This window comes from Centroberyx gerrardi, chromosome 13 (assembly GCF_048128805.1).
Source record: "Centroberyx gerrardi isolate f3 chromosome 13, fCenGer3.hap1.cur.20231027, whole genome shotgun sequence".
Classification (NCBI taxonomy): Eukaryota; Metazoa; Chordata; class Actinopteri; order Beryciformes; family Berycidae; genus Centroberyx; species Centroberyx gerrardi.
The window spans coordinates 31,253,806-31,315,391 of record NC_136009.1 but is presented as its reverse complement, the minus strand read 5'-3'; the positions used below and the strand labels follow the sequence as shown (position 1 = coordinate 31,315,391).

The 61,586-nt window shown below is 47.8% G+C and overlaps 5 protein-coding genes, 1 long non-coding RNA gene and 2 other non-coding genes across 9 annotated transcripts in view; 2 read left to right on the top strand and 6 right to left on the bottom strand.

The window, feature by feature from the left end:
* Positions 1-983: 983 nt before the first annotated feature.
* ttc19 (tetratricopeptide repeat domain 19) lies at positions 984-9,420 on the bottom strand. 2 transcript variants are annotated; one of them, XM_078287792.1, is made up of 10 exons: positions 9,189-9,420; positions 8,910-9,001; positions 8,550-8,660; positions 7,952-7,990; positions 6,162-6,218; positions 5,984-6,045; positions 5,805-5,899; positions 4,363-4,526; positions 3,474-3,636; positions 984-1,352 (listed from the first exon to the last, which is right to left on the bottom strand). In XM_078287792.1, the coding sequence occupies exons 1-10, from the start codon at positions 9,412-9,414 to the stop codon at positions 1,198-1,200; spliced, it is 1,164 nt and encodes a 387-aa protein (XP_078143918.1). In that variant the 5' UTR covers positions 9,415-9,420; the 3' UTR covers positions 984-1,197. The 2 variants fall into 2 exon arrangements, with proteins under 2 accessions (XP_078143918.1, XP_078143919.1); XM_078287793.1 differs by having other exon boundaries at positions 9,193-9,420.
* Positions 9,421-14,765: 5,345 nt separating this feature from the next.
* Positions 14,766-19,346, bottom strand: LOC139912604 (uncharacterized). Its single transcript, XM_071900441.2, has 3 exons — positions 19,217-19,346; positions 17,065-17,212; positions 14,766-16,164 (listed from the first exon to the last, which is right to left on the bottom strand). The coding sequence occupies exons 1-3, from the start codon at positions 19,232-19,234 to the stop codon at positions 14,822-14,824; spliced, it is 1,509 nt and encodes a 502-aa protein (XP_071756542.1). The 5' UTR covers positions 19,235-19,346; the 3' UTR covers positions 14,766-14,821.
* A 617-nt stretch (positions 19,347-19,963) lies between these two features.
* Positions 19,964-23,804, bottom strand: LOC139912603 (uncharacterized). The gene is made up of 6 exons (XR_011784673.2): positions 23,748-23,804; positions 22,575-22,784; positions 22,099-22,192; positions 21,524-21,578; positions 21,040-21,161; positions 19,964-20,911 (listed from the first exon to the last, which is right to left on the bottom strand). It is a non-coding gene; the product is annotated as an uncharacterized LOC139912603 (long non-coding RNA).
* On the bottom strand, positions 21,289-21,399 carry LOC139912606 (small nucleolar RNA SNORD89). Its single transcript, XR_011784675.2, has one exon. It is a non-coding gene; the product is annotated as a small nucleolar RNA SNORD89 (small nucleolar RNA).
* LOC139912605 (small nucleolar RNA SNORD89) lies at positions 21,670-21,780 on the bottom strand. Its single transcript, XR_011784674.1, has one exon. It is a non-coding gene; the product is annotated as a small nucleolar RNA SNORD89 (small nucleolar RNA).
* Positions 23,805-35,410: 11,606 nt separating the features above from the next.
* Positions 35,411-43,387, top strand: LOC144542172 (dynein axonemal heavy chain 17-like). Its single transcript, XM_078287912.1, has 12 exons — positions 35,411-35,419; positions 35,720-35,836; positions 36,086-36,336; positions 36,846-37,038; positions 37,790-37,930; positions 38,039-38,141; positions 39,087-39,187; positions 39,304-39,441; positions 39,878-40,018; positions 40,299-40,457; positions 42,857-43,105; positions 43,214-43,387. Exons 1-12 carry the CDS (start codon positions 35,411-35,413, stop codon positions 43,385-43,387), a joined length of 1,776 nt encoding a protein of 591 aa, XP_078144038.1.
* A 2,627-nt stretch (positions 43,388-46,014) lies between these two features.
* Positions 46,015-51,098, bottom strand: tmub1 (transmembrane and ubiquitin-like domain containing 1). Its single transcript, XM_071900439.2, has 3 exons — positions 51,012-51,098; positions 47,209-47,747; positions 46,015-46,935 (listed from the first exon to the last, which is right to left on the bottom strand). The coding sequence occupies exons 2-3, from the start codon at positions 47,709-47,711 to the stop codon at positions 46,584-46,586; spliced, it is 855 nt and encodes a 284-aa protein (XP_071756540.2). The 5' UTR covers positions 47,712-47,747; positions 51,012-51,098; the 3' UTR covers positions 46,015-46,583.
* Positions 51,099-54,202: 3,104 nt separating this feature from the next.
* Positions 54,203-61,586, top strand: part of asap1a (ArfGAP with SH3 domain, ankyrin repeat and PH domain 1a) — a 27,204-nt gene continuing 19,820 nt past the window's right edge. The window contains exons 1-6 of the mRNA XM_078287663.1: positions 54,203-54,328; positions 58,196-58,268; positions 59,400-59,530; positions 60,112-60,186; positions 60,676-60,725; positions 61,337-61,466. Coding sequence (XP_078143789.1) covers positions 54,203-54,328; positions 58,196-58,268; positions 59,400-59,530; positions 60,112-60,186; positions 60,676-60,725; positions 61,337-61,466 — 585 coding nt within the window. The remainder of the gene's footprint in view (positions 54,329-58,195; positions 58,269-59,399; positions 59,531-60,111; positions 60,187-60,675; positions 60,726-61,336; positions 61,467-61,586) is intronic.

Below are 61,586 nucleotides of genomic sequence, written 5' to 3'. Positions count from 1 at the left end.
TGTGTGTGTGTGTGTGTTTACGTGTGTGTTTACATACAAATGTGTGTGTGCTACATGTGTGTTCATGACTGTGTGTTTATGTGAGTATTTACATGTTTACACATGGAGGTGTAGTGACGTGGGTTTATGTGATATTTGTGTGTATACATGTGTGTGTGTGTGTGTGTGTGTGTGTGTGTGTGTGTGTGTGTGTGTGTGTGTGTTAATAAAAGCAGAATCAGCCTCCTGTTCCCATGACATCAGTAAAATCCTGGTTGATCCAGATCTGATGAGAGCGGCTTCAGGTTGCAGGATCTTTACTGTTATCAATTATGTGTGTGTGTGTGTGTGTGTGTGTGTGTTTCCCACGCTGGGTTAATCCCTGTGTGTGTGGCTGTGGTTTGTCGACACACAGCTCTGAAACAGCCGGTAAGCTTCAGGTACACTGAAGGAAACAGTCAGACAGGAAGTGCATCACGCTGCATTTGAGGACTGTGGGAATGTGAAGCTCCAGGTTTCCTCCTGACAGACACATGGAGGAGGTTCAGGTCAGAGGTCAGAGGTCAGAGGTCAGAGGGTCTGAGACGCTCTTCCTGCTCCTCTTGTTGTTCTGATGCTCCTCTGGCAGTTTGAGCAACACCAGGTTTTTGTGTCCAGATCACAGAACTAGAACAGACAGATCGGTCATTCCCGTTCACATCAGCGTTCCTGGACGGTCGGAGCGGCGGCCATCTTGCTGTGACCCGTCGGACTAGCTTCTGTATAAAGAGACTCACAGCAAGTCACTGAGCTGAGAGGTTTTACAGCAAGAACCAAAGCAGCTTCTCTGTCTCCTTGCTGCTATGGATTGCTAACATGCTAATGTTGACTAGAAGAGCTAGAGAGAGAAGTCCAGTCTTGTCTTCTGAACAACATTAATGTTCATTAATGTTAGTTTTAAGTACAATGGGAAGAACATGACATTTTGTTTGTAATATTCCTGTTAATGAGCTCACATCAGAGTCTGACCGCTCAATACTTCTTTATTATTGTGCTTAAAACAACAAATTAACTTTCCCACAGAAGGTCAAATTACAGCTTTGTACATTGAAAATACAAACACAAAAAAACTTTTGTTTCAGTTTGAAACAGATCAGGATGAAGAGAGGATGATGTTTACCCTCAGTAACACAACTGACAGACTGACAGACAGTCTGTCTGTCTGTCAGTCTGTCTGTCTCACTCCTGTGCAGCCTCCTTCTCCTCCTTCTCCTCCTTCTTCTTCTTCACCTCCCTCAGTCCTTCCTGGATTTGCTCCACAGCTTCCTGATCTCCAGCCTGCTGAGCCAGAGAGAGAGCCTCCTGATAGAGAGACACCGAGTCCTGCAGCCGGCCTGGAGAGAGAGAGAAGAGAGAGGAGAGAGACGAGAGAGAGAGAGAGAGGGAGAGAGAGAGAGAGAGAGAGAGAGAGAGAGAGAGACAGAGAGAGAGAGAGAGAGACAGAGACAGAGACAGAGAGGAGAGAGAGAGGGGGAGAGAGAGAGAGGGAGACGGAGACAGAGAGAGACAGAGACAGAGAGAGAGAGAGAGAGAGAGGGGGAGAGAGAGAGAGAGAGAGAGAGAGGGAGAGAGAGAGAGAGAGAGAGGGAGATTTGCATAATTATTTAAAATTAATTTTATTTATTAATTAATTCATTTTACTAATGTTTCACAATTTTATTTTAAAACCTTCCAGTCCAAAAACTAATTTTCAAATTTACTGTCAGTAGTCCTGTCTATAGTGCTGACTGTAGTGCTGTCTGTAGTGCTGTCTGTAGTGCTGTCTGTAGTCCTGTCTGTAGTCCTGTCTGTAGTGCTGTCTGTAGTGCTGTCTGTAGTCCTGTCTGTAGTCCTGTCTGTAGTCCTGTCTGTAGTCCTGTCTATAGTGCTGACTGTAGTGCTGTCTGTAGTGCTGTCTGTAGTGCTGTCTGTAGTCCTGTCTGTAGTCCTGTCTGTAGTACTGTTTGTAGTACTGTCATTAGTACTGTCTGTAGTCCTGTCTGTAGTACTGTTTGTAGTACTGTCAGTAGTCCTGTCTGTAGTCCTGTCTGTAGTACTGTTTGTAGTACTGTCAGTAGTCCTGTCTGTAGTCCTGTCTGTAGTACTGTTTGTAGTACTGTCATTAGTGCTGACTGTAGTCCTGTCTGTAGTTCTGTCAGTAGTACTGTCAGTAGTCCTGTCTGTAGTCCTGTCAGTAGTCCTGTCTGTAGTCCTGTCAATAGTCCTGTCTGTAGTACCATCTGTAGTGCCGTCTGTAGTACTGTCTGTAGTACTGTCTGTAGTGCTGACTGTAGTCCTGTCAATAGTCCTGTCTGTAGTACCATCTGTAGTGCCGTCTGTAGTACTGTCTGTAGTACTGTCTGTAGTGCTGACTGTAGTCCTGTCAGTAGTCCTCTGTAGTACCATCTGTAGTGCCGTCTGTAGTACTGTCTGTAGTACTGTCAGTAGTACTGTCAGTAGTCCTGTCAGTAGTCCTGTCTGTAGTCCTGTCGGTAGTCCTGTCAGTAGTCCTGTCTGTAGTCCTGTCAGTAGTTCTGTCAGTAGTACTGTCAGTAGTCCTGTCTGTAGTCCTGTCAGTAGTCCTCTGTAGTACCATCTGTAGTGCCGTCAGTAGTCCTGTCAGTAGTCCTGTCTGTAGTCCTGTCTGTAGTCCTGTCAGTAGTTCTGTCAGTAGTCCTGTCTGTAGTCCTGTCAGTAGTCCTGTCTGTAGTCCCGTCAGTAGTCCTGTCTGTAGTCCTGTCTGTAGTCCTGTCTGTAGTCCTGTCTGTAGTCCTGTCAGTAGTTCTGTCAGTAGTACTGTCAGTAGTCCTGTCAGTAGTCCTCTGTAGTACCATCTGTAGTGCCGTCAGTAGTCCTGTCAGTAGTCCTGTCTGTAGTCCTGTCTGTAGTCCTGTCAGTAGTTCTGTCAGTAGTACTGTCAGTAGTCCTGTCTGTAGTCCTGTCAGTAGTCCTGTCTGTAGTCCTGTCAGTAGTACTGTCAGTAGTCCTGTCTGTAGTCCTGTCAGTAGTCCTCTGTAGTACCATCTGTAGTGCCGTCAGTAGTCCTGTCAGTAGTACTGTCAGTAGTACTGTCAGTAGTCCTGTCTGTAGTCCTGTCAGTAGTCCTGTCAGTAGTACTGTCAGTAGTCCTGTCAGTAGTACTGTCAGTAGTCCTGTCTGTAGTCCTGTCAGTAGTCCTGTCAGTAGTCCTGTCAGTAGTCCTGTCAGTAGTTCTGTCAGTAGTACTGTCAGTAGTCCTGTCTGTAGTCCTGTCAGTAGTTCTGTCAGTAGTACTGTCAGTAGTCCTGTCTGTAGTCCTGTCAGTAGTCCTCTGTAGTACCATCTGTAGTGCCGTCAGTAGTCCTGTCAGTAGTCCTGTCAGTAGTCCTGTCTGTAGTCCTGTCTGTAGTCCTGTCAGTAGTTCTGTCAGTAGTACTGTCAGTAGTCCTGTCTGTAGTCCTGTCAGTAGTCCTGTCAGTAGTCCTGTCTGTACTGACCTGTGTGCAGCAGGATGCCGGCCATGTTTCCCAGCAGCACATGCTGGTCCGGGTGTCCGGTGCGGCGGCTCAGATCCACGGCTCGCTGCACCAGCTGCAGGGCGTCGTCATGGCGACCCTGCAGATCCAAGATGGTGGCCAGGTCGCTCATCAGCACCAGAGTCTGGCAGGAGACACGTTACATCACAGTCAGGAAGTCCAGCAGCCAGACTGAACACACAAACCAGTGATGAGCAATCAGGAGAAGTCATTAATATTCATGACAGCGACGGTCTTCCTGAGGTCATACTGGTGTTGCTGGTCATACTGGTCATACTGGTGTTGCTGGTCATACTGGTCATACTGGTGTTGCTGGTCATACTGGTCATACTGGTGTTGCTGGTCATACTGGTCATACTGGTGTTGCTGGTCATACTGGTGTTGCTGGTCATACTGGTGTTGCTGGTCATACTGGTCATACTGGTGTTGCTGGTCATACTGGTGTTGCTGGTCATACTGGTGTTGCTGGTCATACTGGTCATACTGGTGTTGCTGGTCATACTGGTGTTGCTGGTCATACTGGTGTTGCTGGTCATACTGGTCATACTGGTGTTGCTGGTCATACTGGTCATACTGGTGTTGCTGGTCATACTGGTCATACTGGTGTTGCTGGTCATACTGGTGTTGCTGGTCATACTGGTCATACTGGTGTTGCTGGTCATACTGGTCATACTGGTGTTGCTGGTCATACTGGTGTTGCTGGTCATACTGGTGTTGCTGGTCATACTGGTCATACTGGTGTTGCTGGTCATACTGGTGTTGCTGGTCATACTGGTCATACTGGTGTTGCTGGTCATACTGGTCATACTGGTCATACTGGTGTTGCTGGTCATACTGGTGTTGCTGGTACCTGGGGGTGGCTCTCCCCCTGCTCCTCCCTGCAGATGTTCAGAGCGGCCTGGTAGTCCTGGCTGGCCGGCGTCAGCTGCAGGGCCGAGGCTCGGTACCGGGCCCGGGAGTCCAGACACAGACCGAGCAGGAGGCGCGTCTCCTTCCTCTGCTGCTGCTGCTCCTCTGAGGAACCAGGAGAACACACATCAACACCCTGTTCTCTGAGGAACCAGGAGAACACACATCAACACCCTGTTCTCTGAGGAACCAGGAGAACACACATCAACACCCTGCTCCTCTGAGGAACCAGGAGAACACACATCAACATCCTGTTCTCTGAGGAACCAGGAGAACACACATCAACACCCTGTTCTCTGAGGAACCAGGAGAACACACATCAACACCCTGCTCCTCTGAGGAACCAGGAGAACACACATCAACACCCTGCTCCTCTGAGGAACCAGGAGAACACACATCAACACCCTGTTCTCTGAGGAACCAGGAGAACACACATCAACACCCTGTTCTCTGAGGAACCAGGAGAACACACATCAACACCCTGTTCTCTGAGGAACCAGGAGAACACACATCAACACCCTGTTCTCTGAGGAACCAGGAGAACACACATCAACACCCTGCTCCTCTGAGGAACCAGGAGAACACACATCAACACCCTGCTCCTCTGAGGAACCAGGAGAACACACATCAACACCCTGCTCCTCTGAGGAACCAGGAGAACACACATCAACACCCTGTTCTCTGAGGAACCAGGAGAACACACATCAACACCCTGCTCCTCTGAGGAACCAGGAGAACACACATCAACATCCTGTTCTCTGAGGAACCAGGAGAACACACATCAACACCCTGCTCCTCTGAGGAACCAGGAGAACACACATCAGTGTGGATTTCACAGTCTGTGTTCAGACTCTTCCATCTGACCCGGACAGGTTCCAGGTGTGGAACTGGAGAAACTGAAGAACGCACCGCTGGCTGTTCAGTGGAAAAAAGCTTTTTCTTTTTCCCGAGCGGAGAATCGAACCGTCAGACAGCCTGCAGAGCATCAGCTGGAGCTGCAGTTTGTGGCAGATTTCAGTTTACAGAAACATTCAGAAAGAATCTGCAAACGTCTTGAACAGAAAGAACTGTGTGATAACATCAGTTTTATCATCAACTGTCGTTTCATTTCTTTAGTTGCAGTTTTAATTCCCCAGGAGAAACACTGAAGTCTGATATTTAGCTCCTCAGACTTCATGTCGCTCAGTATTCAGCTGCTGCTTCAGGTTTCTGAACCCGTTCATGTCAATCAGACTCAGGAGACTGAAGTGAAGGTTTGAATCTGTTGAAAACAGCTGAAGGTCCGGTCAGCTAGCATTAGCATGTTAGCAGTAGTGTTTACCAGTGAGGAGGGTTAGCCAGTGAACTGCGCTGTGATTGGTCGGTTGGTTGGTGGTTTCCTACCTGTCTGCTCCTCTGCTGGGATTTCCTTCTGCTTCTCCAGTTTGGCTTCCAGAGATTCGGTGCAGAATCTGTAGCCGTGCTCCGCCAGCTCCGTCCTCACAGACACATTACATCATTATGAGACTATCGATAAATTATTTTCTGTTAAAAGATGTTTGATAGTAAAGACTCTCTCCTACTTATTCTGTCCGGCGTAGATGGTGGCGAGTTTCAGAGACATTTCGATGACGGCGTTGTCGTCCTGGAAACAGACAGGAAACCAGTTAACATGGAAACAGATCAAGGATGGGACTGATAAAACACACACACACACACACACACACACACACACACACACACACACACACACACACACACCTGTGGCATTCCTCCAGACAGCATGAAGCTCATCGCTGCTTTGAAGAGTTTCTCTGCCTGGGAAGAGGAAGAGGAGATGATGAAGGCTGAAACCAGTTGGACTGCTGGAGAAGCACCAGTTCAGACTGGATTTCCTTGCAGGTTTTAAAGGTTTCTGAGCCAGTTGCCCCTCATTGTGTCTGTCTGGTTTGATATGAACCGGTCTGCCTCCGGATCAAACATCAAACTAATCACAACTAATATTAAAAGGGATGTAACATCGTCTCCTGGTCTTCTAATGAGTTAAGATTTATTTCAGCTTCTTGGCTGTGTGCAGAAAAAGCCTTCGAGCTCTGCAGCACAGTGCAGTCCTGTTTAGTCCTGTACCAGTCCTGTTCAGTCCTGTACCAGTCCCGTTTAGTCCTGTACCAGTCCCGTTTAGTCCTGTACCAGTCCCGTTTAGTCCTGTACCAGTCCCGTTTAGTCCTGTACCAGTCCCGTTTAGTCCTGTACCAGTCCTGTTTAGTCCTGTTTAGTCCTGTACCAGTCCTGTTTAGTCCTGTTTAGTCCTGTACCAGTCCTGTTTAGTCCTGTACCAGTCCCGTTTAGTCCTGTACCAGTCCCGTTTAGTCCTGTACCAGTCCTGTTTAGTCCTGTTTAGTCCTGTACCAGTCCCGTTTAGTCCTGTACCAGTCCCGTTTAGTCCTGTACCAGTCCCGTTTAGTCCTGTACCAGTCCCGTTTAGTCCTGTACCAGTCCTGTTTAGTCCTGTACCAGTCCCGTTTAGTCCTGTACCAGTCCCGTTCAGTCCTGTACCAGTCCCGTTCAGTCCTGTACCAGTCCCGTTAAGTCCTGTACCAGTCCCGTTAAGTCCTGTACCAATCCCGTTTAGTCCTGTACCAGTCCCGTTTAGTCCTGTACCAGTCCTGTTAAGTCCTGTACCAGTCCTGTTTAGTCCTGTACCAGTCCTGTTAAGTCCTGTACCAGTCCCGTTAAGTCCTGTACCAGTCCCGTTTAGTCCTGTACCAGTCCTGTTTTAGTCCTGTACCAGTTCTGTTTTAGTCCTGTACCAGTTCTGTTTTAGTCCTATACCAGTCCTGTTTTAGTCCTGTACCAGTCCTGTTTTAGTCCTGTACCAGTCCTGTTTTAGTCCTGCACCAGTCCTGTTTTAGTCCTATACCAGACCTGTTTTAGTCCTGTACCAGTCCCGTTTTAGTCCTGTACCAGACCTGTACCAGTCCTGTTTTAGTCCTGTTTTAGTCCTGCACCAGTCCTGTTTTAGTCCTATACCAGTCCTGTTTTAGTCCTGTACCAGTTGTTTTAGTCCTGTACCAGACCTGTGCCAGTCCTGTTTTAGTCCTGCACCAGTCCTGTTTTAGTCCTATACCAGTCCTGTTTTAGTCCTGTACCAGTTCTGTTTTAGTCCTGTACCAGACCTGTACCAGTCCCGTTTTAGTCCTGTACCAGACCTGTACCAGACCTGTACCAGTCCCGTTTTAGTCCTGTACCAGACCTGTTTTAGTCCTGTACCAGTCCCGTTTTAGTCCTGTACCAGACCTGTACCAGTCCCGTTTTAGTCCTGTACCAGACCTGTACCAGTCCTGTAGTTCAACAGGGAGTGCTGCTGTCCAATACACACACAGGACCAAAACTCCAACAGTTCAACCCAAAAACACAACAGACTGCTGCTGAGGTTACACATCTGAACAGAGTCCCATATGATCAACATTACAGTGGAAAACCAGACCAGTCCAGACCTGTCCGGACCAGACCAGTCCAGGTACAGCATAGTCCTGGTTGGTTATACTCACGTTGTCCAGCTGGCCCTGGACGTAGGCCAGGTTCGCCATCTGAGGAAACCAGACAGGAGCAGGTTAGGTCAAAGGTCAAAGGTCACAGAGCTCTTACTAATTAAGTTTCACTGCTTGTTAAAGGACTCTGTAGCTGCTGGAAATATCTGGAAGTGACGTGATGTCATCTACGATGGGCCAGTTTTAAAAAAATACAAAAAACTACAAAATGGACCCAGGAATGCAAAGAACAACAGCTGGTTTACTGACTGTTTACCAGACTGTAGGTGTAGATGATGTCAGTTTACTGACTGTTTACCAGACTGTAGGTGTAGATGATGTCAGTTTACTGACTGTTTACCAGACTGTAGGTGTAGATGATGTCAGTTTACTGACTGTTTACCAGACTGTAGGTGTAGATGATGATGTCAGTTTACTGACTGTTTACCAGACTGTAGGTGTAGATGATGATGTCAGTTTACTGACTGTTTACCAGACTGTAGGTGTAGATGATGTCAGTTTACTGACTGTTTACCAGACTGTAGGTGTAGATGATGTCAGTTTACTGACTGTTTACCAGACTGTAGGTGTAGATGATGTCAGTTTACTGACTGTTTACCAGACTGTAGGTGTAGATGACCGCCTGGTTGTTGTGGGTCTGGTGAGCCAGAGCGACCGCCTGGTGCAGGAAACCAGAGGCAGACTGGAGCTGACCTCGATACAGACTGAGCTGAGAGACAGACAGGCAGGCAGTCAGACAGGCAGGCAGGTAAACAGACAGACAGACAGGCAGTCAGACAGGCAGGCAGGTAAACAGACAGACAGACAGGCAGTCAGACAGGCAGGCAGGTAAACAGACAGACAGACAGACAGACAGACAGGCAGGCAGGTAAACAGACAGACAGACAGACAGACAGACAGACAGACAGGCAGGTAAACAGACAGACAGACAGACAGACAGACAGACAGTCAGGTCTACCTTGGCCTTCTTCAGCAGTAAGATCATCTCATCCTCTTTCTTCTGACCTTCATCTCGTTGGTCTTCCTCACTGCTGCTGAACAGGGAGAAGGCTGCACACACACACACACGCACACACGCACACACGCACACACACACACACACACACACACCAGGCTGCATTAGACTTTCATAGTTGCCTGAGGCCAACAACAGAATAAAGGTCAGGTCAGGTTCCAGCAGGTGTGTGTGTGTGTGTGTGTGTGTGTGTGTGTGTGTGTGTGTGTGTGTGTCGCTCACCTACCGCTGCCGCCCACAGCGCCGCCGCTCCGCCGCTCCTCCCGCCGGCTTCCCGTCTGCTCGCCGTTACCCAGCAGGCTGAGCGGTTTCCCGCCGCGGGCTCTGACGTCAGAGCCTCCCTGCTCTTGAAGTTTCCGCCGACGGAGAAAGTCCGTCTGGTTTTTGACGTCAAACATCTGAAAAGGCTCTGACGGAGGAGCGCGCGACCCGCACAGGACGCCGCCATCTTTAAAGGTTTACGAAACGAGTGGAAGTCACGTGGTGTGTTCTGACGTCAGCGTCCTCTTCACAATAAAAGTAGCAGAAAGCTTAACCCTGTTCTCCATGATGGACTGCATGAATATCATGTAATATTATTCTAAATACCAAAGTCCAGATGAACAGTCAACAGAATGATGAAGCCTGTCTGTGTGTCATAATAATTATTATATTATTATGTATTCAGTCCAATAACTCAGTCAGTAACTGGATCGCTCCTCAACACACCAACATATGAAACTTGCATTTTTTTTTAAATCTGCACAAAAAATAAAATCATGACAAAATATTGAAATGGTTTGAATTTGAGTCTGAGTCTGAACTCAGACCAGCTGAGTCAGACTGGACTCAGACCAGCTGAGTCAGTCTGAACTCAGACCAGCTGAGTCAGTCTGAACTCAGACCAGCTGAGTCAGACTGGACTCAGACCAGCTGAGTCAGACTGGACTCAGACCAGCTGAGTCAGTCTGAACTCAGACCAGCTGAGTCAGTCTGAACTCAGACCAGCTGAGTCAGTCTGAACTCAGACCAGCTGAGTCAGTCTGGACTCAGACCAGCTGAGTCAGTCTGGACTCAGACCAGCTGAGTCAGACTGGACTCAGACCAGCTGAGTCTGAACTCAGACCAGCTGAGTCAGACTGAACTCAGACCAGCTGAGTCAGACTGGACTCAGACCAGCTGAGTCAGACTGAACTCAGACCAGCTGAGTCAGACTGAACTCAGACCAGCTGAGTCAGACTGGACTCAGACCAGCTGAGTCTGAACTCAGACCAGCTGAGTCAGACTGAACTCAGACCAGCTGAGCCAGACTGGACTCAGACCAGCTGTCTCCTGATGAATTGGACACACCTTCAGCTCTGCTGATCTGAAGGTGAACTCCTGTTGGAATCGATCAATTTAATGTTTTTAACTGATGTATTGAGGTTTATTATTGCGTCTTTATTTTCTTATGTGTTTTTTTTACCATTGTGTTTTTCTTCTTGATTGTTTAATGTAAAGTTGTATTGAGTTATGAAACTCTTGAAACACCTCAGCATGACTACACTGGGGAAATAAAGGATAAATAACATAACATGAAATAATGTCAGGAATGTAATTTGACTGTCATGTTAAGGAATATAATAAAGAGATAAAAGCTATGGAGGGACTGATGCACTTCAGTACTGCAGCAGGTTCGAGGGTTTCAGTTCAGGCGACAGCAACATCATAAGGAATATTTTATTCCATTAAGTCCATTAAGAAGGAAATATGTTTTACATGAACATAGAGATGAATATGACACAAAGATAAGGAAAAGACACATTTCTTCCCCAGTTCGACCTGAAGTTAAAGAGATGAACTTTAAAATTCTAAATGCCAGATAGCCTTCTAATGCGGCGGTTCTCAACGTGGGGTCCGGGGACCACCAGGGGTCCTTGAGGGGGCTCCAGGGGGTCCCCAGCAAACTGATGAATTGTCAAACTTCAGCATTATTTCATTAAAGAAGTGAACACAGTTAGAGAAAGCAGCAGAATGACTTCTGATCAGTTTCTCTGTTCTCTCTCTACCTGCAGCAGTCAGGAGTTCTGCACTGAATCATCTGACAACACAAATATTCTCAGATTTGGGTCTGAGAGACAAAATCTCATCAGATGGGGTCTGTGGCTCTGATGTGGACTGGATTAGATCCTTGATATGAAAAAGGTTGAGAATCACTCTACTGAACTCCTCCCATTTCATTTTGATGTTAATAACTGTGTTGAACTGTGGAACGTGTTCAGTGAGATGTGTTCAGTGAGATGTGTTCAGTGTTCAGTGAGATGTGTTCAGTGTTCAGTGAGATGTGTGCAGTGAGATGTGTGCAGTGTTCAGTGAGATGTGTTCAGTGTTCAGTGAGATGTGTTCAGTGAGATGTGTGCAGTGTTCAGTGAGATGTGTTCAGTGTTCAGTGAGATGTGTTCAGTGTTCAGTGAGATGTGTTCAGTGTTCAGTGAGATGTGTGCAGTGTTCAGTGAGATGTGTGCAGTGTTCAGTAAGATGTGTGCAGTGTTCAGTGAGATGTGTTCAGTGTTCAGTGAGATGTGTGCAGTGTTCAGTGAGATGTGTTCAGTGTTCAGTAAGATGTGTGCAGTGTTCAGTGAGATGTGTTCAGTGTTCAGTGAGATGTGTGCAGTGTTCAGTGAGATGTGTTCAGTGAGATGTGTTGTGTTCAGTGAGATGTGTTCAGTGTTCAGTGAGATGTGTGCAGTGTTCAGTGAGATGTGTTCAGTGTTCAGTAAGATGTGTGCAGTGTTCAGTGAGATGTGTTCAGTGTTCAGTGAGATGTGTGCAGTGTTCAGGGAGATGTGTTCAGTGAGATGTGTTCAGTGTTCAGTGAGATGTGTTCAGTGTTCAGTGAGATGTGTTCAGTGAGATGTGTTCAGTGAGATGTGTTCAGTGTTCAGTGAGATGTGTTCAGTGTTCAGTGAGATGTGTTCAGTGAGATGTGTTCAGTGTTCAGTGAGATGTGTTCAGTGTTCAGTAAGATGTGTTCAGTGTTCAGTAAGATGTGTTCAGTGTTCAGTGAGATGTGTTCAGTCGCAGGTTAAAGCTGTTTATGAAGGACAAGAACCTGTAATTTGTTGTAAATCATTTTATTCTATGAAGTAAATATTTTATCCATACATGTAGATTTATTAAGACAAACAAAGCCTCATATCGTCACTTTGAAGAACTTCATCTCTACACTACATCTTCAGAAATGATAACGGATAAAAAGATGTTTTCTCTTTACTTTGTTTTGAGCCGCTCAGTTTGTATTTACTTACTTTACATTGTTGTCTGTTCTTTTGTTTTGCAATACAACTTTATTTATTGTTTGTCTTGTTATATCTCTGTACTGAGTTTTGCTTTGTGTCTTATTTGTCTCATTTATGCATAATGTTCATGCCGTCAGTTATTTTTCTACCCGACTTTTACTGTATTGATTGAAATAAAAAAACATAAAAAATAAGACACAACTTGAAACTGTTTCACATTATTTTGGTTTAGCGCTTTTTCAAATAAATCATGAGACGTTTCCAGGTCACAGATAAGATCTATAGTGACTTTGCTGTTTTATTAAAAATGTATTGTTTTGTTTCCATTTAGGAGAAATCAGCAGGTTTCCCAAGCTCCAGTTAGTGAAGCTCCGGCTTTTTGACATAAAAACACAAGGAAATTATTTTGTAATTGTTTGGCATTTATTATTAAATATGTGGATATGACACGGAAACAAGGGGAAAGTCAGTTTTCATTTCATGGACTGTAACGCTCATCACTGCTGACATCATCAGTGCTGCTGACATCATCAGAGCTGCTGACATCATCAGAGCTGCTGACATCATCAGTTCAGCTCTTCTGACCTGCAGAACGTGAAGTGAACTTTATTAAAGCAGACCGCTTCATGTTAGTGTTTTTAGAGGAGGGGTTGGGGGGGTCGAGGGGGGTGTTAGGGGCGAGGGGGGGTCGGGGGGGGTCGAGGGGGGTGTTAGGGGGTCGAGGGGGTCGGGGGGGTTGCTCAGAACTTCTGAGACTGAAGTCAGAGGTTCCGAGCCGGAGCTTGAGGACCATGTGGACCATGTGGACCATGTGGACCATGTGGACCATGTGGATCAGTAGGTTCCAGATCTACAAACTGACTTTAATGCAGTCGGCAGGTTCTGATTCAGTTTTTTCTCACTTTCATTCATTTCCAAATTTAATCTCAGAATTTCTGATTTTTTCCTCCTAAGAATAATAAACAGGCCGGACAGCCGGACTTAGAGTTCTTCAGAGTTCTTTAGTGTTCAGTTCAGCTCATCAACAAACTCAACTGAGACCTGGAATTAAAAAACCTACAGGAAACAGAACTGGGTTGTTGAATTGAATTCAATGAAATTCCATGTTTTCCTTGTTTGTGTGAAACCTCACCAGGCTGGACCAGAGTCAGCATGACTGTATGGAATTCTGGGTAATGTAATGGAAAACAAATGTGCAGAATGACAGATGAACAGAAAACATTCATATTTTCAAATGAGTTGAGAATTGACCCTGCAGAACATGTCATGTACTCCATACATTATGACCGATGTGTTTGATTTGATTCATAATGTTTGAGTCATAATGTTTGAGTCATAATGTTTGATTCATGTTTGATTCATAATATTTGATTCATAATGTTTGATTCATAATGTTTGAGTCATAATGTTTGATTCATAATGTTTGATTCATAATGTTTGAGTCATAATGTTTGATTCATAATATTTGATTCATAATATTTGATTCATAATGTTTGAGTCATAATGTTTGAGTCATAATGTTTGATTCATAATATTTGATTCATAATGTTTGATTCATAATGTTTGAGTCATAATGTTTGATTCATAATGTTTGATTCATAATGTTTGAGTCATAATGTTTGATTCATAATATTTGATTCATAATGATTGATTCATAATGTTTGAGTCATAATGTTTGATTCATAATGTTCAGCGAGTCGAGACAAACTCTCTTAGAAGTGGAATTTCATGGAATTGAATGTAATCCAGTTCTGTTCCCTGTCAGCTGGGAGACTTTCACACTGCAGGACTGAACTGGATTCACTGGATTCTCAGTTCAGTTGAGTTCAGGCCGGACTGACAGACAGCAGACTGGAGTCCGGAGGTTTCCACAGGACAGACTGTCAGTCGCTGGGCTTCAGGTGTGGCTGTGCAGGTAAACTGAGCGGTGAGTTAGTCTGTTAGAAGCGTGGCATCATGGGATGGATTCTGTCTGTACATCCACAGGTCAAATCATCCGTCTGTCGCTTCGTTAAAGTTCATTTGGTCTCGAGTCAAACTCCATCTTTGTAGTTTTTGTAACACAAAGCTGCAAACCATAATGCAGCTCTGTGGTTTCTTAGTGTTACTGTCCGTCTCTTCCTCGGGTCACATGACTCCTCTTCCTCGGGTCACATGACCACGTCCAGTTCATCAGAAAACCAGCCTCTGGGTTGGTTCTGTGTTGTGTGTTAGTGTTCACAGGGAAACAGGGATGAGAGTTTCTGATGGAAGACGCTCCGCTCCACCAGAGGAACAAACAGCTTCTTGTAAAGTTCCAGTTTCTCCAGCTGACAGTAAAGAGACAAACAACAAAACCTTCAGTGATGTTTTGCACCGATGAGGCAGGTCAGCAGGCAGTCTGGCCTCTTTACTTCACCTCTGGAATAAAAACTGAAACTGAAGAAAGTTCTTCCTTGTGTGTGTGAGCAGCTGCAGGTTTCCATCAGGAAGCTCTCATCCTACTGCTCATCTGTTCATCTCTGTTCATCTCTGCTCATCTGTTCATCTCTGCTCATCTGCTCACAGGTCTCCAGACGGCGTCTGTCAGAGTTCCACAGGCAGCCGGTAAACAGCCTGTCATTTGGCGGGCTGGTGGTCCAGGAAGCGTTTCAGGTGGTACCTCAGCACTCCTTTGGTCTTGAAGGTCTTTCCGCAGCCGCAGGCGTGCGGCCGCTCGCCGGTGTGGTTCAGCTGGTGGATCCTGAGCAGCGAGCTGGTGAGGAAGAACTCTCCGCAGGTGAAGCAGTAGTGGCTCTTCTCTCCGGTGTGTTTGGCTCTCTGGTGGCTCAGCAGCGAGCCGGAGGTGATGAAGCTCCGGCCGCAGTCGCGGCAGCCGAACGGCCGCTCGCCGGTGTGGATCCTCTCGTGGGCTCTCCAGGAGTTGTGGTAGGAGAAGGTTTTCTCGCAGTAGGAGCAGTTGTACAGCTTCTCCTTGGTGTGGCTGAGCCGGTGCACCTTCAGGTAGTGAGCGATGGTGAAGCTCTTGCCGCAGTCGTCGCAGGTGAACGGCTTCTTTCCCACGTGGAACAGCGTGATGTGGGAGCGCAGGTGGGACGACTGGGTGAACCTCTTGCCGCAGGTGACGCAGAGGAAGGGGCGCTCGCCGGTGTGGGTGACCTGGTGCGCCTTGAGGTGCGGCGACTGGGTGAACCTCTTCCCGCAGTCCTGGCACTTGTACGGCTTCAGGCCGGTGTGGGTCCGGTTGTGCAGCTTCAGACCCTGCAGGCTGGAGAAACACTTGCCGCACTCGGCGCAGCGATAGGCCTTCTCTTCCTCGTGGGTTTTCTGGTGGCAGCGCAGACCGCTCAGCAGTTTAAAGGCTTTGTCGCACATGGGACATTTGTGAGGCTTCCTGCTGGAGTGCGTCGCCTGGTGCAGCTTCAGGCTCTGAGGGTTGGCGAAGGATTTCTTGCACTTGGAGCAGGGCAGCAGCTGCTGCTTCCTGTGCGAGTTGCGGTGGAAGTTGAAGCCTTGGTAGGAGACGAACATCTTGTCGCAGACTTTGCAGTGGTAGCACTTCTCACCCTTGTGAGTTTCCAGATGCTCGGTGAGCTCTTCCTGCCCGCCGAAGCCGTCTCCGCAGAACCAGCACTTGAAAGGTTTGGTTCCGGAGTGCGTGCGGTGGTGCGTCTTCCAGTCTCTCTTCAGGGCGAAGGTTTTGTCGCAGTAGGAGCAGCGGTACGGCTCCTTGCGCTCGTGGATCTGCTGGTGGATGACGAGGCTGAGCAGCGTGGGATACGTCTTCCCGCACCGCCAGCACTGGTTGGGTTTCTGGCCCAGGTGGATCCGCCGGTGCGCCTCCAGGTGCGACGACTTGTAGAAACCTTTCTTACACTCGGCGCAGTAGATCATCTTCCGGCCCGTCGTCTGCGGGTGACGCTTACTTTCTGCTTTGACGGAGCGGAGCTGCGGGTGATCGCCTGTGTGGAGGAGGTCAGAGGTCAGAGGTCAGTTGAAAGAGATCAGCATGACTGATGATGCGTTCACGTCATATGGGAAAAAACATCAGAACATGACAGTTAAAGGATCAGGCTGGTGTTTTTTAATGCATTGCTTACCGTCAACAAATCCTATGAAAAGAACTAAATCAGCAATGATTTTGTTTTGCTGACAAGTCTGGTCCATGTAGCGGTCCCAGTGCAGCCTCATGTCCCAGCAGCCATAGAACTGCATTGTATTAAAAACTATTAAACCCCGTCACAGAGCCATGCTGCTGCTCTGCAGCATATTTCATCATCACGATGCACCGGGCCGGACGACTTTTTCCTCAAACGACTTAATAAGCCGACCGTAAACACGTTTTCCGTCTCAGGAAAGTAGTTCCGTAGCACAGAAAATAGTCCCCGGCGTAATGAAGAATTTGTTCCCGTTTGAATTTGATTTGGTAATAACTACAACAGTCTGACTTTTCATGGTAACAGTTAGAGATTTTTAAAATGTAAACTATGTCTTTGTGAGCTGTATTTAAAGGTTTTTAGCTTACAACTGGAGCCAATGACTTCCGGGTTGAAGACTAAAAACGGAACGTGGGAAGTCAGAAAGTAACGGGAGGAGAGCAAACACATTGTTGATGTTGTTATTTTCATAGGATTTGTTGACAGTAAGAAATGCATTAAAAAACACCGGCCTTATCCTTTAAAAGCAAAAACCTGGCAGAGTTCAGATGGGCAAACTGTCTGAAGCCGTCAGACTCCATGATTGTAGTTTTCTTCAGCTGAACAGTATTCTCAAGGAGGAAGCTGGATTTTCCCGTCTTTCCCAGGTGATGTGAATGCAGCACCGGCTCTGAAACCGACACAACAAACCGTTTGATTTCTTACCGACAGATATGAAGTCCCGCCCCCCCAGCCACGGCCGGCAGTCGGTCAGCTTGACGGACAGCTTCCTGAGGACGGGGAACCACTGGATCTCCACGTCACAGTCGGGTTCAGTCTTGATCTGAATGTTGTTCAGGTCTTCAGCCGAGTCCTGCAGTCACAAACCTGGAGATTAGACTTCATCAAACTATTCAGAAGCGAATCATAAAAATGCATCAAGTTTAAACAAATGACATCACAGACCAACAGACAGTCAGTGGGTTTTAATCCTGAAGACATTTAGACTGAGATTCATTTCAATGTAAAGCTGGAAATTAGTGACAGAAGATCTGTTTCTCTCCTGATCCGACTCGATACCTGATCTGAGTTCAGGATCAATACAACCAGGATACCATGTGATCAATACAAGTTCAGGGACAACAAAGTCTGACTGTGCAGAATTCTGTTTATTTCTGAGACTCAAATCTTTCTAGCGATGCCATTGGCTGCTAGAATGTAAACAACAATTTAAAAATGTCATTACAAAGTGACAATAATATAATTTGGATGGAGAGCTTGTGAAGCTGTGATGGTCAAGAGTCTCATTAGTGATTACTACAGCAGAATAACATGGAGCTGATATCACCATTCATGTTCCTGACAGCAGAATAACATGGAGCTGATATCACCATTCATGTTCCTGACAGCAGAATAACATGGAGCTGATATCACCATTCATGTTCCTGACAGCAGAATAACATGGAGCTGATATCACCATTCATGTTCCTGACAGCAGAATAACATGGAGCTGATATCACCATTCATGTTCCTGACAGCAGAATAACATGGAGCTGATATCACCATTCATGTTCCTGACACAACATACAGACTGACACACTGCTGTATTGAGATATATTGAGTTTTAATATATTGTCTCCAGTGGAAGTGTAGAGCAGAACCAGCGACACGCCTGCCTGTGACTTTAAACTACATTTTCTTCATGATCAATAACCATCAGGTGTCATTAAAGTCTGAAGACAACAGACCAACATTTATATTCATGATGTGCAGCTGAACTTCATCTGTCTGTCTGGTGTCAGTGAAAAGTCCTGAAGCTGCCAAGCTGTGACTGTCTGTCTGTGTCTCTCTCTCTCTCTCTCTCTAATTTGCTGTATTGGCATGACAAGTATTCCATATTACTAAAGCATCAAACCGTGTTATGATGTAAAAACAAACAAAATGCTGTAGTAATAACAGCTGAACAATAATAAAGAACAATCAACATGGGAAACAAACAAATACAGTATTAAAAGAGACAGATGTGGGAGACTAACAGCAACAAACAAACAAACAAACATGTATGGATGAAGTGATTTTGTAAACTGATCTCTCTCTCTCTCTCTCTCTGTAGTTTATTCCATTTGTCGTATTTTTACTGAAATGCCCAGTTTCAGTTTGCTTCTCCATCTGGTCCCTGAAGGTCCCTGAAGGTCCAGCAGCCTCCAGCAGACAGGAGGACCCAGTCAGTCAAATGACCTGCAGACTGCTGGAGCTTCCTGAACCAGCTGGATCACCGCCTGGCCTCCAGCAGGTCCTCAGTAGCTCCAAACCAGCTAGCATCACAGCTACATAGCTTAGCACCGATGCGCTCCCTCCATAACACCAAACTCTATTCAGAAGCAGGCACTTTCATGCTGCCTTGCTCAGCGGCAGACGCGCATGCCCAGTAGAACCAGACCTACCTGTAGTGACTCGTTGGGAGTCACTCTTCACTGCGGCAAACACCCGATAAACAAAGCAGCACTTATTTTAATACAGTTTAAACCTGTAAAACTGGTTCGCCTGTTGTTCCCTCAAACCTCGGCAGCTCACACTCACTTCTAACATGATCTGTGACAAAGTGCCGCGTGCGGGTCGAACAGGAGCCGAAACCACCGGAAGACCCAGATGATTCATAAAACCCTTCAGTCATGTCCTACAGATGTGGCGGTTTGCGGCCAGCGAGCCAGCTGAGCAGCGACAGACTTCTGAACAGAGTTTGGCCTAAAACCCTCCATGCAGGAGAAAACAGATCGACCGAGGCTAAAGCCTAGCTCGCTTTAGCTTAGCTGCACTAACAGCATCTCTGAGATGCAGAGCACCAGCCGGGCTGAGGCCGTCAGTGTTGTCGGTTTACCGTCCTGTCCGTCTCCATCCTGATCCTCCTCTGGTCTGGAGACTCAGATCTTCAAGGTTTTGCTGTTCTGGTTCGCAGCAGCAACTTCTGCTGCTCAGCTCGGTGGCTGGGGACTTCCGGGTCTTCTTCTTCTTCTTTGAGTTTATTGGCGAGTTACAGGTGACTTCCGGGTCACGGGATCAAAGCTCAAAGATCGTCCATCAAGAAGACGAATCCCACCATACATTTAAAATGAATAAATCAAAACCTTTCACCTTCAGGTCTGACAGTATTCGATGGGTATTTTAGCTCTCACCAGGCAGACCGGTTACCATGGCAACTGTTCTGATCCAGACTCAAACCAAAAACTAGTCTTCACAGAAAGGTCAGTCTTATCTCTGGATGGTAAAATATTTAGGTGTAAATAAACCTGCTGGGAGACTCAGTCACTGCAGCCGCAAAGTAAAATAAACATGACCATGTATAATGTGTGTGTATATATAAATAATATGTGTATACAGGATGGGCATCACATTGACATTTCAAACTCTACAGGCCATACAGATGGATAGGAAGTGTCTAGATGTAAACAACTGATCACCTCATGAATACAGTCAGGATCTCTGCAGCAGAGACTTTGTTCCTACTGCTTCTCAGTGTGAGTGCAGACTCTGGTTGTGTTTGTGGAAATGAGGCAGAGTGAGACATCTCTGCTTCCCTCTGATGATTTCCATTTAAAAACCTTGACTCATTGTGACGAGTGGCGGATGAGTTTTAATGGTTTTATTGAAGCTTCACTGAGTGGATCTGCCTCCGGGTGTGAAGCAGAGTGAAATACAAAGCTACTGAGACGAGTCGCAGCAACAAACTCCACAGACACGGTTAAAGGGATAGCTCTGTATTCTGAACCCTGGGCCCAAATAACATGTTTTCCATCATGACCCATTAGTAGAAACCAAACACCAGTGTGTGAAAACTGTGATAAACGTTGTTTTGCAAAACACAACGCTCACAGTATAATCATACTGTCAGTATGTTATCCTGAACTTTTTTTTTGTAAAAAAACCAAGCTTTCTGTCAATAGATGTGTTCTATTTGATAGGAACTATTTTTTCCTCAAAGACGCTCTGCCTCCTCAGCCGGTGTAGCTCCAGATCCAGAAGAATCCAAAAATAACTGCTGACCGAAATCTCAGTTTTTACTTTTTTTCCAGGATAACACCCTGACAGTATGATTATACTGTGAGCGTCGTGTTTCGCAAAACAACGTTTATCACAGTTTTCACAGACTGTGGTGTTTGCCCCCAAATGACATGGAAAACACGTCATTTGGGCCCAGGGTTCAAATACAGAACTATTCCTTTAAATAATCAACAGCTAAATAAAAAAAAAAAACCAACAATGTTTTTCACATGGAATAAAGCTTCATGTCTGGAGCCGCTCACAGCATGGGACTGAGGTCAACACTGTAAACTAACAGTTTGGGGTTCTGCAGGATTTTAAGGCAGAGAAAACAGAAGCTCCAGAACAGAAACAGCTGAGTCGACGGCTCCAGGATCTGGACTCAGATCTTCCAGAAGAAGCCGGACAGGAGGCTGGATGGACGGACAGACGGTCACATGGTCGGTCATTCTTCTGCTTGTGGATGTTGGCTTGAGATGTTCTTGCTCCACCTGGTGATGTTCTGCTGGTCGGTCCAGAGCAGCAGCTGAAGGTTCTGCCAGAACACACACACACACCTCTGACATCAGTTCTGACATCACACTACTTCTGTCATCAACTACTATGACAAGTCAGCCATATCTCAAACAGTAGAAACTAGTCTCCTTGTCAGTAGAAAGTTACCTGCCGTTTCCCCGTCTGTAGCATCTGATGATCTTCCTCACCTCCTGCCTCTCCATGATGTCGTCATGATGTCATGATGAGGTCAGCAGAGACAGATCCACATCCAGCTGTTCTGCCAGGTGCTGCGGGGTTAGGACAAACACAGTGAAGAAAACCCTGCCGTCCTCAGGCTCCTAAGCTTTCTCTCTGTGCTGAGAAAGATAAAGTGCTAAACATCATCACTGGTGTGTGGCAGGAAGCTGCCTCTGTTCTGGGATCAGCTGAACGCTTCGGTCTGGTTTCTGTCACTGCGCCCCGCAGGAGAACACACTGCCTGGGGGGGCGCTGCAATTCGGCCTTTTGTTCACATCATCTCCCAGCAGCAACACACACACTCTAACAAGCTGCTCAACAGGACAGTTGGTCAACATCTGTGTCACTGAGCTCAAGTCAATTATTGCCCAGATGGCAGATTTGTGCCGAGGAAGAGGAAGGTGTTCTGTACCTTCATGCTCCCAGTTGAATCTCTTCATCTGGTTCCTCCAGTTAGTCTCTCTTCCCTGCAGCAGACACAGACAGACGTTTGTCTTCAGGTGTGTGTGTGTGTGTGTGTGTGTGTGTGTGTGTGTGTGTAAAGCAGGAAGCTGCTGTCCTGGGATCAGCTGAACGCTTCGGTCTGGTTTTTGTCACTGCGCCCCGCAGGAGAACACACTGCCTGGGGGGGCGCTGCAATTCGGCCTTTTGTTCACATCATCTCCCAGCAACACACACACACACACACACACACTAACAAGCTGCTCAACAGGACAGTTGGTCAACAGGACACAGTTGACTGCAACAGACAGTCTTTAATACTGGAGCTTCAGCTCTGAGCTTATTTTTAAATCTAGTTTACAAAGTGCTTTACCAGTCAAACCAAGCAGCAACAACACAAAATAAAGAATAGATGCTAAAACAGTAACTGTAAAAAGATAAAGGTTCTAAAAGGTTTTAAAGTGATTTAACAGACTGTTGACAGAACAGCATCATCAGTCTAAGCAACAGTGTCTGCTAGTTTCCATGGCAACGTAAGGCGGTTACCGTGTCGTATCCGAGTTAGCGCTGGTGGAGGTGATGATGTTGGTGCAGACACCCTTCAGGAAGTCCTGCGGGAGAGACCAGGATCCATCTGAACCTGTCAGACAGGCAGCAGAGTCAGACCGACACTCAGAAGTGTCAGAAAACAAGCAGCAGGAAACTCACTCAGCATAAAGCAAGAAACGCCAAAACCACCGCAGCATCACCAGTCTAACCAACAGGCAGCGCTCGTTAACCAACAGGTAGACTGCCTGGATCAGAAACACGCTTCGGTCCATTTTTGTCATGGCGCCCTCCCACTGTGAACAGACTGCTGGGGGAGGGGCTTCAGTCGGCCTTTCGTTACATCACTTCCAGGCAGTCAGGCTCTGATCTTTCCCTCTTCTCTTCACATCTGATGAATTTTTTTTTTTTTAAATACACACAGTAACTATAAAACGTAGACGTGAAGGACAGGATTTTTCCAGACTTCCACTAACCTTTCTGCAACCTCTCAGGACCTGGAAATGAACTTTCATGTTCCAGACCTGCATGAGGCCCCGGTCTGGGTCTCATCTTTGGTTTGGTGCCGTCCTGCAGGTCGTCCTCGCAGGCTTAAGCTGCCTCATTCTTCTTCGCTGCTTTCTTCTTGGCCAGGTCAGACACATGATGGCAGACGCTTCAGGTAGACAGAAACACCTGAAGACCAGCTGAGAGACAGATGGAATGCACAAAGTTAATGTTACGGGTCTACGATCCAGTTCAGACCAAACTAGCCTGTATCAGGATTTGGCATCATCCCCATTATATCACATTCACATTATATACAGCCATTTAGCTTTAGCTTCTTCCTGTGACCCCACAATGTGAAGGGAGAGAGAGGAGGAGATCAACACAATCCTGCTAGCTGCTTCAGTTCCGACCTGATCGATCTGATCAGGTTTGGCTGAAGATCTGAAATACCCATCATGGCCTCTAGGCCGCGCTGCTGTAACGGGATAATTACTGTAAAGTTAGCATCACAGCACTACACTAATATCCTCACTCAAAATGTCCCATCATGCTCCCGGTTCCCCTCGTCCACCAGACACAGCGGCGACATCCAGCTGCAGGAGATGAAGTTTCATTCAAATAACCTGCAGCTTGGTGTGACGTCACTTAACCACCAGTACTAAGTACTGAAGCGTGTTCTCCGAGTTGTGACCGTTTCAAGATCAGCAAGGCGACATTATCAAAAGGTTCTTTACTACAGTTTGATGTAACTTTCTCTCCACAGAACGAGCTACCGGCTGCTGCACGCCGCGCGCTGCTAACAGGAGAGACAGGAGGACAGTTTAGAGACTTCGGCTCACCTGCTGATAAACTAACCACAAGCTGCTAGCTTATAATGCTAACTCGTGGTAGTATAATTGCTACCAAGTTATAGCTACAGGAGCAAGCTAACGATACTGCGTTGGTATTGACTGTCCTAGCTAGCTAGCGCTAGCTGGCTACTGTGTTAGTTAGCTGAATGCTGGGAACAAGCTAGTTAGCTTGTTAACTAGCCAAAGTTAACCGCTCGCGCTCCCATAATCTCCGTTAGCTTCCCTTCCCGGGTACAGCTAACGGCAGTCATGCTTATCATACGTTACAAACATTAACCGATTTTAACAATTATCTGGTTCCCCGCTTACCTCTCGTGCTCCTGCTTCACCAAAACCTCCGTGTTTCACCGTGCCGCTGCAACACTCTTTCCGGCTCAGCGACCAATCAGATCCCGACTTTTATGGCTGCTATGCTGCGTTCAACATCTCCTCGTGAGCTCATATTTCCAAAAGTTGAAGTCCCGACATTCAATTTCTTTTGGTAGCAAATGACGGACCCAGTGACTAAACCAGTGTTTTGTAGTGACTTATGTTTATTTCAGAAACCAAGCGGCACACAGATGCTTTGTGCTGCAGCGGCAGAATGAAAATGAGAGAAAACCAGGCGGGGAACTGATTTGTCTTTGATTTATTAGCCAAAAGTTTCTGTACGCATCACTTTTATTATCAGTTGTTGACACAGCTTCCATGCCAGACTCCAACCAGTGGAATTCCTACTTTCTCAGTCGCATTTACTACTTTGTTGGTTCGTTTTGTTGGTGTGTTCATGTCATAATTTCGACATTTTCTGACAGTGTTTGAGGGCGGCATATCTGGAAACGTACATGAACAGAGTCGGTGACTTGATGGAAAAATGGCATAGAGCATGGAAGCGCTGTGATAAATTAATAAAAAATATCTATTACACCGTTAATGTGCATTTTGTCCTCTACTTTCTGCCACTGCAGAACAAAGTAACCCTGTGCTGGTTGATTTATAAAATTAAATAACAGCCACCAAAAACTTTGGATAGTTGTTGGTACTTTTATTACAGGGGCCGTTGTTTTTTCAATTATTTTCGACCAAACGCGTTTGAATGCGCTGACGTCCTCAGATCTAGGATGTAGGAGTCGAGAAGAGACCGTGAAGGCAGCACGAGCAACTGTTAGTAACCGTTGGTGAAATCAGCCGTTAGGATTCCAGTTTGAATTTCTGCTGGAAGGTTTTTCAGTTTGCTAGCACAGTTATCTAAAATTCATGGTTATTTTCCAGACGAAAAACTAGAAACGAGGAAAGAAGAAGATAACAGAGACAAAGTAGAGATTAGTAGAACGAGCCATGGATGCCAAAGATGAACGCCTGGATCCTTTTCGAGATTTTACTCTGAAGAGTTTGAAGTTGAATCCGGACAAATGGCAGCAGTTTATCGGGGAGAAGAATAACAGAATTATACTCAGCAACTTCTTTGACAAATGTGATTACTGCAGCCTGTTTCTCTCTCTGGATGCAGCAGCTCAGCTGGTCGGCAGCCTCGATTTCCCTCGAAATATCCAAAACAAAGCCATTCATTTCTCCAAAAGGAAAGGTGAAGTTATCACAAAGGACAATATGAAAGGTGTTGTGACCGGAGAAGTGGCTAACGCCGCGCTGGACGCTGCTGTGTCTGTGACAGAGCAGGTACGGTTAAGGTTAGCTAGCCTCCAGGTGGCGCTGTCATTTATTTACTTTATCTTTTATCAAAGTTTTCCCCAACATATTGGAGAGCAAGCATCAAACAAAAATCACTATTTGAAAGCCAAATAAAAAGCATCAGAACCAAAGTTCCTCTCAGCTGATGACGGTTTGGTGACTCAGAATAATAATTAATCACATTGACCAAATAATAATATCTAGTCAGTCATTAGACAGCAGGTTTGGCAGTTTTGGTGCTGTTAGATGCATGGACTTAGGATTTTGTTTATTGTAGTTTTACTTTTACAAACATTTCTCACATTTTTTCTGGCTCAGTATCATCAGACTGAAGCCCACAGGTAAGACTGATACTGTAATGTGCTTTGGACAAAAGTTAATGTTAATGTAATGTGAGGAGGAAGCTAATGTTATGAAGCCTAGCGCTCTGCTGCTAACGTTAACTGAAAAAATACAATCTACCATGTTAAGTTATCTGCTTAGCTAGTTAGCTAGCTGCTGACCTTCCAACAACATGAATGAATGAAAAAATAAGTCATTCTCATTTATATTTTAGTTTTTATTTCTATTTTGACCAGAGTTCCAAGTTTGCCAGTTAGCTGAGTTGCATTTCTTTGGCTTCAGTTCTCTAGGTTAAAGGTCAGTTGTTCTTTAGGTGAAAGGTCAGTTCTCTAGGTTAAAGGTCAGTTGTTCTTTAGGTTAAAGGTCAGTTCTCTAGGTTAAAGGTCAGTTGTTCTTTAGGTTAAAGGTCAGTTCTCTAGGTTAAGGGGCAGTTGTTTTCTAGGTTAAAGGTCAGTTTTCTAGGTTAAAGGTCAGTTGTTTTCTAGGTTAAAGGTCAGTTCTCTAGGTTAAGGGGCAGTTGTTCTCTAGGTTAAGCGGCAGTTGTTTTCTAGGTTAAAGGTCAGTTTTCTAGGTTAAAGGTCAGTTGTTCTCTAGGTTAAGGGGCAGTTTTCTAGGTTAAAGGTCAGTTGTTTTCTAGGTTAAAGGTCAGTTTTCTAGGTTAAAGGTCAGTTGTTCTCTAGGTTAAAGGTCAGTTGTTGTGTCAGGTTGTGTCCCTGCTGCTCGGCAGCGCCCCCTCCTGGCCGGAGGTCGTATCGCAGGACGTCTGTCTGCAGCTGCAGAGGCTGAAGGACGAGGCGCTGGAGGTCAGAGGTCGAGTTCAGGGACGAACCTTCCTGCCTCTTCCAGGAAGACAAGACGCTCTGCAGGACGCTGACGGGCGGTGCGTCCCGTCTCTACTGTCTTCTACTGTATCTCACATTTATTTTTTCATTCAGTCTCTCTGTGTCAAAAGTCAAAGTCCAGGTGTTTTATTTATCAAATGCACAGTATCACACAAGGTCATTCTGAACAATGAAATTCTTAGGACAAGGCAAGCAACAACTACGTAGTAGCCATAAGAAAAAAAAATAAAAATAAAAATATCAAATATTAAATGTTAAAAAGAGTCACAAATAAGGGCAGTGTGTTGTTCTGCACATCCTGCTCACATGCTGTGATGTTTCATGCTGTTCATTCATACAGAATCTCCACTGAAGCTGTAGTGCTGTAGCTGACTGTTCAATACTCAGCTGCTCTGATTTAGACTATTTCTACTTTTCTTTACTGCATCCTTTTACTACTTACTGCTGCAGTGACACGTTTTCACCACAGGGGGCAATACAGTTTAATCTCTCCTCTCCTCTCTCCTCCTCTCCTCTCCTCCTCTCCTCTCCTCTCCTCTCCTCTCCTCTCCTCTCTCCTCTCCTCCTCTCCTCTCCTCTCCTCTCTCCTCTCCTCTCCTCTCCTCTCCTCTCCTCTCCTCCTCTCCTCTGACAGAAAGTGGCTTCATGTGTTTGACTCGGTGATAATTGACTGGACTCAGCAGGTCAGTGAGGTTTTGTCTCTGGACTCGTCTCAGTCTGTTCTGGACGGACTGAAGCCGGTTCCACAGCAGGAGTTTGACTTCTGGACCAACCGGCTGCTGAATCTACAGTGCATCTCCGCTCAGGTGCGCTCAGCGACCTGCTGGGAGTAGAAGCCAGTAGAAGAGAAGCACTATTAGAATTATTATTTCCATTTTTTATCTTCTTTTCAGCTGATGAGCCCCAAAGCGCGCAAAATGGCGTTTGTAGTTGAGAAGGCAGAGAGCGTCTACTGGCCCGTACTGAGGAAACTGTGCCAGGACGTCCAACAAGGTGGACAGGATTTGTGTTTGAAGAAATCTCCAGTGTAACACAAGCTAATTTAAAGTGCTGTTGAACTTTGGGAGTAGCGTGGCGTTGGGCCTGGCCGTGATAAAACCTCAGTGTAACACTGAAGTCCAGTCGGAGGAAACTTATGACGATGGAACAAAGAAAATAATACGTTTACCAATAATTGTAAATTGATAGTATTCCCATGATGTCACATGCATTTCCTACCAATATGGCGCTTTACAATACACACAGCTCATTGGCTGTGTTTGTCATTTGATTGTAATCACCTATTAATTTATTACAATCACCTGTTATTTTCCTACCAAGATGGCCGTGTGGTGATGTACAGAATACAGAGACCGGACAAAGCAGATTCTGCCAATATCAAAAAACGAGTCTCATTTTTTTTCGCCTGTTTAGAATTATTGGTAAATGTATTTTCTTCATTCCATCGGCATAAGTTTCAAACTGAAAGGTTTAATAAACATAAAGAAACAGATTCACTTCAAAACAATTCAGCAACAGAACTAGTTTTTTAAATTTATTTTCAGAATCTGCTTTTTTTTTGTTTTCGTTCCTTTTTGTGCTAGAAGTGTGATTTTCAGACTGTTCCTCCATACAAGAAAGTGAATGAGAGGAGTTGTGGGGTTCCATCATGTCAGGGAGATGCTCGACTCCAGCTGATCCAGAGCTCAGCAGAAGCTTTAGAAAGTGAAAGTTTCCCTGACTTCCTCCCTGCAGCTCTGAGGGAAGCAGCTGACGTCGTTCTGCACCTGAAGCCTCTGCAGAAGATCCTGCAGGACGCTGAACACATGGACTTCACACAGGTCAGACTGAACACAGGTCAGACTGAACACAGGTCAGACTGAACACATGGACTTCACACAGGTCAGACTGAACACAGGTCAGACTGAACACAGGTCAGACCAAGGGCGGATATTTCATTTCACTGTTGGGGGGGACAATAAACAGAAAAATTTCTCAAGAGCAATTCCTGAAGGGGACACCAAAGGTGCCGCCAAAAGTACTGTTGTATTAAATGTATATAGAGGTCCATTATGAAACATTTCCATAAGCACTTCATTCCTTTCTTATGAAGATTTTATCAAATTGCCTTTGATATTACTGGGGTCTTTCTACTTGGCGTTTCGGTGCACTGAAAAATGATCGGATGTCTGTTTTTCTTTTCTCTGCCATTTTAACCGACTGGCTGACAAATAGACACACACACACACACACACAGCATGCAGGTTATTTACAGTAGTAGGTGAGATGCAACACCCATTAACTGAACTAAAGCTAATATATGCCTAATTAGATTTAGTTTTCCCGAAAAAGCAGATCTCTAATGTTTTGCTGTCAATGTGTAAAAGTCCAGAACGCTATGAAGCCTGCCAGAAACTTACTTATATTTTAACATAATGTTTGTTGTAATTATGTCTTTTTTATTAATTAAGTCTTCATTTATTTCCAAAATTATGAACAAAATAACATAGTGGCAGCCATTTTACATGCAGTAAGAAAAAAATAATATACTTAGAACCTAATTACATAGGGTAAGTTAATCTTAAATATTATATTATAGAAATATTACTGTTACCATCTACAAAAGATAAAGTATTTTGGTATGAAAACCCGCATTTTAATTTAACCAAGTATCCTGTATCATAAATACATGTCTGGCATTTGTAACAAACCAAACCGCTTGAAAATCGGTCGAAAATTCAGTGAGTTATGATGATTTTAATTGTGGACAGACCTCCTGCCTCCATACACACACATGCATTAGGAGACGCGGCTCCGTACCAACACGCTGACGCACGAGATTCAACCGCGAGGTAACGGAACAAAATGTAGTCTGATTACAATTGTGAAAGTGTTTTATTCTATTGAGTGGTAGAAGTAAAGAAAAATGTCTGACACATCCTTTGTTTTAAGTTAACCTTTGCAAAGTAACTTCTTACTGGAGGTCTGCCACCACTGACACACTTCCAGAGATCCTCCACACACACTCGTACCGAGGGCTGATGTGTGTGTGTGGGGGTTCGGGGAGTCAGGTAGGCAGTGGACCAAACCACTGTGAGGCGTATGAGGGGGGGACTCAATCTTTCGAAACTTAAAAACGCATTGTTTTGCGTCTATAATTAGCACAAGTGCTTTCAATGCATATTATTATATTATTTAAAATTATATAGTTATGTTTACAATGATATATTGAGGGGGACAACTCTGTGTTAGTCCCAGGAAGGGGGGGTCCGGACCCTCCTGTCCCCCCCGTAATTTCCGCCCCTGGGTCAGACTGAACACATGGACTTCACACAGGTCAGACTGAACACAGGTCAGACTGAACACATGGACTTCACACAGGTCAGACTGAACACAGGTCAGACTGAACACAGGTCAGACTGAACACATGGACTTCACACAGGTCAGACTGAACACAGGTCAGACCTGAACACAGGTCAGACTGAACACAGGTCAGACTGAACACGTGGACTTCACACAGGTCAGACTGAACACAGGTCAGACCTGAACACAGGTCAGACTGAACACAGGTCAGACCTGAACACAGGTGGGACCTGCAGCCCTCTGCTCACTGTGAGAACTGAAGTGTTTCCTGCTTCTTGTTGCAGCTGCGGTCCAACATGGCGGCTGTGATGCACACAGTGTGTCTGGTGTGGAGCAGGTGTCGGTTCTACAGTCGGCCCGCCAGGATCGTCATCCTGCTGCAGCAGATCTGCAACCTGTTCATCAACATGGTACTTTGTGTTTGGAGCTTGAAGTTAGGGGCGGGCAATATCAACAAAATCAAATATCACAATATTTTTGACCCAATACCTTGATATTGATAATTGAGGATATATTGGGGAAGACTGTTGGTGCTTTCAGAAGATATTTACACTTAAGAACATTTAGAGAAAAGAGCATTAGTAGACTAATGTGAATATGAGGTGAAGCAGGTCGAGACCTTCACTGTTCATTTCACTACAGAACGCTACAGCAGTCCAATAAGTTCAGAAAACTTCTTTGAGTTTCTGAGTAGCATGAGTGAGATGTCTCACTATGGGATGCGCTCCCTCGCATACCTACAGAAGCCCTGAGTGGCTGGCAGTCATGATGCATGCGTCAGGACCCTCCTCCTATATATAGGGCTGACGCTGCGTCACTCGTCATTCAAGTAAGCACACCTCTTCTCGCTTCCCCCAAAGCAAGAAGGGCGGTCTGGTGACATATGGTACCTCCCGTATTGCTTATCTCATAGACTGACCACCAGTACACAGGAGTTGGAATGCCCCGTCTGCTCTGCGTCAGAGCCAACACGAACAGCATGAGCAATAGTCGGTGCCGTAACATCCAACCTATAAAACCTTGCAGACATGAGAGGCGAGGACCAGCTAGCTGCAGCACATAGGTCCTGCATAGAGACCACTCTAAACAGGGCCCAAGAGGTAGACAAACCTCTGGTAGAATGTGTGCGTAAACCAGCCGGGGCCTGGAGACCCGAGCTCAAATAGGCCAGTGCAATAGCCCACAATCCAGTGAGAAAGCCTCTGCTTTGCAACAGGCTTACCATTGCAGGGCGCAGCCCAAGACACAAACAACTGGTCTCCTTTCCTGAAACCACCAGTTCTAACCAAATATGCGCGTAAAGCGCGCACAGGACACAAGTGTAGCTGCCGCTGCTCGGAGAGCTGAACGGCGGGGGATGGAAAGCAACGAGCTCCACAGGCGACCATGAGTTGATTACCTTAGGGACAAAAGCAGGGCTAGGCCGTAAGGTAACCCGCAAATTCCCAGAGGCAAAATTCATGCATGCAGGTTGCACCGACAGCGTGTGAATATCACCCACCCGCTTTGCAGATGCCAAAGCCAGCAGCAAAGCATTTTAAATGACAATGGCTTCAAGTCAACCTGCTCAATAGGCTCAAATGGATGGCTCACCAGAGCCTCCAATACAACAGCCAAAACCCACGAGGGGGAAACCGGTCTAGAAACCGGGAGCAGCCTCTGCCCCCTCTCATAAACCGGCACACAAGTGGATGCTGACAGACAGTCTTATCCCCAAAACCCACGTGGCACGCCGCAATGGCAGTCAGGTAGACTTTAATATTGGAGAAGGCTCTCCGCTTATTGATTCAATCCTGAAGGAAGGATAAAATCACGCCCACCACAGGAAAAGGAATTTCCTGTGGTTTAGCACACCATTCCTCAAACACCTTCCATGCCCTAGCGTTCTGAGTGGTATTTATAACACTGAGGGGAAGCCCTGCAGTGCTCAGAGAAAACCACTCACGGGCCAGGGCTGTTCCGGGTGAGGATGGACCGCCTGTGACAGCAGGCGGTCCCTGCGCAATGGGAGGGGCCATGGCTGGCCGCAGAGGAGATGAGTTATCTCCGCCAGCCATGACACCGAAGGCCAGAGAGCAGCGATTAGGAGTAACCGTAGTCGGCTCTCCCTCACCCTGTATAGGGTGGGAGAGATTAAGGCCAAAGGGGGAAACCCGTACAGCGGAATGTGTGGCCAGACGTGCAGAGAGAAAAACAGTGGACACTGTGCATTTTCTTTGGACACAAATAGGTCCACCTCCGCCCTGCCGAACCTCTCCCAGAGCTGTTTCACTACAGGTGGGTGTAGTCTCCATTCCCCGTAAAAGCGATTGCCTCTGGAAAGCAGATCCGCTTCCCGGTTCTGGGCTTTGGGAAAGTGCATCACATTCAGAGAAAGGAGATGCGCATCGCTCCACAATATCAGTCTGCATGCCAGCATGCATAGACACCGGGAACGCAGGCCCCCCTGACGGTTGATATATGCCACTGTAGTGGTGTTGTCCATCCTCACTAATATGTGACATCCCCGGAGGAACGGGAGGAAATGCTGCAGGGTCAAGCGGACCGCCAGCAGCTCCAGGCAGTTGACCGAGCCGACCGTCCCAGACATTGTTTATTGATCTGCCTTTGTGTACCCCTCCCCAGCCTGACAGGCTGCCGTTGGTGGTAAGCACTTTTTTGAACAGGACCATGCCCATTGACACGCCTGTCATCAGAAAAGACCAGAGTTTCCAAGGGTGTAGCGTGTGCACGCACGTCACCGAGATAAAAACCTTGCAACGGCCGTGACACGTTGGGTTCAGCCTGAGAGAGGCCACCCAGCGCTGGAAATATCTCATATGCAGCCTGCCGAGTTTCACTACGAGCAGGGCTGAAGCCATTAAGCCTAACAGTCTCGGGCATAATGTGAAGAAGACCGTCCTGCCCGCGCTGAAACGGGCCAGTGTGGCTCTGAATGCTCCGCCGATAGATGGGCTGTGAAGCGCATCGAGTCCAAACACAGATCCAGAAAGGCAATGGTTTGTCTGAGGGGTCAGTGAGCTCTTTTCCCTTTTTATTGTAAAGCCTAGATCGGCTAGGTGAGCCATCAGAATGTGTGTGTGAGCCATAGCCTCTCGTTCTGAGCGCGCTAGAACCAGTCAGTCGTCCAGATAGGTGGCCAGGCAGATACCCCGCTGTCTGAGTGGAGTTAAAGCCACCTCGGTACATTTCACAAACACTCTTGGGCTGAGGGAGAGCCTGAACGGCAGCACAAGGTATTCGTACGCCATGCCCTGAAAGGCAAATCTCAGATATTTCCTGTGTGGAGGATATATCTAGGATATGAAAGTACACGTCCTTCAGGTCGACTGAAGTGAACCAATCGCCTGGACGTACTAAATGTAGCAGAGAAGCATGTGTGAGCATACGAAACTTGCATTTTCTGAGATGCCTTTTTAGGGCATCTCACGATGCAGCGAAGCAGCTGACTATGTCGGGTGGAGGTGAGCCGCCACCAACGGCTCCATCGGTGGCAGGCGGGCCATGGCTCTCCGTCCCCTCGAAATCCAGGTAGGACGCCCCTGGAATGGGGGACCTGCTGGAAAACGGACGCTCCCGCCATGAAGAGGAAACCTCCTCCAGGAGTGCCGGAAAAGCTGGGAGGAGCTGTCATGCAGCCCTCTTGGCCTGGGGCAATTTCTTCCCCTCGTAGCAGGATCGGGGTACCTCCTCTGCGACAACCGGCCACGGAATTTTCAGCTTTATCTGCGCCACGTTTGCACACATCGTGCATGTCGACACTGAGGGTGGGGGCGGGCGGGGAACCCACACCTGCAATCATCGACACGCTGAGAGGGCGGCTGCTGACATGTTGAGTCAGTGGCACGAAAAGAGGAGTCATCGTCATCCTCGTCGGCTATGAGTAACTCCTCTCCCGCAGACCCTTCCTCTAGCTAGCCTGCGCCGGAGGCTCTTCATAGTGAACTGGGCACAGTGTCCGCAGGAGCCGGGGGAGTCGATCGCTGCTCGGGCATGTTGCAGCCCGAGACAGGCGGAGCGGGCCTGGTGTGAGTCTTTACTCGAGACCTTGTTCCCACATTTGCAGTCGCGCACTGGTCTTCTCTTCCCCCTTGGTGTGGGGCAACTTTGCAGCTGTCGCCATTTAGCATGGAGTACTAAACGGTGGCCAATATCTGGAGTGATAAAAGCCCGAAGCTAAACCAGGTAGAGCAAGACGGCGGGCAGCCGGTCAAGCTAGTGCCAGAGTAGCTAACCGTGGCGAACACCTCCACTGTTTGGGTACAGACTAGACTGAACGCAGTCCCTCACGGCGTCTCACCTATGGAGAAGGCAAGACGAAGCCCGAAGCAACAGCAAAACTAGCGCTCGGCGATGGAGTTATTGTACTCCATCTGTGAACAGTTAAGCTAGTATCTGTAGCAACAAGCGAGAGATGTACTTCTGAAGCGAAAAGAGGTGTTTGAATGATGAGTGACGCAGCGTCAGCCCTATATATAGGAGGAGGGTCCTGACACACGCATCATGACTGCCAGCCACTCAGGGCTGGTGTAGTGGAATACCTGCTTCTGTAGGTATGCATGGGAGCGCATCCCATAGCAAGACATCGAAACGAGTGCTATGAAAGAGAACTGTAGAACTGTAAAAGATAACTGTAACGCAGCGTTTAAGACCTTGAGAAGACAACATTTAAGTACATATATCACAATATTACAATAACCAAAATCCCAGAGGGTCTCTAGTCTGATATATGGATATATCACCGAGCTCTATAGCCTTGCTGTTTAGAGTTCCATTCAGTCTGAGCGGCTCGCTGAGCGGCTCGATGATGAGCGGCTCGATGATGAGCGGCTCGCTGAGCGGCTTGTTCCTGCAGAGCAGGAAGTTCCTGCGTCCAGAGGAAGTGATGACGGGCCTGACATCAGAGAGCTGCCACACGCTGCACCGCATCAGACTGAGCATCCAGACCCTACAGAGCTTCAGACACACCTACAGCTCTGTCTGCAAGGTAAACCTGAACCCTGAACCCTGACACCTGAACCTGAACCTGAACCTGGACCCTGAACCTGAACCCTGAACCCTGAACCCTGAACCTGAACCTGAACCCTGAACCCTGAACCCTGAACCCTGAACCTGAACCCTGAACCCTGAACCTGAACCTGAACCTGGCAGCTCACTGAGCTGAGATTAATATCTGAAGCCCAAATGAAAACATGAATGTGTTGAAGTTGGTTTCTTCTTGACTGCAGGATGGAAACTCCAGGAGCTGGGACTTTCCTTCTCATCTGGTCTTCTGCCACCTGGACGCTTTCCTGAAGCGGCTGCAGTCCATTGAAGTATGCACACACACACACACACACACACACACACACACACACACACACACAGAAGAGTAGAACCCTGTTAAAATGGAACTGCATAGGAACAGGAAGTATGGATTGGTGAAAAGTTCATTTCTCCTCCTCCCTCGTCTCCTCTCCTCTCTATCCCCCCCCCCAGGAGGTGTACAGTGTGTGTGTGTTGCTGTCCCGGCTGCAGCAGGTGGAGCTGCAGGGCGTTGCAGGCGGAGCGCTGAGCGACCTGCTGCAGTCCGTCAACAACGACTTCCTGCAGTGCGTCAACACACTGGCTGCCTGCAGAACTGACGCCACCGACACTGACGACCAGGTCAGCACAGTCACATGACCAGGGTCACATGACCAGGTCAACATGCAGTCACATGACCAGGGTCACGTGACCAGGTCAACACACAGTCACATGATCAGGTCACATGACCAGGTCACAGCACACAGTCACATGATGTATCCAGTACTGCAGTACAAGTACTGTGACTTCACTGATATCCTACTGGAGTAGCAGTAAAAGTACTGCTGTATAAAACTACTGCAGTAAAAGTAAAAAGTGTCTAATTTAAAATGTATTAAGAGTACAAGTTCCTGGTTTCCTTTTTAGAAAGTCTTCCTCCTCCTCCTCTTCCTCTTCCTCCTCCTCTTCTTCCTCCTCCTCCTCCTCCTCTCCCTCCTCCTTCTCTTATTCCTCCTCCTCTCTCCTTGTCTTCCTCCTCCTCTCCCTCCTCCTCCTCCTCCTCCTCTTCCTCTTCCTCCTCAGAGTGTTGATGTGAGCCTGCAGCAGTTTCAGGATGACATCACAGACTTTGAGTGGCGGCTGGGTTGTCTCCTCTGCAGAGTCTGGGACGACTGTCCCGCTGCTGAGGCTGCAGGGAAGGTGAGGCCCCGCCCTCCTGTCAGTCATCTTGATGATGTCATCAGGTCAGCCGATCTGAAGCTGATGTTCACCGTGTTTCTGAACGTTAAGCTTCGCGTCCCAAAACGCCCCAACATCACTGAAGAGACAGTTTCAGACAGAGGATTTAGACCTGAACACACAGAAACTGTTTAGTTATCAGTGTTTTAATGTGAAAGTTCCAGCAGCAGGTGATCAGACACCTGATGAATGAGCCGCTCTGTGTTTCAGCTGTTGGAGATGTTTGGTTTCATGTTGGAGCGTCCGCTCATCCGGCAGCAGCTCCGCCATAAATCTCTCCGTCTGGTGCGGCTGCTGAGCGGCGAGCTGGAGCGAGCCGAGCGGCTGCTGGACGGCCGGCGGGAGGCGGGAGGAGCGGCGGGGAAGAACCTGCCGCCCGCCGCCGGGCGACTCGCCCGGGCGCACCACCTCCGACAGAGAGTCCAGACCGCCATGAGGAGCTACGAGGCCGTCAGACACCTGTAAGACCAGAGGAAGAACAGAATATTACATCTTTGATCTGGAGAGATGACTGACGCAGCTCAGACACACTGACAGGCTTGGGCCATAGTCAACATTTATACAAAATGTACGCTTTTGTGGTATTTTATTTTATTTCTTCTAATACATTACAATACAATTACAATTAATGATAATAATAACAATCATAATGATGATACTGTTCAAGCAAAAAACATTTGGTGTAATTTGCTCACTCCTGCTATTTCTGGGATTATGGAAAAGGGAACTCAAATTTTTCACTACAATTATGATTATTTTTGTTTTTTACTGTCCTACCACTAGTAGATTACAGGTTTATAAGTTTAAAAGTTTTTATCCTAACACGGTGCAATATACGATACTGCGGAATATATACAATCTATTTGACATTATGGAATATCGGCCCTGCCTCACATGTCAGTCGGTCGGCGGCTGGTGTTGATGAAGAGTGAACAGCTGCGGCTCCATGTGATGAAGCTGCTGTCTCCAGGTGTCTGGACTCAGAGGAGGCCGAGCTGCTGCTGCGTCAGTACGACAGGACGTCAGTATTACTGCGTCAGTACTGCGACGCCGTGTACTCGGACTGGAGCGGCCGGGTCGACGCCGACTGCGACTTCGGCCTGGAACAATCTGTGATGCTCCGCAGCCGGGACGACCTGCTGAGGGTCAACTTCACCCCGCAGGTCGCTCTTCTTTACAATAATACATCTTTATTTAGCACTTTATACACTTTAAACATCACATTAACTGCAAAAGCAATGAAAGCAAGGTAAGAAAGGACCAAACAATAATAGATCCACACATAAAAGTGAGTTGTAAGATTTAACAGACGATAGTTAACTCACATCAGACACTTCAAACTGTTCCTGTCAGTCTTCAGTTTGGGTTTCAGGTTTACAGGTTGGCTCACAAATATAAAGGTTTTTAACCAAATCACACATGAAGTATGACAGCAACGCCTCTGAGTCTGGTCAGATACACACACACACACACACACACAGTTATACTTAAAGTCACTTTTGGGGTATTTACATAGACTTACATTCATTTCCTGGAGACTTACCCTAAACATAACCACTACTTGCCTAAACCTTAACCTGACCCTAACCTTAACCACTGACCCAAAAATCAGCTTTTTACCAATTGGAGACACGGCTTTTGTCCCCAATTGCACAAGCTGTCCCCAATCAACTGGTCTTAAGTCTGGTGTGTGTCCCTGAAAGTGACTGAAGTCATACCCACACACACACACACACACACACACACACACACTCCCAGCAAGAAACTAGAGATTTGATTTGAACCTTGCTGAACCTTATTAATCTCCCAGGAGGGAAGTCTTTCCTCCTCTGGCTGCTGCAGGACAACTGAACCTGCCATCTCCCTGTGTGTATGTGTGTGTGTGTGTGTGTGTGTGTGTGTGTGTGTGTGCAGCTGGCGGCTGTGCTGAGGGAGGTGAAGTACCTGCAGGCTCAGAGGAACGTTCCTCCCAGAGCAGCAGAGATCTTCAGCAGGAGACAAACCTTCAGGAAGAACATCTGCAGCCTGGAGCTGCTGGTGTCCTGCTACAACCAGGTCCACACACACACACACACGCACACACACACGCACACACACACACACACACACACACACACACACACACACAGGCAGACAGACAGGTGACCTCAGTCTGTCTCTCAGGTGGTGAGCTCGGTGTCGGTGGAGTTTCCTCTGGTCCAGCAGCAGCTGCAGGAAGTCCAGGAGAAACTGACTGAGGCAGAGAGACTGACCTGGAGCTGTGAGGGTGAGGAGACCGCCTGTTCTGACCGCCTGTTCTGACCGCCTGTTCTGACCGCCTGTTCTGACCGCCTGGTCCTGACCGCCTGTTCTGACCGCCTGTTCTGACCGCCTGGTCCTGACCGCCTGTTCTGACCGCCTGTTCCTGACCGCCTGTTCTGACCGCCTGTTCTGACCGCCTGTTCTGACCGCCTGGTCCTGACTGCCTGGTCCTGACTGCCTGGTCCTGACCGCCTGTTCTGACCGCCTGTTCTGACCGCCTGTTCTGACCGCCTGTTCTGACTGACTGGTCCTGACCGCCTGGTCCTGACTGCCTGGTCCTGACCGCCTGTTCTGACCGCCTGTTCTGACCGCCTGTTCTGACTGACTGGTCCTGACCGCCTGGTCCTGACCGCCTGTTCTGACCGCCTGTTCTGACCGCCTGGTCCTGACCGCCTGTTCTGACCGCCTGTTCTGACCGCCTGTTCTGACCGCCTGGTCCTGACCGCCTGTTCTGACCGCCTGTTCCAACCGCCTGGTCCTGACCGCCTGTTCTGACTGACTGGTCCTGACCGCCTGTTCTGACCGCCTGTTCTGACTGACTGGTCCTGACCGCCTGTTCTGACTGACTGGTCCTGACCGCCTGTTCTGACCGCCTGTTCTGACTGACTGGTCCTGACCGCCTGTTCCGACCGCCTGGTCCTGACCGCCTGTTCTGACTGACTGGTCCTGACCGCCTGTTCTGACCGCCTGTTCTGACTGACTGGTCCTGACCGCCTGTTCCGACCGCCTGGTCCTGACCGCCTGTTCTGACCGCCTGTTCTGACTGACTGGTCCTGACCGCCTGTTCCGACCGCCTGGTCCTGACCGCCTGTTCTGACCGCCTGTTCTGACTGACTGGTCCTGACCGCCTGTTCTGACTGACTGGTTCTCGTGTGTGTGTGTGTGTGTGTGTGTGTGTGTGTGTGAGCAGGCTGGCAGCTGATCCAGCAGATCAGAGAGCAGCTGTGTGAGTTCCACTGCAGACTGAGCCGGGCCAGAGCCAACATGGACGCCATGACCCGCAGCATCCAGGTCTGACCTCTGTAAATGCAGCTATTGTTTAGGCCTGGTGTGTGATACTGGTTGAACTGGTTGAACTGGTTTAGGCCTGGAGTGTGATACTGGTTGAACTGGTTGAACTGGTTTAGGCCTGGAGTGTGTCTCCTCTGCTGGAGCGGACAGGCGGACAGACGGACTCTCTGCTGGACCTGGAGGGCGGAGCTCAGCTGGACAGACGATACACACAGATCAGAGAGTCGGGGGCGGAGCTTCTCAGACTGACACAGGTAACTGAACCTGTCTGTCTGCAGCTGAACCTGTCTGTCTGCAGGAGAACCTGTCTGTCTGCAGCTGAGCCTGTCTGTCTGCAGCTGAACCTGTCTGTCTGCAGGAGAACAGGGAGCTGAACCTGTCTGTCTGCAGCTGAACCTGTCTGTCTGCAGGAGAACAGGGAGCTGAACCTGTCTGTCTGCAGCTGAACCTGTCTGTCTGCAGCTGAACCTGTCTGTCTGCAGGAGAACAGGGAGCTGAACCTGTCTGTCTGCAGCTGAACCTGTCTGTCTGCAGCTGAACCTGTCTGTCTGCAGGAGAACAGGGAGCTGAACCTGTCTGTCTGCAGCTGAACCTGTCTGTCTGCAGGAGAACAGGGAGCTGAACCTGTCTGTCTGCTGGAGAACAGGGAGCTGAACCTGTCTGTCTGCAGCTGAACCTGTCTGTCTGCAGGAGAACAGGGAGCTGCTGGGGGCGGAGCCTGCTGAGTCGTGGGTCAGATATCTGGATCACATCGATGACAAAGTTCTGGACGGATTCTTCCAGCTGCTCAGCATCTCTCTCCACTTCCTGTCCGACAACATGAACCCTGAGGTACAGATGCATTATGGGACAGGGGTTAGTAACACGATACAATAAAGAAAAATAGAATTGAATTTAGAATAGAACTAACGGAGTATTAAATAGAACCACAACACACAACCAACAGTCACAACACTGGAACGTTAAGAGCTGAGAACAAATATGAACATATGAAAATGTGCAAAAATATGGAAATATGTGAATATAATAAAATATCAAGATACATGCAACATAAGAAATGAGTGTGTGTGTGTGTGTGTGTGTGTGTGTGTGTGTGTGTGTGTGTGTGCAGAGCGGCGGGGCTCCTCTGCTGTGTGTGTGTGTGCAGCTGCAGGAGGCAGAGTGTGTGTTGAGCTGCAGGCTGACTGACAGACTGAAGTCTCTGCTGGATCAGATCTACACTGCAGCTGAGCTGATACACCCCCTGTCTGTCTGCAGGGACCCACACCAGGTCTGTCTGTCTGTCTGTCTGTCTGTCTGTCTGTCTGTCTGTCTGTCTGCAGGGACCCACACCAGGTCTGTCTGTCTGTCTGTCTGTCTGTCTGTCTGCAGGGACCCACACCAGGTCTGTCTGCCTGTCTGTCTGTCTGTCTGTCTGTCTGTCTGTCTGTCTGTCTGCAGGGACCCACACCAGGTCTGTCTGCCTGTCTGTCTGTCTGTCTGTCTGTCTGTCTGTCTGTCTGTCTGCAGGGACCCACACCAGGTCTGTCTGCCTGTCTGTCTGTCTGTCTGTCTGTCTGTCTGTCTGTCTGCCTGTCTGTCTGTCTGTCTGTCTGTCTGTCTGTCTGCCTGTCTGTCTGTCTGTCTGTCTGCAGGGACCCACACCAGGTCTGTCTGTCTGTCTGTCTGCAGGGACCCACACCAGGTCTGTCTGTCTGTCTGCCTGTCTGTCTGCCTGCCTGTCTGTCTGTCTGTCTGTCTGTCTGTCTGCAGGGACCCACACCAGGTCTGTCTGCCTGTCTGTCTGTCTGCAGGGACCCACACCAGGTCTGTCTGCCTGTCTGTCTGCCTGTCTGTCTGTCTGCCTGCCTGTCTGTCTGCCTGCCTGTCTGTCTGTCTGCACCTTATTGGACGAACTGCTCAGGATCCGTCTCTGCTTTGGGTTTTGTGTTTGTTTGATTTGTCCAATGTTCCAGATATGGATCTTTTATGGATCTTTTGTTTGTTGTATCATTTGGTTTACTCTGATTGGTGGTTTTGGAGCAGTGCTGGTCTGAGGTTGGTCTGTATCAGTCTCATGACCAGCTGACACTCTACCTGTCTCTCTGTCTCTCTGCCTGTCTGTCTCTCTCTGCCTGTCTGTCTCTCTCTGCCTGTCTCTCTCTCCCTCCCTGTCTGCCTGCCTGTCTCTCTCCCTCTCTGTCTGTCTCTCTCTGCCTGTCTTTCTCTCTCTCTCTGTCTCTCTCTCTCTGCCTGTCTGTCTCTCTCTGCCTGTCTCTCTCTCTCTGCCTGTCTCTCCCTCTCTCTCTCTCTGCCTGTCTGTCTCTCTCTGCCTGTCTCTCTCTCTCTGCCTGTCTCTCTCTCTCTGCCTCTCTCCCTCTCTGTCTCTCTCTGCCTGTCTGTCTCTCTGCCTGTCTCTCTCTCTCTGCCTGTCTGTCTCTCTCTGCCTGTCTCTCTCTCCCTCCCTGTCTGCCTGCCTGTCTCTCTCCCTCTCTGTCTGTCTCTCTCTGCCTGTCTTTCTCCCTCTCTGTCTGTCTCTCTCTGCCTGTCTTTCTCTCTCTCTCTGTCTCTCTCTCTCTGCCTGTCTGTCTCTCTCTGCCTGTCTCTCTCTCTCTGCCTGTCTCTCCCTCTCTCTCTCTCTGCCTGTCTGTCTCTCTCTGCCTGTCTCTCTCTCTCTGCCTGTCTCTCTCTCTCTGCCTCTCTCCCTCTCTGTCTCTCTCTGCCTGTCTGTCTCTCTGCCTGTCTCTCTCTCTCTGCCTGTCTGTCTCTCTCTGCCTGTCTCTCTCTCCCTCCCTGTCTGCCTGCCTGTCTCTCTCCCTCTCTGTCTGTCTCTCTCTGCCTGTCTTTCTCTCTCTCTGTCTCTCTCTCTCTGCCTGTCTGTCTCTCTCTGCCTGTCTCTCTCTCTCTGCCTGTCTGTCTCTCTCTGCCTGTCTCTCTCTCTCTGCCTGTCTGTCTCTCTCTGCCTGTCTCTCTCTCTCTGCCTGTCTCTCTCTCTGCCTGTCTCTCTCTCTCTGCCTGTCTGTCTCTCTCTGCCTGTCTCTCTCTCTCTGCCTGTCTGTCTCTCTCTGCCTGTCTCTCTCTCTCTGCCTGTCTGTCTCTCTCTGCCTGTCTCTCTCTCTCTGCCTGTCTGTCTCTCTCTGCCTGTCTCTCTCTCTCTGTCTCTCTCTCTGCCTGTCTGTCTCTCTCTGCCTGTCTGTCTCTCTCTGCCTGTCTCTCCCTCTCTGTCTCTCTGCCTGTCTGTCTCTCTCTGCCTGTCTTTCTCTCTCTCTGTCTCTCTCTCTCTGCCTGTCTCTCTCTCTCTGCCTGTCTGTGTCTCTCTGCCTGTCTCTCTCTCTCTGCCTGTCTGTCTCTCTCTGCCTGTCTCTCCCTCTCTGTCTCTCTGCCTGTCTGTCTCTCTCTGCCTGTCTCTCTCTCTCTGCCTGTCTGTCTCTCTCTGTCTCTCTGCCTGTCTGTCTCTCTCTGCCTGTCTCTCTCTCTCTGCCTGTCTGTCTCTCTCTGCCTGTCTCTCCCTCTCTGTCTCTCTGCCTGTCTTTCTCTCTCTCTGTCTCTCTCTCTCTGCCTGTCTCTCTCTCTCTGCCTGTCTGTCTCTCTCTGCCTGTCTCTCTCTCTCTGCCTGTCTGTCTCTCTCTGCCTGTCTCTCCCTCTCTGTCTCTCTGCCTGTCTCTCTCTCTCTGCCTGTCTGTCTCTCAGCTGGCCCTGCAGCAGCAGGTGGAGCTGTGTGTGTTGCGGGGGGAGGTGCTGCGGCGGGGGCAGGAGGTGCAGGAGGAGGCGGAGCGGCTGAGGGAGCAGTTAGACAGGTTCTCCTTCCTGTGGCAGGACGACAGGCAGGAAGTGATGCAGCAGTTCCTGACCTACGGCCGGGTGCCGAGTCCGGAGGAGCTGGAGGCCGAGGCCCCGCCCCCCGCCGCACCCCCCACCCTGCAGGACTTCAGCAGGGAGGTACAGGACCCCCACACACACACACACACACACACACACACACAACCTGACACTAAAACCTGACGTTTACCGCTGATGCTCTGGATCTGACCCGGCTCCGTCCCGCAGGTGGAGTCGTACGAGCGTCTGCGCGGCGAGGCGAGCCGGCTGGACGAGCGCCCGGTTCTGAGCGGCTGGCTGCGGCTCGACCTCCGACCTTTCAGACGCTCGCTGCTGTCCGTCATCCAGAGCTGGAGACGCATGTTCACACAACACCTGCTGGAGTCCGTCTGCAGCAGGTAAACTGCTCCTCACACACCTGTCTGTCTGCGCCGGGCTGCTGCTCAGCGTGCGTGTGTGTGTGTGTGTGTGTGTGTGTGTGTGTGTGTGTCTCCAGCCTGCAGCAGCTGAAGGTTCCCCAGGGCCTGGAGGAGAGCCAGGCAGCCTCAGCCTGCAGGTTTCCTCTGAGAGAAACCATCGTGATGCTGGAAGCCTCTGGGGTGGAGCTGCCCGACGACGTCTACGCCCAGCTACAGGTGATGACATCACTGTGACATCACACCTGCAGATTACAGCACCTCCCTTCTGTCAGCTGGTTTTCATTTCTGGTGCTGTGAGTTTCTGGTTGATGTAGTTCATAAAAATCAAGATCTGTTGCTGCCAAGTGTTTAAAGTGTGTTACTGAACTACAACGACCAGAATTCCTTGCAGCTGTGCTGCAGATGAGGATGCTGTCGGTGACGAACCTCACTAGGCTCGTTTGAGATGAGCAAGTCCTGCGCAGTTTTGACCGGCGACTCGCTCGGTCCGTTGCATGATGGGTAGAAAAGTTGTCCGACTCGCTCCGCCGACCCGACCGCGCGAGCCACGGGAATCTGGCGGGGCCGAGGCGAGGCGCCGCAGCCGCTCTCCACCGACCGCACGGCTCCGAGGATGATGGGAAACGCCTCGAGCTGAGCGCTGATTGGTTCATCACAGTTGTATCACACACCCACAGTGAAATGAAGAGACTTAAGTTTTTATATCTATTCCAAGATGTCACTCCATGAGCCGTCCATATACCATTTTATTAGAACGCTACAGACATGTAATATTTTCCGTAAATGCCACCTGTAATGCCTACATCAAAATAAAAATAAGTAACGTGAAGGTCTGGGTCGTTTGAGCAGTGTGTGTGGGTGGCGGTAACGCACCTTTTAAATTGTTTATCAACCGCCGTTAAACAAAACTGAAGAAGAAGAAAAAGAGCAGCGAGTGTGCTGTCGGGAGTGTTGGGCTTGTCGACTCCTCGCCCGACTGCACTCGGCTGCTCGTCATGTTCCAGGCCGGCAGGAAGTCATCTCAAACGAGCCTACTGTCTTCAGATCAGAAAATAAATGAAACTCAACTGAAATCTACTGAATGTGCTGAAACCAACTGAACAGAAGAGTAAACGGCAGTGACTGAACATCATTTACATACTGGAATATTATAATTTACTGCTTACAGCTCAACATGTTATGAAATGTGTGTTAGACTTGTAGATATGTAATGATTTCTCTCTCTCTTCTCTTCCAGTGGCAGTAAAGAGAAAATGTTCCTCTGGCAGAAGAATCAAACTGAGAAGAAAAGTGTAAATCTGTGAATTAAAACTGCTTCAGTCAGCAGTTTGCTCACTCTGGATACAGATATTGTGAAGAATGCATTAAAATACCGTTTTAAATATTTTGACACATATTTAACAGGTTTACTGAAGTGTCTATAAATAAAACAGAATCTAAAAAAGTACATTTTGAATTGTATTTCTTCAAATACACAGAAAAATACCAGTTTTTGTAATATTTTGAAATACAATGTGAATAAATGTATAAATGCAGTAACACATATTTCCACCACGCCCCCTGCAGGCCGCAGCTGCTGCTGCGTCTGAAACACACCGGAGCCACTCAGCTCAGCAGCTCAGAAGTCTGAGTTTCTGAGGAGACCATGAAGGCAGCAACAGAACCAGAGGGGAAGGCTCCTTTCCTTCACTGCTTCCTTCTTTCCTTCACTGCCTCCTCCTTTCCTTCACTGTCTCCTCCTTTCCTTCACAGCATCCTCCTTTCCTTCACTGCCTCGTTTCCTTCACTGCCTCCTCCTTTCCTTCACTGTCTCCTCCTTTCCTTCACAGCATCCTCCTTTCCTTCACTGCCTCCTCCTTTCCTCTACTGACTCCTCCACTGCCTTCTCCTTTCCTCCACTACCTCCTCCTTTCCTCCACTGCCTCCTCCTTTCCTTCACTGTCTCCTCCTTTCCTTCACAGCCTCGTTTCCTTCACTGCCTCCTCCTTTCCTTCACTGTCTCCTCCTTTCCTTCACAGCATCCTCCTTTCCTTCACTGCCTCCTCCTTTCCTCTACTGACTCCTCCACTGCCTTCTCCTTTCCTCCACTACCTCCTCCTTTCCTCCACTGACTCCTCCCTTCCTTCACTACCTCCTCCTTTCCTCCACTACCTCCTCCTTTCCTTGATGTTCTCTCTTATCTTGGTGACCGTCTCCATACTGTAGGAAACTAAACAAGCTGCTTCATTGTCTCTTCACAGGCCACGCCCCCGACCACACACAAGCTCCGCCCAAATCCACTTTAAGATGATCAGCCACAGTAGGAGACATGGCAGCCAGGAACATTTGCTTGCAACAATATCCAGGCTGATGACGGGCTCACAGATTATAGGCTGCAGGTTTTGAATTATTACATGTCAAGTCACCTGAAGTCCTTTATATCCTTATATCTGTAGAGCAGTGAACTGTGGGAAATGAATAGAAAAGTCTGCAGACTCCACACAGCCGGTCACATGATCAGAGCGGTGGAAACAGCAGCAGCTTCATCATGTGGCTGAGAAACTGATTCTAAAAACCAACACAGTGAAGTCAGCAGCTGAAAATGTTCAAAAAGACAAAAAGACAACAGAATAAATAAAAGAATGATTTAATAGAATTTCTTTTTCTTCAAAAGCCATATTTTACACAAAAGATTTTCCTCTCCCATCCTAGCAGACATACAGCCATTAGCAGGTCGTCTCCCTCGCTACAGACAGACAGACAGACAGACAGACAGACAGACAGACAGACAGGTCCCAGTCTCACTGCCCTCAGCTCCACTCTGCAGGCCGTTCTGGACCAAAACACATGAGAAAGTAAAAGAGGCACGATGAGAAACAAGATGGAGCTAAAAAAATAAAAGTCTTCTGTCGCTCAGAAACAGCAGAGAAAAGAAATCTGAAACCTAACGGCGTTTTCACAGAGCGGAGCCGCTCGCCGCGCCGCGCTCCCTCCGCGGCTCCCGGCCCGGCCGGCTCCCAGGTCAGAGGTCAGAGGTGGAGGCGGCGTGCGGACCGGAGGAACCTCAGAGCGGGACGTGGCCGAGGGGTCAAAGGTCACGGGGGAAGAGCTCCTTCCGCCTGCCCCTCCCCGCCCCGCCCGCTTACATCACAACAAACAGACTCGTGAAGCGGTTTCCGGCCAATCGGAGAGCGGCGCGGCTAGCGGCGGTAGACGCCGAAGGCCACCAGGCTGAGGAAGATGGTGACGCCCACCAGCGAGGCGGTGGCCGGAGCCGTGAAGAACTGGCGGTACTGGATCTGGCAGTACCACAGCACCGACAGCATCAGGACCAGCAGCGGCACCATCAGGCTGCCCACGTTCAGCGCCACCTGCACCTGGTCGGCCGGCCGCGCGCCTGCCGGGGCGCCGCGCGGGGCATGCTGGGAAATGTGGCAGTGCAGGACGCAGTTGTGGGCCAGGTTGAGGGAGGCGAGCGTCTGGGCGTCGTCTTGCAGCAGCTGACCCTGGTAGATCAGACGAACCTGCTGCTCCTGACCCGCAAAGTAGGTCCTGAGGGGGAGGGGTCATAGGTCAACAGCAGCCATTATTATTACTGTTAGCAATTTTACTGCTGCTGCTATTGTTTGGATTACAATTACTAGTATTATTATTAGCAGTAGTGGTAGTAGTAGTAAAATAACCCATGAGCAAACAACAGAGGAAGTCCTAAATTAGAGGAGACAGGAGAAGGAAAGGAGAGAAGGAGAGGAGGAGAGGAGAGGAGGAGAGGAGAGGAGAGGAGGAGAGGAGAGGAGGGGCCAGCAGCAGGAAAGGTGTTTGTACCGTTTGATGTATCCGATGGTGTCCTGTGGTTTGACCTGAGCCGTTCTCTCCGTGTCGTTCAGGAACTTCAGCCGGACCACCATGTTCCTCTGGGAGGAGGAGGAGGAGGAGGAGTCAGCAGCTCCCTCTCTGTGTCTCAGGCCGTCTGTCTCTCCTCCCTCCTCCCTCTCCACGCTCCCGTCCTCCTCCTCCTTCACCTCCTCGCCGGGCGGGGGGGCGGTCAGGGTGTCGGCGGGGGGCGGAGCCTCTGAGCGGTCGCCGGCGGCGGCGTGAGAGTCAGAAGAGGAGGAGGAGGAGGGGGACTGGTCCAGGAAGGAGTCGGTGCGGAGCGAGGAGGAGGCTGAGGAGGAGGAGGCGGAGCCGGAGCCGGTGGGCGGGGTGAAGAGGTGCTCCGGGGGCTCGGCGGTGCGGGTGGAGGCCCAGGCCAGGACCAGCACCAGCAGGACCAGCAGAGCCCCGAACAGCAGCGTCACCTCGTCTCCCACCCCCTCGATCAGAGCCATGGCCGACGCCCACTAAGGCAAGGACAGGACAGGCACCTGGGGGGGGGGGGGGGGACCAGGCATGAGAGACAGACCACAGAGACACACAGCAGCCAATGGCATCGCTGGAAAGATTTGTGTCTCAGAAAAACAACAGAATTCTGCTCCTGATCTGAGGTTCAGGATTCAGTACAGTCAGGATACAAAGTCTGACTGCAGAATTCTGTTTCTGTCTGAGACTCAAATCTTTCTAGCGATGCCATTGGCTGCTAGAATGTAAACAACAATTTAAAAATGTCATTACAAAGTGACAATAATATAATTTGGATGGACAGCTTGTGAAACTGTGATGGTCAAGAGTCTCATTAGTGATTACTACAGCAGAATAACATGGAGCTGATATCACCATTCATGTTCCTGACAGCAGAATAACATGGAGCTGATATCACCATTCATGTTCCTGACAGCAGAATAACATGGAGCTGATATCACCATTCATGTTCCTGACAGCAGAATAACATGGAGCTGATATCACCATTCATGTTCCTGACACAACAGACGGATTGACACATTTTGTATTGAGATGTATTGAATTAGATACATATTGTCCCATCAATAGAGACTATATAAATTATACAGACTGTATAGGAGACTGTATAAACTGTGTGGAGCCAGGGAGCATTGTGGGAAAACCCTCTGACATCACTGTGAAGTAAAGCCTGTTGATGAAGGAGTATTGCATCAACATTTACATCACATTTGCATGTTAATCCTTCAGCGGGTGAACGGGGATCAGGCGGTGTGAACCTGCAGCTGGGAGCGCTGCAGCGCCGCTTTCCCATGGGAAACTGAGCTGAGGCCCATCCACACTGCGTCACGCTCTAATCTGCAGGCAGGCTGATGCAAACACCTCAACCTTTGTACACACACTTCCCCAAAGACAGGTGGGAGGGGGGGTGGGCAGGTGGGAGGGGGAGGTGGGGGGGAGCAGATGAACTCATGCGGAGTACATGACAGGAAATGTGGGAGTTTCCAGCTCCAGGTTCAGTTAGTATAGGAACAGACCTGCTGGACTGCTTCATGTTCATCAGTTCTGTTTCAGCATTTATCAACACACACACAATACACAGTTAATATCGCTTGTGTCACAATCCAAGGTGAGCATCCATATAGAGGCCCAGTTAACAGAATGATAAGCTGCCATGCAAATGAGCACCACAGACAGTTCTGTTCCATCAGCACAGCGCCATCTTGGCAGGAAGCAAATGCGTGTGATAGTTACTGGACTCTTTGGACAGCTGCGGAATCTGCCTGGAAACTAAAATATAACTGACAGTAAACAGACAAGCTCACATGTCTGCATGAGCTCAGGTGGGTCAGCTGATGACTCATGAACAGACCCAGACCCAGACCCAGACCCAGACCATCCAGCTGAGCATCACATCTACCGCTGCTGGTTCCATCCAGCTTCATGCAGATGATCCAGTCTGCTAAAGCTGGGGATCCACCACACAACTTTTAAAATCCTAACAGATTATGAAAAGGCGTACACACTAACCGACTGGTTTCTGCAGATTTGTTATGACGACTGAACAACTGGGGATCACACACTTAACGACTACGCCAGATGAGGGATCACACACTACTGGACTCACTGCAGCTGAACCAAACTGAACGCACCAAACACATGAAAACACGAACTCTCGCGGGACGCTACGAGATGGCAGCAAAGCAAACACGGGGATACAGCATAGATTTAAATTCACATTATACATTTTTATGCGTACTAGAGCTTGCTGCTGTTGTTGCGCCACCATCTGCATGGTCATTCTATTTTCTTTTCAGAAACAGAAAATAAAAAATGGAAAACGAATGATGATTAATTTTCATTTCAAAATCCAAAAATGGAAAACGAAAGTATACAAGGCATTGTCCGTTTTCCTGGTGAGAAACGACATTTACAAAGGACTTGATTTTCCTCTTCTTTGTAAAACAGAAAATAAAATAACAAAAATTTAAAAAGCCCATTTTGGGATTGCAAACGGAATATAGAGCTGTGCGTCTTTCAGCACCATCAAGGCCTGGAGAGCGGAAAGGAGAGAGAAGCAGAGGGAGGAAAGAATGACCAAAAAATACACAGACCCAAAACGCATTTACATAAAGCTGTGGAAGTCAGTCTGGACTGGACAGACTGCAGAGGAGCTGCAGGTGAGCAGCAAATGTGAATCAAATACCTGTTGCTACATAATGGAGCCAAGTGGGAGCTGAGAACGTTTGTAGGAGATGTTGCTATGGTGACAGATGATTATGAAAACCGGACTGAGCATTTAACATGGTCCGGTCAGGACTACCAACCGGACATGTAGGCTAATAACGTAAATGATAATTCTAAAACCTGACTCTCCGGTCTAAAACCGGCATCTGGCAGCCAAGGTTTTGTGGAATCAATAATTGAGTCTTCCCTGTATTTTTTCCTGTGTGCCTTGGTACCAGAAAGATTGGTAGGCCTATCTATAAATGTATTGTATGAAGAATGAACTAGTTGATTGCTCCTTGGTGTGGGCTGAACACCTTGGACCAAAACACCAGCTTGTTATGGCATAGCTTCATAGTTTTCATTGGCTATTGACGGGATCCATTCGCATTTGAGTTGAGACGAGTACACACTACCCGACTGCGTCCAGATTTCGCTTGTAAAAATCAAACATGTTTGATATGATCGTAGCGGCTCCGACTCACGTCAGGAGACAAGAGATTAGTCTGTTCCCCTCACACACTCATAGATTTTCTGTGCCAACTGGCCACGCCGAGTCGCCGACTGCCCCAAAATCTGCAGACTAGTGCAGACCAGGACAGACTCGGCCCGATTGTGAATCCTGGCTGAAATCGGGGCAATAGTTGTGTAGTGTATCCCCAGCTTCAGTAAACTTCTCCTGTCAGCTGCAGCGAACAGCTGACGCGACACTAACTGCCAGGTAGCCTTATGGAGCTAAAGTTAGCTCGGGTTAGCTCAGGTTAGCTCGGGTTAGCTGGCTGGCAGCTACTTGCGACATTAAATCATACGACGGCTTTAGCAACAAGCTAGTGATAGCATGCCAACAGATGTTAGCTAGCTAGGTGAGCGGGTTTCCCCTGTAGTTTCCAATCTGGATTAACTGCGTTTTCAGTAAGTCAGCTCTGCCGGACGGCTAGCTCGCTAAGTTAGTTAGCGCTTCCTGAAGAAAAACAACCAGACCTGTCGCTGTGTGACGTCACACACACTGACGCTGTTCAGATGACAGCGATGAGTTTAAAAAGAAGAAGAAGAACAGAAATACTTACTGTTACGGTTAGAAAGCACATAGCAGTGAGCGTTAGCCAGCAGGCTAAAAGTCTCTCTGCTGCTGCGGAACACTTCCTGGTTGTTGTCGGACCGGAAGTGGCGCCTTCAGGGAAATGTAGTTTAAATCAGATCAGAGAGTCTGATTGGCTGCAGGAGCTGCGTCACTTCCTGCTTCAGCTCATCAAACACAAATGACTCAAGTTGGATTTTTTTTAATTTGGTTTTATATTATTTGAATTTTTATCCTTCTGGACCGTTGAGTTTCTAAATCATCTGACAGAGCCGCTTATTTCTATTCAGGGTCACAGGGGGCTGGAGCTATCCCAGCATGCACTGGGAACACGGGGAGAACACATAGAGAACATGGAGAGAACACGGGGAGAACACAGGAAGAACACAGGGAGAACACAGGAAGAACACAGGGAGAACACGGGGAGAACACAGGAAGAACACGGGGAGAACACAGGAAGAACACAGGGAGAACACGGGGAGAACGCAGGAAGAACACAGGGAGAACACAGGAAGAACACAGGGAGAACACGGGGAGAACGCAGGAAGAACACAGGGAGAACACAGGAAGAACACGGGGAGAACACAGGGAGAACACGGGGAGAACGCAGGAAGAACACAGGAAGAACACAGGGAGAACGCAGGAAGAACACGGGGAGAACGCAGGAAGAACACGGGGAGAACGCAGGAAGAACACGGGGAGAACGCAGGGAGAACACGGGGAGAACGCAGGAAGAACACGGGGAGAACGCAGGAAGAACACGGGGAGAACGCAGGAAGAACACGGGGAGAACGCAGGGAGAACACGGGGAGAACGCAGGAAGAACACGGGGAGAACGCAGGGAGAACACGGGGAGAACACAGGGAGAACACAGGAAGAACACAGGGAGAACACGGGGAGAACACAGGGAGAACACAGGGAGAACACAGGGAGAACACAGGAAGAACACAGGGAGAACACAGGAAGAACACAGGGAGAACACGGGGAGAACACAGGAAGAACACGGGGAGAACACGGGGAGAACGCAGGAAGAACACGTGGAGAACCTGGTGACAGGTAGTACTACAGACATACACTACTACAGGTAGTAGTAATACAGAGAAGTAGTCGTATTACAGACAGGCAGTACTACAGACAGGTAGTGCTACAGACAGGTAATGCTACAGACAGATAGTACTACAGACAGACAATACTACAGACAAGTAGTAGTACTACAGACAGACACTACTACAGACAGGTAGTAGTAGTAGTACTACAGACAGACACTACTACAGACAGGTAGTAGTAGTACTACAGACAGACACTACTACAGACAGACACTACTACAGACAGGTAGTAGTAGTACTACAGACAGACACTACTACAGACAGGTAGTAGTAGTACTACTACAGACAGACACTACTACAGACAGGTAGTACTACAGACAGGTAGTAGTAGTAGTACTACAGACAGACACTACTACAGACAGGTAGTAGTAGTACTACAGACAGACACTACTACAGACAGGTAGTAGTAGTAGTACTACAGACAGACACTACTACAGACAGGTAGTGCTACAGACAGACACTACTACAGACAGGTAGTAGTAGTACTACAGACAGACACTACTACAGACAGGTAGTAGTAGTAGTACTACAGACAGACACTACTACAGACAGGTAGTAGTAGTACTACAGACAGACACTACTACAGACAGGTAGTAGTAGTAGTACTACAGACAGACACTACTACAGACAGGTAGTAGTAGTACTACAGACAGACACTACTACAGACAGGTAGTAGTAGTAGTACTACAGACAGACACTACTACAGACAGGTAGTAGTAGTAGTACTACAGACAGACACTACTACAGACAGGTAGTACTACAGACAGACACTACTACAGACAGGTAGTGCTACAGACATGTTTATATGGAAACATTAATTTGACTGTTTCCAGAATAGATCAGGTGATCTGATGCATTTATTGCTGCATTTTCTGTTTTCTCTTCATTATTAGCCTGGGGTCTGACGCATGCGCACTGCCTCCTCCTTTATCTCGTCATGGAGGAGCGTCAAGTTCCCGGAATGAGACAAGATCAAACCGGAAGTCAAGTGATTTGGCCTCAAAATAAAAGTTCAAGTCAAATTTAAACTTCAAGCAAACTCGCTGTGCTTTATACAACAGGAAAATACATAAGAAGTAGTGCAAAATACACATCACATCGATAAAAATCAAAATAAAAAAATATACATATACAAATAGAGACACCCCCCCCCCCCCCAACACACACACACACTGGTACCTCACACATCTGCAGCTGGAACAGAAACCAGATTCCATTCAGAAGATAAAAGAATGGAGACTATAGAGGACAGGCCGAAATACAAGAAAAGATGGGATGAGGTGAGGTGAGGTGAGATGAGATGAGGTGAGGTGAGGTGAGATGTGATGAGATGAGATGAGGTGAGGTGAGGTGAGGTGAGATGAGGTGAGGTGAGGTGAGATGAAAGGGTTATTAATGGCCCCTGCAGGGAGACTAATGTTAATGAACTAGATCTGTGTGCATTTTGAAATAAGTGAAAATTAAAATTATATTCATGTAACATAGACCGACATGCTGTGAAAAGGATATTTTGGGGTAAAAAGATAGTCTTCAGACTATCTGCATGTTCGCTGCTCAGCTGTGATAGTGATATTATCATTACAGACTCCTTAAAAAAATATTTAAATTTTTGTCATTTCTATATTTCTTAGTATTTCATATTCCTACCACTGATCTATAATATACTTAATTATAGATCAGTGAGTAGTACTACAAACGTTGCAGCAAAACATCGAGTTCGCCAACACGGCTTTTATTTTGAAACGCGTAGCCGGAAGTGCTGTTGTTTGTTGCGTGTAACTCGACAGTGGTGAGAAGACGGAGAGAAAGGAACAGGGAGGACAGAGGAGATGAATCATCCTCAGCAGAAATAACACGCGCAGCTTTTCTGTTTATTTCACTCAGTTCCCGCCGCGGCTGGAGACATGGAGACTCTGTCGGTCCGGTCGGTGTGACCCGGTTAGCAGCGGAGGCAGCGCGCGGGGTGGGTCTTCTCCTCCCGGTTTCCATCCTCCTCCTGCAGCAGGCTGTCGGCCGCCCGCCCGGGCTCGGTGTGTTTTCTCGGGGTTTGTCGGAGCCTCGTCCCCGCGGCAGGATGCCGGACCAGATCTCGGTGTGCGACTTCCTGTCGGAGACCACGGAGGACTACAACTCCCCGACCACGTCCAGCTTCACCACCCGGCTGCACAGCTGCAGGAACACCGTCAGCATCCTGGAGGAGGTGAGAGAGGAGCTGCTGTCTGTCTGTCTGTCTGTCTGTCTGCCTGCCTGTCTGTCTGTCTGTCTGTCTGTCTGTCTGTCTGTCTGTCTGTCTGCCTGCCTGTCTGTCTGTCTGTCTGCCTGTCTATCTCTGTCTGCCTTTCTGTCTGTCTGTCTGTCCAGAATTAAACCTTTAGAAAACATCAGTGCACTTTGATTTGAACTGATATCTGTGTGCATCAGACCAGTTGCTGCTGTTTCTAAATGCTAAATGAGATTGACGCCAAACTCCATAAAAAAAAACAATATTTAAAGTTTTCTTACTTGTCGGAGAAGGTAAAGATGTCATATAATAAGACTTAAAACCTAATTTCAATAATTAGGAGCCAGTCTTCAATTCGGCCTACATACAACCCACCAAGCAGCACGTTATTCCAACAAAATCACAACTTTTGTAATTGCTTCCCACTTCTCTCTACCGCTCTCCACGGTCCGTTTTGGTAGAAGACGATTGAAGGAATAGCAAGCGAACCGATTGCAAAAGTTGAAATTGATTTGAAGTATGTAATGCTTGGTGGATTATATGATAGCCGTATTAAAGAGTGGCTCTTATTTTTTCAGAAAGGTTTTGAATAATGTTTTACGGTTAATGTTTGTTCGCCGATGAGCAAGAAACGTTTAAACAGCCAGATTTCTGAATGGAGTTCTGTTTGACGGTTTTCCGTCAGAGAGAACGTCACATATGCGCGCCAGGCTCCATCCCGTCCCCGTGTTGGAGCTGCGGGGAAGTCTGTCTGTCTGCCTGTCTGTCCCTCTGCCGGTCTGTCTGTCTGCCTGTCTCCTTCTGCCTGTCTGTCCCTCTGTCTGTCTCAGCCTGTATCTGGTCCACTGAGCCCAGCAGGCCTGACCCACACCTATTTATATTCAGACAGACTATCTGCATGTTCGCTGCTCAGCTGTTATAGTGATATTAATACAGAAACCCAGTTCACCTGCTTCATCACACTGAGGGAAATCCTTCTGATATAAAGTCACACTGAGCATCAGGCAGAGTGTCACTTTAAAAAAGGAGAGAAAAAGGGAAAAAAAAACATTAATGAATGCTTTTCTGAAAATGTTTCTTTTTTCCCTCATTTTGGTGTTTGTTTGACTGGAGGTCAGAGGTCAGAGGTCACCGCTCTCCACTGCTGTTTGACCTGGTAGAGACTTTAGTGTTCAACCTGTTTAGAGAGAGAGAGAGAGAGACGATAGGAATGAATGCAGCTTGTTTCGTCTTGTTTGATTTCATTGCTGGATTCATTTGATCATCTTTGAAACAAAGCTGCCCCCCCCCCCCCCAAAAAAAAAAAAAAAAAAAAAAAAAAAAAACAAACCCATCATCCCAGCATTTATTTTCCAATCAGATTCAGTTTGATGCTACGTCACGATCAGTATCACCTGTTAGAGCTGTCTAACTAAACATCAGATGGTTTTTCTGTTTGTGTCCAGCAGAGGGCGACCTGATGTGACACAAACATAATACAATCAAACAGTAGAGTGTTGTGATGCATTGTGGGAAGGCTCTGTCTAGCACCACCACTTACTGGAAGAATCACTAGCTGCTGTTTCATTACTACTGGTTTCAGTGGAGAGTTGTAGTGTCCTGAGGTCTACTGGTTTCAGTGGAGAGTTGTAGTGTCCTGAGGTCTACTGGTTTCAGTGGAGAGTTGGTCTACTGGTTTCAGTGGAGAGTTGTAGTGTCCTGAGGTCTACTGGTCTCAGTGGAGAGTTGGCCTACTGGTCTCAGTGGAGAGTTGTAGTGTTCTGAGGTCTACTGGTTTCAGTGGAGAGTTGTAGTGTCCTGAGGTCTACTGGTCTCAGTGGAGAGTTGTAGTGTCCTGAGGTCTACTGGTCTCAGTGGAGAGTTGTAGTGTCCTGAGGTCTACTGGTCTCAGTGGAGAGTTGGTCTACTGGTCTCAGTGGAGAGTTGTAGTGTCCTGAGGTCTACTGGTCTCAGTGGAGAGTTGTAGTGTCCTGAGGCCTACTGGTCTCAGTGGAGAGTTGTAGTGTCCTGAGGTCTACTGGTCTCAGTGGAGAGTTGTAGTGTCCTGAGGTCTACTGGTCTCAGTGGAGAGTTGTAGTGTCCTGAGGTCTACTGGTCTCAGTGGAGAGTTGTAGTGTCCTGAGGTCTACTGGTCTCAGTGGAGAGTTGGTCTACTGGTCTCAGTGGAGAGTTGTAGTGTCCTGAGGTCTACTGGTCTCAGTGGAGAGTTGTAGTGTCCTGAGGTCTACTGGTCTCAGTGGAGAGTTGTAGTGTCCTGAGGTCTACTGGTCTCAGTGGAGAGTTGTAGTGTCCTGAGGTCTACTGGTCTCAGTGGAGAGTTGTAGTGTCCTGAGGTCTACTGGTCTCAGTGGAGAGTTGTAGTGTCTGTGCAGTATTAGTAGTAGCACCAGATTGGTTCCATATATGGATGATGATGGTGATGATGATGAAGGTCGGCGTGGCGCTGCAGGTCACACCACATGGTTGCCCTGACGACCTACATCCCCTGGCCAGGTTGCCGTGGCAACAGAGTCAGCCATCAGCACGGGAACGGCATCACATCTGGTCCCCCCAGAATAGAATAGAATAGAAGCTGAAACAGTAAAACTGAGCAGACTTTCTGTTCACACACATTTTATTTCTATCAGTTTATTTTACCTTTAATTATTTAAACTTTATTTAACCAGGACAACAAATGGAACAGATTACAGTCAATAAAAGTCCAAATCACAGTGATCTGGTTGGCTGGAGGACGATGATGTCAGAACATCAAACACTCATCCGTCCAGCAGGATCCAGCAGCTGACTCAGCACTCCACAACCACTTTGGTTCTTACTTAGGCCACTTCCACAGGAAGTGATGTCATTAAACCATTAAAGCAGTTAAAGCACTCAGGCAGTCAGAGATGAGAGGAGGAAAAGCAGAGAGCTCTCACTCTGCTTCTGTTTCCAGGAACCGCAAGCAGACCAGAGTCTGCTCTCAATGTATTGGTGTTACTGTTAACGTAATGAGATATTAATGTTAAAGTAGTGAGATATTGATGTTTAAGTAGTGAGATATTGATGTTTAAGTAGTGAGATATTAATGTTAAAGTAGTGAGATATTAATATTTAAGTAGTGAGATATTAATGTTTTAGTAGTGTGACTTTAAACCCACAATAAGCACTATCAGACCTTCAAACCATTCCTAACCTAATGTGTGGAAATTTCATTGAGACATAATGATATAAACCAACATCCAGCTGTGTTGCTGTTTCTCTTCTTTTCAAAGCTCCTCCCGCTCCATCATCATTTCATGTTTTTAAAACTAGCTTGGCTCCTCCCTCGCTCTCCCCCTCCCATCCCTGAAAGAAATTGTCATGGCGGAATCGATGAAGCGAGGGAGTAGACTTGTTAAACCGGTAAACGTGCTACCTGCCTCTTCACTTGTCATTGTGGGACATGTGACCTTCAGCAGAAGAGAGATCAGTCAAAGTGAGACTGGTGAGACTTCTCCGTAGGTACAGTTAGCTTAGCTGTTAGCCTTTATGCACGCTGCTTTGCTAGGTTTGTCCTTATGGGCCTCTGTAGTGCAGTGGCGTTGCTGTGCTTTATTTACAAATATGTTGCAGTTTCTGTCGACCCTCTAGTGGTCAGAAAATTGCTTATTGCATCTTTAATGTTGAACTAGTGAGATATTAATGTTAAAAACATCTCAGGTTTATTTGGACCAAAATATTGTAACGTCCAGAGATAAAATCTCACTTTTGTGATGATTTAGTTTCTGACTAGTTATGTTCTCTCTCTCTCTCCTAACAGACAGTGACTCTCTTCTCTCTCTCTCTCTCTCTCTCTCTCTGTCTCTCTCTCTCTGTCTCTCTCTCCAGGCTCTGGATCAGGACCGGACAGCGCTCCAGAAGGTGAAGAAGTCAGTTAAAGCCATCTACAACTCTGGTCAAGGTAAAGGTTGGGTACTGGGTTGGTACTGGGTTGATACTAGGTGGGTACTGGGTTGGTACTGGGTTGGTACTAGGTGGGTACAGGGTTGGTACTAGGTGGGTACTGGGTTGGGTACTGGGTTGGTACTAGGTGGGTACTGGGTTGGGTACTGGGTTGGTACTAGGTGGGTACTGGGTTGGGTACTGGGTTGGTACTAGGTGGGTACTGGGTTGGGTACTGGGTTGGTACTAGGTGGGTACTGGGTTGGGTACTGGGTTGGTACTAGGTGGGTACTGGGTTGGGTACTGGGTTGGTACTAGGTGGGTACTGGGTTGGTACTGGGTTGGTACTAGGTGGGTACAGGGTTGGTACTAGGTGGGTACTGGGTTGGGTACTGGGTTGGTACTAGGTGGGTACTGGGTTGGGTACTGGGTTGGTACTAGGTGGGTACTGGGTTGGGTACTGGGTTGGTACTAGGTGGGTACTGGGTTGGGTACTGGGTTGGTACTAGGTGGGTACAGTCCAAAAACATGCAGGTCAGGTGGATTGAAGACTCTAAATTGCCTATAGGTGAGAGTGTGTTTGTGTAGTATGGTATATGATGTGTGTAATCTAGTTAATGATGTATATGATGTAGTTAATGGTACTGGGTTGGTACTAGGTGGGTACTGGGTTGGTACTGGGTGGCTACTAGGTGGGTACTGGGTTGGTACTAGGTGGGTACTGGGTTGGTACTAGGTGGGTACTGGGTTGGTACTAGGTGGGTACTGGGTTGGTACTGGGTGGGTACTGGGTTGGTACTAGGTGGGTACTGGGTTGGTACTGGGTGGCTAGTAGGTGGGTACTGGGTTGGTACTAGGTGGGTACTGGGTTGGTACTGGGTGGGTACTGGGTTGGTACTAGGTGGGTACTGGGTTGGTACTGGGTGGCTAGTAGGTGGGTACTGGGTTGGTACTAGGTGGGTACTGGGTTGGTACTGGGTGGGTACTGGGTTGGTACTAGGTGGGTACAGGGTTGGTACTAGGTGGGTACTGGGTTGGTACTGGGTGGGTACTCATTTGGTACTGGGTTGGTACTGGGTGGGTACTGGTCCTGTACTGGTTCTGCTGGTTCTACTGGTTACTGTGTCTCAGCTGTGTTTGTTCCCTGCAGAACATGTTGGGAACCAGGAGAGCTTCAGCCAGGCGCTGGAGCGACTCGGAGGAAACAACGCTGAACTGGGATCAGCCTTCGTTAAGTTCTCCTGCCTCGTTAAGGAGCTGGCAGCTCTGCTGAAGAACCTGGTGAGTCAGCTGTCAACCTGTCAATCAACCTGTCAATCATCCTGTCAATCAACCTGTCAATCATCCTGTCAACCAACCTGTCAATCATCCTGTCAATCATCCTATCAATCATCCTGTCAACCAACCTGTCAATCATCCTGTCAACCAACCTGTCAATCAACCTGTCAATCAACCTGTCAATCAACCTGTCAATCAACCTGTCAACCAACCTGTCAATCATCCTGTCAGTCAACCTAATAAAGTGTATTCTATATTTAATATAGTGTAAACTGTAACATATCTAATTTGTTTTTTTGTCTTGTGTTGTCTCCTCCTCTCCTCTCCTCCTCCTTTCCTCTCCTCTCCTCTCCTCCTCTCCTCTCCTCCTCCTCTCCTCTCTCCTCCTCCTCTCCTCTCCTCTCCTCTCCTCTCCTCTCCTCTCCTCTCCTCTCCTCCTTTCCTCTCCTCTCCTCTCCTCTCCTCTCCTCCTCTCCTCCTCTCCTCCTCTCCTCTCCTCTCTCCTCCTCCTCTCCTCTCCTCCTCTCCTCTCTCCTCCTCCTCTCCTCTCCTCTCCTCTCCTCCTCTCCTCCTCTCCTCCTCAGCTCCAGAGTCTCAGTCATAATGTAATTTTCACTCTGGACTCCTTGTTGAAGGGAGATCTGAAAGGAGTTAAAGGGGTAAGAATGGTTGTTATTATTATTATTATTATTATTTGAGTTGATTAAGTTATTATAGTTTCATGTTTTGATTTAGCAGTTAGTTTTGGTTTGTGTCAGTATGTAGTACAGTATAATATATTTGGGCTCCACAGCTGAAAATGGTGATTTTTTTTCTGGATCGATCATTTTTGAAATATTGTAATATTTTGCTTCTATAACTGCTGGAGTTTCCCTTCAGCTGGGAGATAATTCTCCAGTCAGACACTCTGCTCTCTCTCTGGACTCAAACAGAAACATAAACCTTTAGCATTTTCACTTTAGTTTAGTTTGGAACCAGCTAATGTGATTTCAGTTTGTTTTCAGAGAGTGTTTGTTAGTTTTAGATTATTTTTATTTTCTCAAGGCATTTCTGTTTTAGCTTTTCCATATTTTACTTTACTTACTTCTACTAAGTGTCGTTTGGTGTGGAAAGTGAAGAGAATTGAGTCTTCTTCTTCTCTCCTTCAGGATATAAAGAAACCTTTCGAAAAAGCCTGGAAAGACTACGAAACCAAGTTGTGAGTCATTTTGTTGACATGACGCTTTAAAATCTGTAACATCTTCACTCGTCTTCTCCCACCCAGACTGAACTTCACATGAACTTTGACCTTTCTTCCAACAGGTTAGGTCAGGCTCCATTTTTTCCCAGGATGATCAGTTGATCACAGGAAAGCATTCTGACAAGATTATGAAGATTTGTTTTGCATAATAGGTTAATAGAAATTGTTTGCACTGACAGGGAAACTCAAATCACTTTCAAATCATCACCTCTGTTTATTCTCATCAGTCAGATGTTGGAGAAAATGGAAAGTTTGCAGTTAAAGGTCTCAGAATGAGTTTCCTTCCTCGTCCAGTTTCACTGCGTCACAGAAGACATTAGAGGCATCAGCAGCCTCACTGATGAAAACATTACTGAGCAATACAAACTGAGAGATGACAGTCCACATCAGATCAGATCAGATGAAATTGAAATGGTTGTTTCAGTATCCAATAGTAACAGCATACATCAAAGAAAGACGGAATATAAATAACAGAACTGACTGTTACACCTCCAGAACATGTTACATAAGAATATTAAACACAGTTAATGATATAAAGACGTAAGCATGATAATCGTATGTGTTTCCAGCACTAAGATAGAGAAGGAGAAGAGGGAACACGCTAAGCAACACGGGATGATCCGCACCGAGATCACCGGAGCCGAGATCGCCGAGGAGATGGAGAAGGAGAGGAGGCTGTTCCAGCTGCAGATGTGTGAGGTGTGTGTGTGTGTGTGTGTGTGAGGTGTGTGAGGTGTGTGTGTGTGTGAGGTGTGTGTGTGTGTGTGTGTGTGTGTGTGTGTGTGAGGTGTGTGAGGTGTGTGAGGTGTGTGAGGTGTG

Coding starts and splice junctions, on each gene's coding strand:
- tmub1 (XM_071900439.2), bottom strand. CDS start 47,711: ATGGCTCTGATCGAGGGGGTGGGAGACGAGGTGACGCTGCTGTTCGGG. Junction 46,936..47,208: donor ACCATCGGATACATCAAACG/GTACAAACACCT, acceptor CCTCCCCCTCAG/GACCTACTTTGCGGGTCAGG.
- ttc19 (XM_078287792.1), bottom strand. CDS start 9,414: ATGGCGGCGTCCTGTGCGGGTCGCGCGCTCCTCCGTCAGAGCCTTTTC. Junction 7,991..8,549: donor TCATCTACACCTACAGTCTG/GTAAACAGTCAG, acceptor TGGTTTCCTCAG/ATGGCGAACCTGGCCTACGT. Junction 5,900..5,983: donor ATCTACGCCGGACAGAATAA/GTAGGAGAGAGT, acceptor TGTGTCTGTGAG/GACGGAGCTGGCGGAGCACG.
- LOC139912604 (XM_071900441.2), bottom strand. Junction 16,165..17,064: donor GCGGGACTTCATATCTGTCG/GTAAGAAATCAA, acceptor TCCTCCACACAG/GCGATCACCCGCAGCTCCGC.
- LOC144542172 (XM_078287912.1), top strand. Junction 35,837..36,085: donor CTGCTGAGGCTGCAGGGAAG/GTGAGGCCCCGC, acceptor TCTGTGTTTCAG/CTGTTGGAGATGTTTGGTTT. Junction 37,039..37,789: donor GGGTCAACTTCACCCCGCAG/GTCGCTCTTCTT, acceptor GTGTGTGTGCAG/CTGGCGGCTGTGCTGAGGGA.